Genomic DNA, 72,089 nt, shown 5'->3' with positions numbered 1-72,089 from the left:
TTCTCTGGGACAGGTAGAAAGTCACCAGGTGCGCTAGTGTTGTTCCCGTGTCGTGCTATTACGAAGCACGGTAGGGTATAAAAGGGGGGTGAATAGTGCTAGATGTTGAATAATGGCTGTGGAGGGCACGGTGACGCCTCGTGCTCATGAGATACACTCGACAGAATTAGAAAGGGGTCTCATTGTGGGTGTCCATTCTAACGGTTGGTCTTTTTATCATTCCATATCCAGATCTGTAGGGCATTCGTGTATGACAGTAGCCCAGTGTCAGACTACATGGGAACATTATTACAGGCATACTCGTCGTTGAGGTTCTTGTCAAACACATCTGACCATTACAAGGGAGGCTCACCTTATTGTGCACCATGCACATTGTAATGCTTCACATCTGCTCCTGAGATATGAGAACAAATAATGGACCCCCTGCAATATCTGCGTCACTGTTGGTCAAAGACCAGCAACAGCAAAACTAGGGAATTACCGTCGCATGCATATGTTGCCGTTAACACTGAAACGTCCCCTTAGAAAAGTTATTGAATTACTGTGCTGATAAATCTCTTACATTATTTGATTTTCAAACAGCTGAGCAAAACTGAACGTACCCAGACATTTCGCTCTTTACCTATTCTGATCAACACTAAACTTACACACAATATTTTTAGCGCAACGTAGTCTGACTTTCAATAATCCCTACGAAAGAATGGCCCTGACTAACATTAACATATACCTTTCACAAATCACTTACCTCACAAAAATCTTCGTTACTCCAACTACTGCAATACAGTGAGCGCCACTACTGCCAGCTAAATAAAAGATTCAAACTACTGAAGGCACTAACTACTGATAGGCATAGTTAGCAAATGAAAGATTTTGATAGAGAACAAACAATGTATTTACCTTAATAGTGTTCAAAAGTCATAATATATATAGCAGTTCATGACATCCATTCTTACAAATGTACTGTTTCTGATGGACACACGTGCAGATCATCCGCTCTCAAAAATCCGCCATTTCACTTCCCCACATCCAGCACTGCTGGCGGCTCACCTCCAACTGCGCAACTCTACGTGCTGTTGACATCCAGCTGCCCAACACTACAATGGCAGACAACGATGCAAACTAGCCACAGACTGCACACAGCACAGCCAGTGATTTTCATACAGAGCGCTACGTGGCGTTACCAATAAGAAAACCTATACAGCCTACTTACATAGCCCCCATGCTCCCCACAAAAAATTTTACAAACTGTTTTGGGCAGTGGCCATTACAGATTTGAAACAATTTTTCATACTTACAATAACAAAGAAATCAAATGCACACACTTATTGATACAAGTTGGTCAAAAGCTAAAATTTTCTCACAGTTCATAAAGACTGTCCTGATCATTCATCATAATAGTAATTACAGTTTTTTTCACGAAGTCTCATTAGTAAAAGAAATTGCACACAGAAGTAGTGGATTTCCATGCAGTCTTGAAGAAGTAGTGTTGTCCTTCCAACGAAAAGACAGAGTTGACTCTTGACATGCAGACAGGTAATGGGCCACAACAGAGCAAACCCACAGCAGAGTCATTCGAAGTTTTGAAGAATATTGGCAGGTAGGTCATCACAGAGCAGACCCACTATAGTTTTGGTAGAGAGTATGGTATTGGTGGGCCACCAGAGATACAGACCCAGTGCAGTCCTCCTATAAATAATGGTATTGGTGAGTCATCAAAGGTGTGGACCCACTGTAGTCTTTGTAGAGATGGCTAGCAGCCATCTGCTATGACTGTGCAGGTGCACAATCACCATTGAAGAGTCTTGTGGACAATATAGCAAGTCCAAGAACCACCACTTTTGCACTCACAAAATTTTTTTTGAAATGTCCCTAGAACCAGCAATGCTGTTATCCAGTCCCTTGCTGAGTTATTAACACACGTGCAAACACTAACAGTCCTCTTTTTTTCACATATTGTGCATATACTATAACCAACAGAAATGTGTGCAGTGAAATGAATGCTTACAAGTTACTTAATTTGATAAACTGGTGTCAACTACAATTTTATAACATTAGAATACAACTACAAAGACACAGAAAACATCATTAAAAACATAATAATACAGATAACATTTGTAGTAATACAGGCTTTACCAAAGAATAAAATGAAAATATACATCAGTGTGGGAATTATGATATAAGTAAATACATAAAAGATCAGAATAGCTTTCGAGACATCAACTTCACACATGAGCATTAAAACAGAACAGAATAAATAATGTCTAAATATCTTTACAAAAAAAATAACATATTATTAGAAAAATTCTACAACATAACTCTCATCAGATAAACAAATAAAGACAGAAAGAACACAAATACACAAGGGTATACAAACACATAGCGGAATAATACAAAAGGAAAGACAGGGTTCGTTTTCAGTATAGCATTTGGTACTGCAGTCGAACCCAAAACATCATTCCATAGATCTTTCATCTTATTTCAACATTTGTTTCCACCAAAAAAATCCTATCCAAGCATGCTTTCTGTATGTTCACATATTTCTTACCTCATCATTTATTTCCGGGAAAATCCTACCTATACCTGTACTTTTTTCGTATAACTTCTCAATGCATTTCTTCCAATTCATCGCAACTCATTCTCTTATATAGTCCAACTTAAATCTACTGAGCTCAGATGCATAAACTAAGGGACGAGGCAATGCAGCAACACACAACAAATTAACACAAACAGCAATGACAACAAAAAATACAAATTGGCAAAGCAAGCAGCAGTATATCTAAATTAGCAAAGCAAGTGCAACATTACAACTAATATGAGCCAATGTGCAGCAACAAGAAAAATAAATCAATAGTAAAACTGGCTTAACAGAGTAATACAAAGTGAAATTTAGTAGAGCAATGCCTGGCAAACAGCAGCAGCAAATGCAATAATTAATATCTAAACATGGCAAAGCTCAAGCAGAAAAAATATTACACTAAAGACAACAATGCAGATAAGGGAAATGTCTATTCACATCTTAATGTCTATGTAATTAAAGTGGTGCACCACAACTTATTCTACGAGAAGTATTACCAAGTAGTTGAAAAGAAAATTATGTATGCATGTCCTGTGAAGGGAAATGTCTTTTTGTGCTCCTTCATTTTTTTTAAGTAGATCATAAACTTATTATTTACTGGATCTGTAGGCATAAAATATCTATATTAGTACATCTATAAAATTTTATTTTAACCAATGCTGCAGTGCAGCTAGGAACCAGATATTAAACAAAATGAGCAAACTCTCAACTAGAAAGACAATGGATGTAAAATATTTCTCATCATTTCATTAGGCATTTTAAAAAAATATCATAAATTAAGAGCTCCACAGTATAATCATATGTTTTCAAGTTTGAGCGTGTCATATTTGCGATGCTTTCTACAAAGAAATGTCAATAGCGAGGATAATGGCCTCCTTTTTTCTCCACCTGTGCCTCTGAAACGCACACACTAATGGTTTTTTTCCAGGTGACTGTCGCACAGCTGGGTGCTTACAGTGCATTACGTCAAGGTGACCTACCTTCCTTATCGAAATATTTACGAAATCAGTGTCCGCTACAGTGACAGTTTGATACAAATAAAATTTCACAGGTCGAAATATTTGTGTTACAGATCTGTAGAAACAAAATCCTATAAATATAACAGTGTCCAAAAAATTTTCGCCAGCATTGTGAAACATTCACGCATTTACACACATTTCATAACTCTTAAAGTACGATTCTTGGTTTCCAACATCCTTTTTCACAAGTCAGAGTCCCTAACCACTACTCATTATTCCTTACCTTATTACACATATACATATTCGTCGACACTTCTTCAATATTTCATCATAATAAATATGTAGCATAATCAAATTCCTCATATAGCTTATTGATCATAAACATACCTCAACAGCATAATACACATTGTCATCGTAATAATATCATAACATGTCAGTCAATTCTCAAAATTGTCGTAGCTTCCTCCAATAATTTCAAAGCCTAAAGAAAATTCTCTGCTCATTTCAATATTGTCATCTACCTCAAACGTACTTTAAAATCATGATCCCATACGAAATACATCATACAGAGCTCTCATAGTATCACAATGGTTCCGAAAAAATATGAAGAGTTCACAAAGTACAGACAAAATACAATTTCATAAGTATGAAGTTATCCAACTGTGTAATTGCGAAAACATGTGTCACTGATGAAGTAAAAAAATGTTTGTTTCTCTGTTAAATAATCAGATAGCTGTGTAATTCTGTGTTAGAGAAATATGGTACCGATGTGTAAAGTTGTATAAGCAAATACCATATCAGCTAGGGCTCCTAGCGCTCGCTACACGCTTAGCACACAAAGTAGGCATGTACCCCCCTGAGGATTAATGTAATTATACCGTCAGGTACGCTGTTAACATCCAGCTGCCCAACACTACAATGGCAGACAACAATGCAAACGAGCCACAGACTGCACACAGCACAGCCAGTGATTTTCATACAGAGCGATACGTGGCGTTACCAATAAGAAAACCTATACAGCCTACTTACAACACCACAACACGGACTGCTGTGTTTGATGTGGTGACCAGGAAGCATGGACTGCTCATTAACAGCATTACTTTGTGTTCAGCGACGCATCACAGGTCTGCACTGCCCTGGACGACCATCATTGAAGAGTATGGCGAGCTGGGGAAAGGTCCCATTCTTACAGTATTTTGGAGAGGCACAGCGGGAGATAAAACGAAGGAGAGGGAAGGGATTACTGATGTCAGCTGCATCGAGACATTAAGCGGCATCAGCGGTGACGAGTGAAAATGTATGTGTACCAGACCGGGATTCGAACCCCAGATCTCCTACTTACTAGGCAAGACCTGTCCGAAAGAACAGGCATCACACATTCATACAAGTTTCATTTCATTTCGTTCTCCTCTTCTGGGTCTTCACTTTTTTGTCAGGCAGTGTGTATTCAATGAATTTTACGGCAGCTGTCGAGGGTTAATTTTGCAGACCTTCCCAAATTTTACTCCCGAGAGAGTCTGCACGGAAACACGTTGGCCAAAGTCCGTTGACCTAACAGGTAATTACATCGACAAATAAGTGAACTTTTGACCTAAAGAAACATTCTTTTATTGCTAGAAAGGACAATTATCATCTTGCCCTAGCGCAAGAGCTATGTTCTTCCCATTATCCACCCTTGTTAAAACTGGGTATGCGATTCTTCATTGAAGTTTCACCCGTACATCAGACGTTCAAGACGATGGCTGACTAATGCCACAAGTGCAGCTGTCAGTCTAAATTATTATTTACTTATTTCTTTCGTATCTTAGTCTTCTCATCTTGCTTCGAGACAGTGAAATATGATGCAACTTTCAGTGCATGACATGAAATCACCCTCTTCATCGTTACAACAAAACCACTTATGACATAAAATACGAATCCTTCTGGGTTATATCAAAGTACACTCCTACAAAGTTTGAAGCGGTCAAAAGTCTTCATCTTTTCATTGACTATAAGGCCGTTGGAATTCGCAAATTAAACACGCTACTGAAAAGTGCAAAAAAAATAAATGTAGTACTTTCGCTAATAGAAGTCAACGGAGAGCAGACCGGATGGTCTGACCATCGTTATACCGAGCTTTAGTGTGGTGTCACCGCTAGGTGGTAGCCTTTAAATCGGCCGCGGTCCGTTAGTATACGTCGGACCCGCGTGTCTAGTATACGTCGGACCCGCGTGTCGCCACTATCAGTGATTGCAGACCGAGCGCCGCCACACGGCAGGTCTAAAGAGACTTCCTAGCACTCGCCCCAGTGGTACAACCGACTTTGCTAGCGATGGTTCACTGACAAATTACGCTCTCATTTGCCGAGACGATAGTTAGCATAGCCTTCAGCTACGTCATTTGCTACGACCTAGCAAGGCGCCATTACCAGTTACTATTGATACTGTAAAACTTGTACCGTCAAGAGCGACGTTCACCATTTACGGATTAAAGTTAAGTATTCCAACAGCTACGTCCTTTTTTGCTAAAGTCTAATTTCCTTGACCTGTTCCAGACTTCACGCCAGCCTGCGTGAGCTAAAACGCGTGCCTTTCGGCTTCCTCTCAAACCGGTGTTGGCTCTCCTGCCAACCCACAACATTTAGTACGGAGACATTTCAATAGCTATGAATCGGATTCTGTTTGCATGTTATCACCCCTTCAAGTGCTAATACAAAGCACTCTTGATCTGCCTTGGAGCCATGGTCTCTGCACGAACGAATGCCCCATCGGCGGAATTGAACGAATCCTTGCTTCCTGTATGGCAACGTAACGCTGAGGAATTCTTATTCAAATGAGCTGAGTTCACAGAAGATAAGCTCTTAGCTAATTTTCTAGTGGTAACCGGCGCGTATTTTAGTTAGAGACATTGGCTAAACCGGTGCGTCCTCCCAAGTACTGCTGAGTTTGCAATATCCGTTAAGTACGGCTACATATGAAGACTGCAATAATCTACCAAAAAATCGTACCAACTGATGGTCATATCTCCGGAGAATGAGTCTGATACTAAAGCTAAAGGAGCAGCCAAAGAGCCTGCATCCACTCAGGTCGTTTAAATATTTATAGGTACGACTAAAAAGCGATATGAATTGGGAGGCACACGTGAACAGGGAGGATGGATGGAAGATTTGTTGGAAGTGTTCTCCAAAAGTGCAGTTTATCTGTAACCGAAACCACACACAAGATGCTAGTGAGAACGACTCAGTGTGTTCCACAGTTATCAGTACTTATCAAGTGAGCATAACATAAAAAACCGAATGTATTCAGCGACGCACTGTTCGGATCGTAAAAGGTCGATATAGACTGTACAGGATGTAACAAAAGCGTACGGCCAAATTCACAGGAAAAATTCCTCACACATAGAGGAATATATGGGCAAAGGTCCGAAAACGCTTTACGTTCACATTAGAGCACATTTTCTACTTCTCTTCATACCACAGTGATCATGGGAGACAAACGCAAATGGTTTGAACCATTCTCAACAAACAGGACGCAGAATGGTGTGCCGAATAATTCAAATAATGTGGAAAAAAAATTTTAGTGACAAGGTGGAAATCACGAAGGGATTTCTACAAAGTTCAGTTTTGGATCCATTCCTATTCCTTGTTATCCTCACCCACCTGTGCAACCACGTCGTCAACAAAGATTTTCTGTCAACGTTTGTTCCGCCGTTCTTGGTGACTGCTTGTTAGAGCTTCATGTTCTTTTGCGAAAGCTCAGCGGAAACACTTGCCACGCTTCCCTGAAGAATACTCTGGTTGCTCTTCTAGAACATGCGATACAAAACTTGTACTTCACGCACGATGGAGATCTTCCTCAATTCTATCTTAATGTTCGTACGTTTCTAAGTAACAGATTCCTGACAAATGTATAGGTAGAGGGTGATCAGTTCCTTGACCTTCACGCTCTTCGGACCCAAACCCCCTTGACTTTTATTTTTTGGGGGCCTTTGGAAGCTCTTGAGTACGAAACCTCAGTAAAATATGTACAGAGTCTTCGTGCCGATATTGTAGAAGGCTGTGAAACAATACACACAGTTCCCCAAGGATACATCAGCACGTCAGGAATTCAATGCGACGGTGGATTGCTACAAAAGGACGTTTTAAACATTTAACTTAGGAAAATGTTTCATATGGCACTGATACGTTCTTTTCCTCTGTGTTTCCCGTGATTAATTTGACATGGACATGGAAATAAAGCGTTTCCGGGCCCAAGTTCATACACCATACACTGATGGAAAAAAATCCCAACACTAAAAAATAATTAATGTAGAGTAACGAATTTTTGGGAATACATTTGCCTAGGTAACGTAGATGAGTGATTAACATTGCAAGATCGGAGGCTACTGTAAGAGCGAGATAAGCTACTGCAAATATGAAACACTGGTACATCAATAACTGGTGTAACCGCCAGAATGTTGAATGCAAGCACGCAAACGTTAATGCATTGTGTTGGACAGATTGCGGGTCGCAGATTTGGGACAGATATCCATGACTGTTGCACTTGGTCAGTCATTACAGGGACGGTTAGTACTGGTTGTGGATGACGCTGGAGTTGTCATCCGATGACGTCACATATGTGGTCGATTGGAGACAGACCTGGTGATCGAGCAGGCCAAGGCAACACGTCGACAGTCTGTACAGTAAGTTGAGTTACAACAGCGATATGTAGGCGAGCGTTATTCTGTTGGAAAACACCTCTTGGAATGCCGTTCATGAATGGCAATACATCAGGTCGAATAATCAGATAGACGTACAGATTTGCAGTCAGGGTGCGTGGGATAACCACGACAGTATTCATGCTGTCATACGAAATCGCACGCCACATCACAACTCCAGATGTAGGTCCAGTGTGTCTAGCACTCAGGCAGGTTGGTTGCAATCCCTCTACTGGCGTCCCTCTAACCAACAGACGGCCATCGTTGGCACCGACGCAGAAAGAGCTTTCATCAGAAAGCACAACAAGAATTCTATCCTGCCCTCCAGTGAGCTCTCACTTGACACCACTAAAGTCACGACGGTTTGGGGTCAGTAGGATGCGCGATACAGGATGTCTGTCTCGGAGCTGTCCTTGAAATAACAGACTTGTAACAGTTCGTTGTGTCACTGTGGTGCCAACTGCTGCTCAGTCTGCTGCTGCAGATGCACTACGATGTGTCACAGCCGTACGCCGAACACGATGGTCTTCCCTGTCAGTTGTGCCATGCGACACTCGGGAGCCCGGTCTCCTTGCGACCTTAAATTCTCGTGACTACCGCTGCCAGCAATCATGTACGGTGGCAATGTTCCTGCAAAGTCTTTCGGCAGTATCGCAGAAGGAACATCCGGCTTCTGGTAGCCCTATTACACGATTCCGTTCAAACTCAGTGACGTGTTGATAATGGCGTCTTTGTCGCCTTAAAGGCATTCTTCACTAACATCAGCTACTATGTCCTGTCTCAAAGGTAATTAACGCTCATGACCGACACCGCGTGTGTTTAAGGCAGACCGCCCCTCTTACGAGATTGGCGCAAAATTTGAATAGGAGTCATCTTTCAGGTGTAGAAACACACCTACCATCTTCCGTTTATGTGACACAATTCCTTCTTCGTGTTGCGAATTTTTTTTCTGTCACTGTACTTTCTTCCTTTATGTGTGAGTAATGTGTCCTTAAATTTTGGCTATATCTTTTCGTAACATTCTGTAGTAGAGTGACCGGCCTCTGTGGCTGAGCGGTTCTAGGCGCTTCAGTCGAGAACCGCGCTGCTGCGACGGTAGCAAGTTTGAATCCTGCCTCGGGCATGGGTGTGTGTGATGTCCTTACGTTAGTTAGGTTTAAGTAGTTCTAAGTTCTAGGGGACTGATGACCTCAGATGTTAAGTCCCATAGTGCTTAGAGCCATTTGAACCATTTTTTGTAGTAGAGTGTAACAGTGATTCTCAAGGAACTTCAATGTGGACACTGGGAGAGACATAATGCTGTACTCGCGAAGCGCCAATACTGGTGCCTGAATCGTGTATTGCATTTAGGAACAGTGGAAATAAAATAAGAGAGATCTGGGCACGTATCTAAGCATATTAAGCTCACTGAGAAGATACTAGCCCCTTAAAATGGTTCTCTGGCGGATTTGAAGTGTTGTAGATGACGCAGTACTGGAACGAAGCGACCGCGTGACCCGCCACCGTTGACGTAAGGAAGTTGTGTGTGCGTGCCAGTCAGTTGTATGGAATTAGCGCTGTCAGATGAGTCGAAGTGGAGAAGTAATACAACGACAGAAAGGAGCTATCATGTTTTAGGTGCCCATGACCACATCATAATGAAGTTGCCAGATTTCTGGGTGTCTCAAGGCGTGCTCTCCGGCGCTTCTACAAGGAACGGTGTACCATTCGCTGCCATGTAACACGGAGTAAGAACAGTGTTAGCAAAAAGGTTCTAACCGATAGGAACTGGAGGCGAGTATCACATCTTGCCAAACACTTTTAGTTTCAAACCCGACAGTAAATGCTGCTTTTAGTGAATTCGAGTCCATCTCAACCAGTTGCCGAGCGAACGGCGTACAATGCAGTACTCTAACAGAGGACGGACAAGCATAGAGCAGGCAGTCTCATTAGCAGATACAGGTTGACAATTACTGAACTATATTAATTGTCTTAGCGCTCAGACGGTTTCTTCGCTGAGGATGCACTTGCTGCTGTTGACCGTGAGGGACTCTCCATCCAGTACGGTCGCCGTTTGTGTAAACTTTCTACCGTGCTGCTGACGCAGCCCGTTGCCCGGGAGACACCACCCTCGAGGTTGTTTACACACTATAGGAAAAAAGCCGTTTATTTAAGGTTTACGTACCTTAGTACACATTTTCGGATTCAGGTAATGACGTGTTCGATATGCCTGCCATCATTGGGGATAATGTGGCGCTGACGAATAGCGAAATTCTGCATGACCCGCTGAAGTGTCAAAACATCGATGCTGCGGATGACCTCCTGAATGGCTGTTTTCAGCCCAGCAATGGTTGGGGTTATTTCTGTACACCTTGCCTTTAATATAGCCCCACAAGAAGCAGGCGCATGTGTTCAGATCTGCAGAATATGCCGACCAATCGAGGCCCATGCTAGTGGCCTCTGGGTACCCCAGAGCCAGAATACGGTCCCCAAAGTGCTCCTCCAGGACATCAAACACTCTCCTGCTTCGATGGGGTCGAGCTCCGTCTCGCATGAACCACATCTTGTCAAAATAAGGGTCACTTTGGATAATAGGGATTTCACCGTGCCCTCAAGGAATATCGCACTGATTATTTCGTAAATGGACATTGTACACCACACAGTCATCCGTTGAGGCTGAAGGAGCATCTCGATCGCAAAATGCGGATTCTCAGTCCTCAAAATGCGCCAATTTTTCTTATTGATGAACCCATCCAAATGAAAGTGATCATCGTCGCTAAACCAAACCGTACAGTGCATACTAATTGCAATCATACCCCGCGTCCAACCATGCAATTTGAACGTCGTAACGCAAACCGTTCAGAAGTTATGACGATTTTATTTCATATAGTTCAGTCATTGTCACCCTGCATGTTGCATCTTCTTGAGTCATTGGTTCCCAATCTTCCTGAGACCCTTACCCTTGTGTGTAATCAGATATTAAATATTAACTGGTACCCCCACCGCCATCACCACCACTATCATCAGCATTAGCACTAAGTAGGACCTAAGGCATTGTCGTAGCCATTACACAATCACCATTGTGTTGTGTTCTCAGTTAGTTCATGTATTTGTTGCGAAGTACATAATGAAGCCATTTCTGGACCATTGCGGGAGCTACCTGCGTCTTGGTGGTGTTTTCATAACATATTTAAGCGTATTTGACGTATGTGCCTCAATTGTAATGTCACAGATGCATGGTAAAAAGTAGGCTACATCTGCAGTGGGTGGACTATATGAGTAAGGTGGTGTTCATACATTCGTTTCATAAGCTGTAACTTCCATCACATCATGTTACCTGTTAATGTTAGTATTTGAAAAAAGTAATTATTGGTAACATACGCAGTCGGTATTACAGTCTTATGAAAAATGGATAACAGTAATGATATTTTTAAAATGATTTAATTTGTCACTGGAATACATTCAAACCCTTTTATTTTTAGTCTTCAGAAAATTTCGTTTTACCCTCACGGGATACCCCCAGGTTGGGGACCACTGTTATAAGAGTTTTGCCTACGATGGTATACCTTCATAGTTCTGCCAATAAAACAGTCTCTGGTTTGCCTTCTCACTAAATTTTGTATAACCCCGTTTACATGGGGTTCCCAAAACCGGATTTCATAAACCGATTTCCCAATACCGCTTATGCGTGGTTAATGATGGTTCCAATTTAAGTTGCGCGTAATTGTAACCCATAAGTATTTAGTTGAATCGATAACCTTTAAATCTATACAAACAGAAATCAGTTGCCACATTTATGAAAAATTATCATATGAAAACGGCTTGACCGATTTGGTTGATTTTTTTTAAATGTTCGCTATTGTCAGGATGAGACTTGAATAAAAGAACATTTTTTGGAAAATCCAGTGGAAAAGTCGGAAAATAACATCAGTTACTTCACGTATGAAAAATCATCAGTTAAGAACGGCTCGACAGATTTGGCTGATTTTTGACTTTGTTGTGTTCGGAATTGTCAGTAAAACGTTTACACGAAAGAAAATTTTTGAAACACCCACCGGAATGGTCGGAAATTAAAATCAATTGTGAAATATCATTACTTGAGAACGGATCGACCGATCTGTTTGATTTGTGTGTGTGTGTGTGTGTGTGTGTGTGTGTGTGTGTGTGTGTGTGTGCGTGCGTGTAATTGTGAACAGTAATGGTATTTTTGGTACGGAAAAGAAAATTTAAAAAAATTACGTTCTATTTGACAATTCTGATGTTATATACATAATATATAAAAACGTATGTGAAATATGAACGGGAAACATTGTTACCGAAAATTTTCAAAAGTTCTTGACCTATTTACCACAAATTCTTACTCGACACACTAATGAACATTCGGACGGACATACGCTATATATTTTTGTAATATATTACTTTTATAAATATATACAGGGTGTAAATTTTAAGTGACAAACCAGAATAACTCGAAAAATAAGCTGCACACGAAAAAATGTGTAGAATCCAAAGTTTTATTTTCGAGGGGGACATCTGCTGGTGCTAAAATTAGCCCGCCACTCCAGCCCCCTGGGGGTGGGGCGGGAGGCAACTTTAAAATTTCAAATGGGAACCCCCATTTTTTATTGCAGAATCAGATTCTACATAAAAAAACTACGTACATTTTGTCTTAAACATTTATTTTGATTCTTGGTAGTTGGCGATGTAATTCAATAAAATCCATGTTCTCATTTTTCTTTGGAAAATGGATACGAATAATTAAAATATACTTATTTACTTCGTAAATTTTGATTCGCTAAAACTAAAACTCTCCCTCTCTCCCCATAGGGTGGGGTATGAGAGAGAGGAATTAGAATGGTTCAAATGGCTCTGAGCACTATGCGACTTAACTTCTGAGGTCATCAGTCGCCTAGAACGTAGAACTAGTTAAACCTAACTAACCTAAGGAATCACACAAATCCACGCCCGAGGCAGGATACGAACCTGCGACCGTAGCGGTCGTTCGGTTCCAGACTGTAGCGCCTAGAACCGCACGGCCACTCCGGCCGGCGAGGAATTAGAGTTTTACAAATGTTAACCCCAATTTTTTTTCGCAGATTCGAATAAGTTTTGTTTGTTTCGTAGTCATGAGGCCACACAACTTTTAATTATCAAACAAATCATCCGACTAGCTAACTAACTAATCAAACATCCTACTTACTAACGATACAACTCATGAACTCACAGAGTAAAAAAAGTAAAAAACTAAGTGAGGAAAAGACTAAGACATTCGCTAACTAAAGATGAACGTATTCCCGTTTAAGATTTGGTGGTTCTGAAAAGGAACTATTGGTTTCGTTTTATTGTTGATTATTTGTAAATACTTGCAAGTAAATGAATTTCGGTTTGCTTGTTTCCAATGAGTCCCCTCGTCTTTCACTTTCGACATGCTTGTTGTCCGTATAGCCCTTGCATCTCACCGTTTTATGAAATCAAATGTTCAAAGTGATGACCTCCAACTTCGATGCATTTATTGACTCGTGCTGTAAATCCCTGCACAAATCTTGATAACATGTCTGGTGTAATTGCAGCGTAAGCATCTCTTATTCTTTGCATCATGTTTTCACGAGTGGTAGGTGTTTCCTGATAAACGATATCTTTTAGATAACCCCATAAGAAAAAATGTGGCGAAGTATGATCAGGTGATCTGGCTGGCCAATTCACAGGACCTGCCCTGCCGATCCAGCGACCATGGTAAAGTCGATCTAGTACATCGCGCGGTACTAATGAATAATGCGCTGGACAACCGTCATGTTGAAACCACATGTTCTGTCGAAGTCGATGCTCAGGCCTTCAAGTAGATCTGGCACTTCATTTTCAAAAAGGTTTCGATATTTGTTGCCATTCAAATTATCGCCGATAAAATATGGACCGATCACTTTATCGCCAGTTATACTACACCAAACATTAACTGAACAAGGTCGCTGATGGTTGACTTCTCGAATCCAATGTGGTTCTGTTCATTCGAGTAATGCATGTTATGGTGATTAACTTCGCCATGGTTTGTGAATGTTGCCTCATCGGAGAAAAGTACCCTGGGAAAAAAGTTTTCGTTTGTTTGCATCTGGTGAACTGCCCAGTGACAAAACGTTAGACGATTTTGGAAGTCATCGCCATGTAGTTCCTGATGCATGGATACATGGCATGGATGAAATTTGTGGAGCTTCAGGATTTTCCAAACACTCATGTGTGAAATTCCTGATTGCCTTGATATTTCTCTTGTACTCGCATGTGGATTATGAGCCACAGCAGCTAGAACTGCCACTTGATTGTTTGCTCCACAAACAGTAGCTGCACGGGTTCTTTTTTACTGGTTCACATTACCTTCCGCAGTAAAACGTTTAATAACTCGAACAAAAGAGGACCCTGATCGTACTTGGCCAGAAAAACGCTGCGCATAAAGCGCAGCTGCATCGCCAAAATTTCACCCACTATCTTCATAAATGTACACCATCTCAATTTTTTCTTCCACAGAAAGATAATTCATAATGACATATATCTATCTATCGCTTGAGGCTTGTCCTGCAGTGACGCAGGGTCAGCCATCATTAATCGGATTTGGCATGTTAATGTTTAAGGGGTGGCAGGATGCCATTCCCGCCGCCATCCCGTACCCCCCAGGACAGAATTAGTGTACCCCAACTGCCTGCGTCGAGTGAAATGCATGGAATAGTGTGAATGTGTTCAGATGTCTGTGAGCAGTGTAACTGAGGCGGAACAGGGGGACCAGCCCGGTATTCACCTAGCGGGATGTGGAAAACCGCTTAAAAACCACATCCAGGCTGGCGGGCACATCGGCCCTCGTCGTTAATCCGCCGGGTGGATTCGATTCGGGGCCGGCGCGTCTACCCGAGTCCAGGAATCAGATCGTTACCGCTCTCGGCTACCCTGGCGGGTCATAATTATTAATGACATATGCCACCTATTAATCTCAAGAGAGGAAAGATAAGGGGCGTCGAGAAAGGCAGGGCTAGAATTTCTATGAGTGAGAAGCGGCCCGCTCGGCGTAATTCCGCCTAACAATAAATACTAACTCCGCGTCAAACGCGACTGGTAGCTAGCAAAAGCCGCGAACGCGGTCACACAAGGTAATGAAACATAAGTCACCCAAAAGACAATCGTTATAAACGATATACTGTTGTCTGAATGCTCAGACGAGTAAAAGATACAGTGAGTTTATTACATTAATGCTTTTAATTTCTAAAGCCCAGTCTTATTACGAGAAAAGGCGAATTTCTCGTCCCTGCGCTACTTATCGGCGGCACTCCGAAACATTACGCCGCTCATCAGCAAGCGCTCAATAAGAGCATCGATTATCGATCAGGCCTGAGTGGGATATCGATTATCGTACATAATTATAAAAATGTAAACGACGTAACAGCCGCGATATTCCGAAATAAAATAAAGGTGTGAACAATGTAATTTAAGTCAATAAATTTATGAATGTCGTTTTCTACGTTTTTCCACACGAAACTAAAAGACTCAAATTAAGCAAGCCCCCCAGTTGTGAGACTTCTTGGCAAACAAGAGTGATTACTCCGAATCCAATAAAAAGTTAGGTCCGTGGTTCAGTTAGTTTTTTAGTTAATGAGTTCACTAGTTAGTAAGTAGGATGTTTGGTTAGTTAGTTAGCTAGTCAGATGATTTGTTTGATAATCAAAGGTTCTGTGGCCTCGTGACCACGAAACAAACAAAACTTATCCGAATCTGCGGAAAAAATTAGGATCAACATCAGTAAAACTAATTCCTCTCTCTCAAACCCCACCCTATGGGGAGAGAGGGAGAGTTTTAGTTTTAAGGAATCAAAATTTACGAAGTAAATAAGTATTTTTTATCTATTCGTTACCATTTTCCACGCAAAAATGAGAACATGGATTTTCTTGAATTACAGCGCCAACTACCAAGAATCAAAATAAATGTTTAAGACAACATGCACGTAGTTTTTTATGTAGACTCTGATTCTGCAATAAAAAAATGGGGGTTCCCATTTGAAATTTTAAAGTTGCCTCCCGCCCCACCCCCAGGGGGCTGGGGTGGCGGGCCAATTTTAGCACCGACAGATGTCCCCCTCGAAAATAATCAACTTTGGATTCTACACATTTTTTCGTGTGAAGGTTATTTTTCGAGTTACTCTGGTTTGTCAACTTAAAATTTACACCCTGTATATGATTGTAACGGAGAAACGTTGTTACCAAAAATCTCGGAAAGATCTTGACGGATTTACTTCAAATTTTTACACGATATTCCGCTGAACATTCAGGCGGATACTGACATAGAGAGAGGGAAGAGGATATAGAGAGAGGGAGGGAGGAAGGGAGGAGTTTATGCACAGTGGGATAGGGGGATGAGGATTACACGGAGAGAGAGCGGGATGAAAATATGGGCAGAGACAGGGGAGCTAGGAATTTAGGATGTATATGCAATTCCCATACATATTTAGCAATCGCGAAGCATTGCCGGGCTCGCTAGATTGTGTTATTTTTCATCTAACCGAAATTTAATGGATTCTTTTTCGTTCTCACATGGAAGACCTCGCGCTTTTTATTGTTCAAGGTTAACTGTCTCATTACACGCCACATGTAGGCTATATCTCGCCTAAATCGTTTGCCGGCCGAAGTGGCCGTGCGGTTAAAGGCGCTGCAGTCTGGAACCGCAAGACCGCTACGGTCGCAGGTTCGAATCCTGCCTCGGGCATGGATGTTTGTGATGTCCTTAGGTTAGTTAGGTTTAACTAGTTCTAAGTTCTAGGGGACTAATGACCTCAGCAGTTGAGTCCCATAGTGCTCAGAGCCATTTGAACCATTTTTGAACCTAAATCGTTTTGTAATTCGTATTGATCTTCTAATGACTTTACTCGACGGTAAAAGACAGCATTATCTGCAAATAATCTAAGACTGCTGTGTACATTGTCTCCCAAATCGTTCACGCAAATTATAAACAGCGGAGGACCTACAACACTTCCTTGGGAAATGCCAGATATCACTTCTGTTTCACTCGATGACTTCCCATCAGTTACTACGAACTGCATCCTTTCTGACAGGAGATCATAAATTCAGTCGTACAACTGAAACGATACTCCATAGGCATGCAATCTGATTAGAAATCGCTTTTGAGGAACAGTATCTAAAGCCTTCTGGCTATATGTAAATATGGGATTGACGAGATCTCCTTTCTATAGCATTCGTTATTTCATGTATGTGAATAAAGGGCCAAATGTGTTTCGCAAGAATGGTATTTTCTGAAACCATGTTGACTATGTGTCAACAGATCGTTTTCTTCGAGGTGTTTCATAACGTTTAAACACAGGATGTGTTCCAAAATCTTACGGAAAATTGATTCAATAATACAGATCTTGCACTCTTTTAAATGTGGTACGTTTTTTTCAGTTCTTCTGCTACTATGTTGTGATCTGTTTTGTGTACCAAGGGGGAACTGTACCATCTCTGATTAATTTACTTGGTACGAATTTCTCAGACCACGTCCATAGCAGAATGATTTCGACACAGTAGCTCTGCGTGTTCAGTCAGGATACTGGGGAAAGCTTTCATCGTTGGTATTTGAGGGATGTCATGCGACATCTGTGCAGAACTGTAGACGAAGAAACACACAGAAAGAACCAGAAGGAATAAGGGAAAGGAAAGATTAGCTTCGATGCCTTTGGTGCTGACGATCCGGGTTCGATTCCTAGTAACTCCTCAGAAATGAAATGAAATGAGGGTATGGCATTGTTAGCCGGGAGGCCCCATTCGGGGAAGTTCGGCCTCCGAGTGCAAGTCATATTTCAGCCGACGCCACATTGGGAAACTTGCTTGCCGGTGATGAAGATGAAATGATGATGAAGACAACACAAAACCAAAGTCCACGAGCGGAGAAAATTTCCAACCCGGCCGAGAATCGAACCCAGGTCTACTATATGGAAGGTAAGCACGTTACCACTCAGCTAAGCAAGCGGACACCTCCTCGGATCTTTCTGAGGTAGTGACGTCTGGTACACGGCGTCCACTCAGCCTCATGAGGCCAAAAGAGGATTCAGCTACTGGTATTATTGGTAGAAGGATTAGTGACTTGCTGATCGCACATCCTACGAATGGTTTCCATACAGCAGTTGGTCAATCAGAACATGCATAAGGGTTTTGGAACATATAGTGTATTCGAACATTATGAAGTATCTCGAAGAAAACGATTTTTTGACACACAGTCAGCACGGTTTCAGAAAATATCGTTCTTGTGAAACACAACTAGCTCTTTATACTCATGAAGTAATAAGTGCTATCGACAGGGGATGTCAAATTGATAGCATATTTTTAGATTTCCAGAATGCTTTCGACACCGTTCCTCACAAGCGTCTTCTAACCAAACTGCGTGCCTACGGAGTATCGCCTCAGTTGTGCGACTGGATTCGTGATTTCCTGTCAGAAAGGTCACACTTCGTAGTAATAGCCGGAAAGTCATCGAGTAAAACAGAAGTGATATCCGGCGTTCACCAGGGAAGTGTTATAGGCCCTCTATTGTTCCTGATCTATATTAAAGACATAGGAGACAATCTGAGTAGCCGTCTTAGATTGTTTGCAGATGATGCTGCCATTTACCGTCTTGTAAAGTCATCAGATGATCAAAATAACTTGCAAAATGATTTAGATAAGATACCTGTATGGTGCGAAAAGTGGCAGTTGACCCTGAATAAGGAAAAGTGTTAAGTTATTCACATGAGTACTAAAAGAAATCAGATAAAATTTCGATTACGCAATAAGTCACACAAATCTGAAGGCTGTAAATTCAACTAAATACTTAGGGATTACAATTACAAATAACTTAAATTGGAACGATCATATAGATAATATTGTAGGTAGAGCAAACCAAAGACTGCGATCCATTGGCAGAACACTTAAAAGGTGCAACAGGTCTACTAAAGAGACTGCTTACACCACGCTTGTCCGTCCTATTCTGGAGTATTGCTCTACGGTGTGGAATCCACATCAGGTGGGACTGACGGATGACATCTAAAAAGTACAAAGAAGGGCAGATCGTTTTGTATTATCACGAAATAGGGGAGATAGTGTCACAGACATGATACGTGAATTGGAGTGGCAATCATTAAAACAAAGGCGTTTTTCGTTGCGACGGGATCTTCTCATGAAATTTCAATCACCAGTTTTCTCCTCCGATGCGAAAACATTCTGTTGGCACCCACCTACATAGGGAGAAATGATCATCACGATAAAATAAGAGAAATCGTGGCCACACGTGCTTTGCTCTTACACAGTTTAGAATGAATGGAGACAATCTGCTAGGAAGCTACCAAGCAAATTTTTATTTGATTTTTTAAACCGATATATTTTGAGTTTATTTTTGGTGGTTTTTGATGTGTCACTCAGTGACGTTGAGGTGTGTAGTACCCGTATCCGTCATGAAGCTCTCTATTTAATCAGGTCTGTTTGTTGCCGATAGGTCTGGTACATATATTTACAAGGGACGCTGTTTTATGCCGAACACCGACTTTAAACACGTATTTTCACCAACAAATCTAGGGCAGACTGAAGTTTGTCACCAACTATAAAGTATGAGTCAGGCATCTATTGGAAATGACAGTCAAATTTTCCTTGAACCCTTCAGCAACTACATCATCTAAGTTGAGGGGGGTGAAGGGGGGGAGACTGGTAAAAAGAAACCAATTTCATTACAAGATAAGCAACTAACAGCAACAAAACCGCGACCACCAATTGCATTTAATCTATCCTTTCTGAACACTATTAAGACTTCAATTGAGCATAACCTTCAGTGCCTATAACGACTTCTGCTTCATTGATCTGCTCGTGACTTTTCCAACACGGCTAAGACATTTTACAGCTATATTGCCAATTTTTCCTAGGGCTACCGTCTCCAGTGTTCGGCCTAGACCCTTTGAGACTAAAAACCTGTTTTTACACTTTCACAATCCTCTGACCCAAAAAACAGCCCAGTCCACTCCGTAAGGCACACACTACCCGTGCAGCTAACTTCTGTGTGTAATGGATCACTAATCTACTACGCGGATCCTGAGACGCTTTCACCAAATGACGCAAATCAAGAAATGTGCAACCCAGTCGGTCGCAGAACTGTCTGAACCTCTGATTCAGGCTCTCATCTCGGATCTGTACCAAAGATTCACAGTCGATCTTATCAACGATACTACAGATGGTGAGTTCCACCTTCACCCTGTAAGCAGGACTTGCCTGTCATTGCTAATCTGCTGGAAACCAGAGAGAATCTCTTGTGATCCAAAGTGATACACATCAATAGCAGCAACATAACTCACCATCTGCAGTTGGCTGCACCCCATGCTCTTCATGATATCCAGAAGAACCTATTAGAAATCTGGGATGACTCTCCTAGATATACACATAGAGTGTATAATGAATTTCTTCCCCTCCTTGGCAGCCATATGCCTAAGGGGCAGAGGGACATAGGTGTAGGCTATCAACAGAATGGCAGCCAGCACATATCTGGGAAGGATACACAGACGAATACTAGACTGAGTTGTTGTCAATTAATGGACATCTATACACCGTTCTGGAGGCTACTGGATCATGCCACGTGACACTACATGGTGAAATAGGACGTGTCTGTGAAGACTTACCACGAATTTAATGCATGCTGAACCTGCAGCGCCGCCGGTTGCGGGAGCAAATACATTGACAGAAAAATAATGGCAACATCAAAAAATAATTAACGTAAAGTAATAAAATTTCAGGAATACATTTGTCTAGGTAACATATGTAAGTGATTAACAGTGCAAAATCGTCGGGAAAGCCTGAAGAGTTAAATCATATGTTAATGACAGTCGAGATAAGTCATTGCAAATGTGAAATTCTTGTGCATTAATAAGCGGTGTAACCGCCAGATTGTTGAATGCAGACATGCATGCATTGTATTGTACATGTGCTGAATATCAGTTTGTGGGATGGAGTTCCACGCCTGTTGCACTTGTTCAGTCAATACAGGGACGGTTAGTGCTGGTTGTGATTGATGCTGGAGTTGTCCGATGACGTCCCATACGTGCTCCATTGGAGGCAGATTTGTTGTTCAGGCAGGCCAAGATAACACGTTGAAACTCTGTAGAGTATGTTGGATTACAACAGCGATATTTAGGCGAGCTTTATCCTGTTGGAAAACACCTCTTGGAATGCTGTTCATGAATGACAGCACAACAGGTCGAATCCCCAGATTGACATACAACAGGGTGTGTGGGATAGCCACGAGAGTTCTCCTACTTCATACGAAATCGCACCCCGGACGATAACTCCATCAATGTTTTGGTCCAGTATGCCTAGCACACAGACAGGTTGGTTGCAGGCCTTTAACTGGCCTCCTCCTAAACAAAACACTAGGCCTTCAGTAGCACCGAGGCAGAACCAGCTTTCATCCGAAAACACAAAAGGCCTCCATCCTGCCCCCGCAATGACATCTCGCTTCACACCATTGAAATCTCAATTAGTGGTGATTTGGGGACGGTGGAATGCACGCTTCCGCTACGGTCGCAGGTTCGAATCCTGCCTCGGGCATGGATGTGTGTGATGTCCTTAGGTTAGTTAGGCTTAAGTAATTCTAAGTTCTAGGGGATAGGGGACTGATGACCTCAGATGTTAAGTCCCATAGTGCTCAGAGCCATTTGAACCATTTGAATTTGAATGCACGCTTCAGGGCGTCTGGTTCGGAGCTGTCCTTGAGATAACAGACTTGTAACAGTTCGTTGTGTCACTGTGGTGCCAACTGCCGTTCAAGTTGCTGCTGCAGATGCAGTACGATGCGCTACAGCTATACACCGAACATGATGGCATTCCCTCTCGACAGTACCACGTGACCGTCTGGAGCTTCTGTACATCCTCGTGATCACCGCTACCAGCAATCACGTACAGTGGCTAGGTTCCTGCAAAGTCTTCCTGCGATATCGCAGAAGGAATTTCCACCTTACCGTACTCCTATTACACAACTTGTTCAAACTCAGTGAGGCGTCGATTATCACTTCTTTGTCGCCTTAAAGGCACTGTTGATCATCATCAACTCATCACATCCAATCTCAAAGGTAACGAATGGTCACGACCGTTACATCGCGTATTTAAAGCACAACTGATTAACATCCTCATAGTGGCGTTACTAGCGCCACTCTTATGCTACTGGTGCGAAATTTAAACAGTCATCATCTTTCAGATCTAGAAACATGCATACAAACTTTCGTTTATGTCGTACAACTCCTTCTTGGTGTTGCGAATTTTTTCCGACAATGTACGTAATCCCACTGGCTGTTGAGTTGGCTACAGCATCCATTTCCCCCCCCCCCCCCCACCCCCACCCCCACCCCACCCCACCCCCACCCCTTCCTCCTTTCCCTCTTTGAGGCCATATAGCACTGAAAACGACCCAAGTTGTGCTCACTCCAAGGAGCAGTTGGGAGTGACGCCTCCAGTTCTTAAACAGGCAGTTGAGTGAGAAGAGGAGACGTGGGTGGATCTGCATGACCATCCTGCATCATAATGAGGCGATATCATGGTCTGTCAGGTTAAGCAGTGTATGCAGGGTGCTACCGAGAGATATCGGGACCAGCTCGTTTCAGAGGTGAAGCAGAGAACCAAATCCTTGGTCCCTGCAGAGCACCAGCAATGACTACAGTTGTCACATATGGCTCTGAGCACTATGGGACTCAACTGCTGAGGTCATTAGTCCCCTAGAAGTTAGAACGAGTTAAACCTAACTAACCTAAGGACATCACAAACATCCATGCCCGAGGCAGAATTCGAACCTGCGACCGTAGCGGTCTTGCGGTTCCAGACTGCAGCGCCTTTAACCGCACTGCCACTTCGGCCGGCCAGTTGTCACATAGTTTCTGCTGGTGATGCCGAGTTGGAATTAGGGGCAGTCTCAGCTGCAAGTCGGGCAGGATGACATGGATGAAGGCCTGTGCCGTAGCAAGTTTTGGTGGCGTCACCAATGGAGTTCGTCAGTGTTCACGTTGTAAAGAGGAAAACCATTGGCACTTGTGATGGTAGTGGGGACCCATCCAAGGTGCTGTCGGAATATCTGTGCCCATACCATGTCTCTCTTACAGAAGCTACATCAATATGGCAAGTGCTGCCTGTGTTCTTGTGGCCAGAGAAGATGGAGGATGAATCGAAATAGCCCGCCTTGCAGAAGTTCCACCAGGCTCTTACCTGCAGTGTACGCAAATAAACGGTTAGAGCATCTTTGATAGAAGAAGATTGTATCACCCACCTTCCTTTGTCGCTTAAAATTTCAAACCTGTTCTCGGTTTCCCTGTTCGATTTTTTATTCAGGATGAAAATGAACAGCTGTAACTCATGCTGAGTACAAAACTCTGGAAAGAAGGCAGAGGTGAATTGGCCACCGTGGCGTGTGGGGGACCTTCAGTTACAAACACCTGCATATAAGCTGGAATCTCATTTTCAAGCTCAAGTGCACACAGCAGCATCCAGAATAAATTTTTCCATTGTTTTTGAAAACCGAATAGAGATTACAAAGAGTGGACAGCACAAATACAAGGGCTCACTTTAGACTGCAAATTTCTGTGTGAGATGAGAAATGTAGAAAACCATCAATTTTCTCTCCAAATAACAGTTAAAAGAAAGACCTTAGCTGGACTAACCCAACATCGCAAAAATGTTTGCCTTTAATCTGGGCATACAAACAGTCAGAGGCAGTCCATGAGCATCTGCGACAAGTCACAGGGCACGAACAGGCAACAACATTCGTAAACAGATGACACAGGGACAAACTATGTTCATATGCGTGCTGTAATATTAATCAGAAGCGCAAAGACTGTTTTTTCCAAAATGCACACTGTGTATACTGCAACAAGGGAAATCATAAATCTGAAGTTCGCTAACATGAATCAAATTAGGAAACATAATAAAGCACTAAACCAATGGAAGTGGCTCTTAACAAGAATGCTGACAATAAAAATCATGTTCAAGACGAACATATGTAAATAAGAATTCACTGGTCGAAAATAGAGAATACTATTTTCTCAGTCAATAAGAAGGCTTTATCTGTGACTTATAGCTACAAGAACACAGAGATAATAATAGACACTAGACTTTATTACTTCAAGAATACTGAGACCACAAAACACTTGTCATGGAATGGCTGCACTACTAAACCGAGACACATAGGCTGAATGTCAACATGAGACTGAAGGCGAGGCTAGCTAGGTCCGACACTGTAAGCCATTGGCCGGCTGGTAAAGTGCACCACAGAGAGGCTGAGCGCACATCTGAGAGGGGGGGGGGGGGGTGGCTTTGCGAGTGCTAGTATCTTGCAGCCTCTGTGGCGTGCTGTGCAGCTGTGTGCCCAGATCACAGGTGTGGAATCTAATGTGGGTCGCTACACTCCTTCCCCCTCGGGAGCAGAGTGTCACTGACACCACAGGCAAGGAGTGGATGGCCGCAATGTGAAGATGATGCCCAATGTCCATGGAGGCTTCAGATGGGAGAGCAATTCTCAGTCGGTGGAGAACTTGGAATATGGGCGAAAGTGGGCAGCACAAGGAGCATAACGATGCCAGCATGAGACCACAGGACTGGTGATGAGCAGTCCAAGCCGAACCCTTAGCAACGTCTGACAGCAACAGGGAAGGTGGAGGTGAATCCACTGCAAGCTAAGGCCTTGCAAGAGACATCAAACCGGTAAGGGGGTGTGCCCACTGGCACCCAAGCAGCTACTGGAGGCTGGGATGTCATAGGCTCACCTGGGGCGCTGACAAGGCAGAAATTGAGGCTGGAACACCAATGGATAGTCGGCATCCAGCGACAAGGTCACCTGCAAAGGCAGTACTCCGGCCTGAAGGAATGGGTAGGTGCCCACCTGGACTCTGAGCTACTTTTGATAGCGCTGGACCTCCTGGTCTACAGTCTGGAGAGTGTAGACACGGCAGCCATTCTGATGCACAATGGCAGCCAGCAATCAGTGTGGGTGTTGACCAAAACCACGATCTCAGACTGCTGTCTCTGGCAGAAAGGGTGGTACAGTGGAACCAAACAGCAGGCAAGAACCCAGATGGAGGAGGTGGATCAGCTGGCACCCATGGAGAAGCTCAGCAGAGGCATGGGAAGTAATGAGAGTCGGCTGGCAGGCCATCAGAAAAAATAGTAACGCCTCCTTGGCTGGAAAGTCCTGCAGATAATTTGTTTCATCTGAGTCTTAAAGATGCAAACCATGCACTCAGTCTTCCCATTAGATTGGGGGTTAAAAGAGGGGAGAGAACATGGCGAATGCCTGATCCCATAAAGAAATCACGAAATGCTTGGGACATGAACTGAAGTCCATTGTCTGAACCAAGAGTAGCCAGTAAACCTCCTACACAAAAAATATTTGAAAGAGCCTGAATATTGACTTCGTCAGTGGCTGAGGGGCACCACACTACGTATGGAAAATGCCAAAACATGTTAATGACAATCAGCCAAAACACATTCGGAAACGGACCCGCAAAATCCATATGGATGCGCTCCCAAGGCTAGGTTGCAGGAGGCCAGTTGACTAGTGCACTGGAAAAACAGGGCAACCAAATACTCCACTTCCCAGTCAATGCTGGACCAGTACACATCTCTGCAAGCAGAGACTTTGATGTAGGAAACTCCCTGGTGACCTCCAGGCAACAGCTGTAGGACCATCCACTTCTAACTCCCAGGAATGAACACCCTAAGAACTGTGTCATCTGTGGATAGGAGGAGGACCCCGTGTAACACCAAGAGGCGATGGTGAAAGATAAAGTAGCTATGAAGCATATCAGAAGTGTGCCCAGGGGAACGAGATGAGGAGGATGAACTGATAGAGGACGGGGTCAGACTCTGTGGCATTGTCGACCCAGGTACTAGTGATCAGAAAGCCAACTATCCCTTGGCAGGATGCTACATCCAAATGAAAACATGCAAGCTCCCCTTGATCAAACTCCAGGAACGGACTGTAGGGCAGCCTGGGTAAGGTGTCTGCATTGGCATGGCGCCCAGTATGGCGAAGATAGATGTCATAGTGGTCTTTGCAGAGGAACAAGGCCCATCATTGCAACATGTGGGCTGCCTTATTGGGGACCCAGGCATATGGACTGAATAACGAAACTGACAGCTTGTGTTCCATAATGAGTTGGAATTTAGTGCCATGCAATGAAACATGAAATTTGATGACTGCATACACAATGATCATAGCCTCCATCTCGACCTGAGAGTAGTGGCATGTGCTGGACTCAAAGTTTTGAAGCGAAAGGCCAGTAGCTGCTCCAAGCAGTCTGCTTTTTGGTGGACAAGGTCTGCCCCACACCATACTGCAAGGTGTCCATACCCAAAAGCAGTGGTTTGTTAGGATATGATCACTAGTTCTTCAGATGGGAAATCCCTTTGTTGCACACTGGAGACTAGATCAAGGAAGTACCCTTGTAGAGAAGAAGTTATAGAGGGTGCGCAATGGTGGACAGCTTGGGAATGAACCAGTGGCAACAGGCCATTTTACCCAGGAAAGCCTGCAGTTTGTGCAACAATGAGGGACATGACAGGTCCACAGTGGCCTTGACCAGATTCACCAGGGGTTGGACACCCTGCCGTGATATTGTGTGGACCAGATACTCAAGACAGGGTTAGAAGAATTCAGACTTCTGGAGATTGCAACATGTACCCACAGCCCAACGTTTTTAAAAAAGTGCTCGGAGATTGTGCAGGTGCTTTCTTGAAGTATTTCTGGTAACAGCAGTGTCATCCAGGCAGTTGAATTAGTGGAGAACAGTAGACGTGACCTACTCCAGACAGTGTGAAAAATTGTGGGGCATATACAAAGCCAAACATTAACTGTTGATATTGATACCAGCCGAAGGCATATTAAGAACCATGCTATGCTTGGACTCCTCACCCAAGGGAAACTGGTGATATGCGTCAGAACGACCAAGTTTGGAGAGTAATAGACCCCATGCTAAGTGTGTGAACAGCTCTTTCGAATGTGTCAACCATGGACTGTGAATTCATGGTGACCTTAAAACCACTGCAGTCACAGTTTACCAGAGGGTTTCATCATGACAACAAGGGGTGTGGCCCGCTCACGAGAGGAAATGGGAACCACAACCCTGAGATTAGAGGTGGTCCAGCTGCGCCTTGACCTGGAAGTGGAGAGCTATCAAAATCTGCCAATCACAAAAAAATCTAGGACGAGCTGACTGATTCAATATTACGTGCACTTTAAAGTCTGTGGCGCACTCTAGGCCTTTCGCAAATATATCCTGAAATATTAGAGTACAGAGATTGCAATGATTGATAGGTGTAACGACAGATACCAAATGTATGGTGTCTGTGACTCTAAAGCCAAAGGCCTCATAGGCATCACACGTGAAAAGGTTTGCTGAACTAGCCTCATGAACGCCAATAAAAGTAATGGGCCACGTTACTGATCTACTAATAACGTCAGCTATGAATTGACCAAGCAAAAGGATTTGCTGTTTATCACATCCCCATAGGTGCCCGTTTACCAGCGACAGCAGAGGAGAGCCGAGATCTCAATATGTCTGGGCATTACGCAAGGAGCCGGCCGAAGTGGCCGTGCGGTTAAAGGCGCTGCAGTCTGGAACCGCAAGACCGCTACGGTCGCAGGTTCGAATCCTGCCTCGGGCATGGATGTTTGTGATGTCCTTAGGTTAGTTAGGTTTAACTAGTTCTAAGTTCTAGGGGACTAATGACCTCAGCAGTTGAGTCCCATAGTGCTCAGAGCCATTTGAACCATTTGAACCATTACGCAAGGAAACGGCAACGCCGGTGTTCATAGGCAGGAGTAGCTGCCACAAGAGAACCAAACCCTCGATAAAAAGTTTGTTGGACTACTGATCGAGAATCGGTCTTTCTGTATATCTGTATTATCTGATATAGCGTCCTGTGCCGTTGAGTGACAGAGTTCCACAGTGCGGTTTATTCTGACTCTTACAACAGACAGCCCAATGCTGGGGACACTCTGATCTGTCATGTTGGGAGTAACAACATGTACCTGACAGCAACAGGGAGCAGCAGCTGGAATGCTGTTTAAATGCTGCATGGAAGCTACCGGATCGGCTGACTTGCACCACTTGTATGTCATCCTCCCTGGACGCAGTGGACGCAGCTGGGCCACACCACACCTCCATGATGTCGCCCCATGCATCCAGCTGCCGACCAGCACCATGTGAGACTTCATACCACTGGGAAATGGACAACATCTGTCGAGCGAAGGGTTTTCTAATTGCTGGACTTCCTCATCCAGGGCAGAATGGATTATAACATTGTGAACCATGACATCCGCATACAGCATGATAAGTCTGATGGGGCTTTTACTTGCGTTGGTAGAATTCAGCCCTAGTGGTCATGACGTGTGTGTGACAGCAATAACAGGAAGACAACAACGAGCATATATTGACAAAGGGCAATGAATAACGTTCCTAGAACAGCGCCAACTGCCGCAACACCTGATACGAAGCGGAAGAAATCTGTAACAGAAACAGTGGCAATATACCTCCGCATCTGTAACGAGGAAGGTCTGGGAATATCGCTATAGGCGGTGTTTGTATGCTTCCCAATCTTCTGCCGCCTCGTCAAACAGCAGGAAGGGGGAAACGTAGCCAGAGATGAAGGAGGAAAGAGCAATGCCAGCACAGCCTGCCACATAGCTGTAATAAGTTCCGTCCATTGTTGCACCAACGTTTTAAGCAGAGCTTCCATGTCACAACCAAATGCGAAAAGCAGCCACACAACGAAACACGTGAAAAATGACCCCATTCAATGCCAGTTTGTTCTTACTACAAGATCACACTGATAATAACAAATACAACAATTTATTACTTCAAGAATACTGGTACTGGAAAGCAACTGCCATGGAGGCACATAGGCCAAAAGTCAACATGAGACTGAGGGCTAGGCTGGCCAGGCCCAAATTTATCAGCTTTTGGTCAGTCTGTAGAGTGCACTACTAACTGATCTATATCCAATTTCAATACTGGAAGAACCAATGTTTAAAGTAACTGGCAGTGTATGTTTTGCAAAACTAGATCTGAAGATATATATATACTCCATTTGAACTTTATCAGTACAACGGATTGCCTTTTGGGACTGCCAGGGCTATGTTCCACTGATACTTAGAACAGTTAATTGGGAAAGAATCTAAAACTGTTAATTATCTAAATAATATAATTTCCTCAGGAGAAAATACAAAATTTGAAATGTCTATTTAAGATTTTAAAAGCAGCCAATCTAAAATGAAACAAGGAAAAATGCACACTCCTGTGAGAAATCCATTACCTAAGACACATTCCACCACAACGAAGAATCGGGCCAACAACCTGTAACAGAACAAGCAGGAATCTCCCAAACGCTCCTATTCCACATCTGCTACTAATTATTAATTTTTTCAGTTTAGGTGCATTTTCTAAGTAAAATACATGTGGGAGGTGCTCAAAAATTTCAAAATCTTACCTAAGCTTTTCTCCATTTCAGTCCATTACCCGAAATATTATTTTCAATGTGGTGATTCCAATTATGCATCACCTTGTTAATCAAATGATATGAATTACTGAAGCTTTTAATACAGTATGGCTTTGCAGTGTGAACTAATATGTATTTATGGACATAGTGACACCATTAATTAGGAAGACTGGCATTTGCAACCCCTCATTACATGTCTGGTCTTTTTTTTTTTTTTTTTTTTTTAACTAAAACGTATTCCAGTTGGCCATGAAAATCACGAATTATCATTTTAAAGCAGAAAAATTAAATAAATGAATAATTAGAGCTGATGGACTAGAATATTATATACAAAGTCGTAGGTGTCTTTATTCAAACAGTTCCATAAACCCAACGCACGTATTTTTAACGTCTCTAGCGTCTGTGAGTCTTTGTGTTAGAGATTTTAGTGTCCGAGCTTTTAGCGTTTGAGTCTTGAGTATTCGCGTCTCTTAAGCTTATGTGCCATTGCGTGAAGTAGTTAACTTCATTGGATGCCGGGCTAATTAAATTTCCGTTCGTTTGATTTATTGTCAAAAATACGAAAATTGACAGAACTGAGGTAACACTAACATCCAGCGAACATCTCAATCGATAACAGATTGAAATCATTAATTCCAGTTTCAGAACTTCAGACGTTGCCAAAGTTACAACCCAAACATTGTTTTGCAATTTGGCTTTCGGTTACAGACCCTGGATTGTCTAACATAGACTGTGGTATCACGAGAAGTGAACCCTGTATTGGATTATCTCTGGACAATAGTAATAATAATAATAACAGTTTGTTCCGTATCAATATTAAAAGGAATAATTTTCAACAGACAAAACGTTGTGCTATGTTAAATGAACCATGTGACCTTTGAAGGAATCAATTTGCTGTACATAAGCTACGCAAATCAAAGAAATCAATCCATTCTGAAGCGCCAATCGGCCGACTATACTCCGTTCATCATAAGAACGTCCGCCCCCGATAGCTGAGTGGTTGCCGGCACGGTAGCTCAGCGTGTTCGGTCAGAGGGTTTAGCTACCCTCTGTAATAAAAAAAAAAAAAAAGGTGAACGGATCAATGAACAACCTGAACGAGTGTCATCGGACGTCCGCCACGAACAAATTCAACGAACAATATAGAGCAAAATGAGATAAAAAAAGTGGTCAGGGCGACAGAATGTCAATCCTAAGACCCCGGGTTCGATTCCCGGCTGGGTTGGAGATTTTTTCCGCTCAGGGACTGGGTGTTGTGTTGTCACAATCATCATCATTTTCATCCCCATCCACGTGCAAGTCGCCGAAGTGGCGTCAAATCGAAAGACTTGCACCCGACGAACTGTCTACCCGACGGGAGGCCCAAGTCACACGACCTTTATTTGTCATAAGAATACACCTGATGTAAACAAACACAAACGCGATGATTAGTCAGAAGCCGTAGCATACGTACACTGGTGTTGTTACACTCTTAGAAGTAGTGTATGAGATATATTATTACTGAGTTATGTTAAATGAAACTTCATGATATTCAAATGTATAAACAGTCATCAATGTATTTCTTAATCACGCTTTAGCTATGTAGATTTTATTCCGAAAATCGTGTACAATCACAGTCTCCGCTCTGATTGTCGTGCGGTTAATACGCAGTGTGAAAATGGCTGAGGCTGCTGTAGTGAAACAAGCGTGTGGAACATGGTTAAGAAGTGCCGAGAAGTAGGTTGTTCTTAATATTTTTCATAAATTCACAGAGATGACCGGCATTGAAGTTTTTCGAGGGATTGTATTACATACAATTGAGACACGCAGTTGATTGTATGTTTAGCGGTATCTGTAGCGTAACAATAGTTCATAGTTCGCTGAATCTAGACTTGCCTGACTCAATTTTTTTTCTCGCTCAGTTTGAAATACTTATATCTCGTAAAATTCATCATTTTTATGAATAAGGACGTCTTCTTGATTGTAACTACATGTTGTTGTTGTGATCTTGAGTCCTGAGACTGGTTTGATGCAGCTCTCCATGCTACTCTATCCTGTGCAAGCTTCTTCATCTCCCAGTACCTACTGCAGTCTACATCCTTCTGAATCTGCTTAGTGTATTCATCTCTTGGTCTCCCTCTACGATTTTTACCCTCCACGCTGCCCTCCAATACTAGATTGGTGATCCCTCGATGTCTCAGAACATGTCCTACCAACCGATCCCTTCTTGAGAAGTTGTGCCACAAACTCCTCTTCTCCCCAGTCCTATTCAATACTTCCTCATTAGTTACGTGATCTACCCATCTAATCTTCACCATTCTTGTGTAGCACCGCATTTCGAAAGCTTCTGTTCTCTTCTTGTCCAAACTGTTTATCTTCCGTGTTTCACTTCCATACATGGCTACACTCCATACAAATACTTTCAGAAACGACTTCCTGACAAATCTACACTCGATGTTAACAAATTTCTCTTCTTCAGAAACGCTTTCCTTGCCATTGCCAGTCTACATTTTATATCCTCTCTACTTCGACCATCATCAGTTACTTTGCTCCCCAAATAGCAAAACTCCTTTACTACTTTAAGCGTCTCATTTCCTAATCTAATTCCCTCAGCATCGCCCGACTTAATTCGACTACATTCCATTATCCTCGTTTTGCTTTTGTTGATGTTCATCTTGTACCCCCCTTTCAAGACACTGTCCATTCCGTTCAACTGCTCTTCCAAGTCCTTTGCTGTCTCTGACAGAATTACAATGTCATCGGCGAACCTCAAAGTTTTTATTTCTTCTCTATGGATTTTAATACCTACTTCGAACTTTTCTTTTGTTTCCGTTATTGCTTGCTCCGTATACAGATTGAATAACATCGGGGATAGGCTACAGCCCTGTCTCACTCCCTTCCCAACAACTGCTTCCCTTACATACCCCTCGACTCTTATAACTGCCATCTGCTTTCTGTACAAATTGTAAATAGCCTTTCGCTCCCTGTATTTTACCCCTGCCACATTCAGGATTTGAAAGAGAGTATTCAAATCAACATTGTCAAAAGCTTTCTCTAAGTCTACAAATGCTAGAAACGTAGGTTTGCCTTTCCTTAATTTTCCTTCTAAGATAAGTCGTAGGGTCAGTATTACCTCACGTGTTCCAACGTTTCTACGGAATCCAAACTGATCTTCGCCGAGGTCGGCTTCTACTAGTTTTTCCATTCGCCTGTAAAGAATTCGCGTTAGTATTTTGCAGCTGTGACTTATTAAACTGATAGTTCGGTAATTTTCACATCTGTCAACACCTGCTTTCTTTGGGATTGGAATTATTATATTCTTCTTGAAGTCTGAGGGTATTTCGCCTGTCAACATATTGCACGCGAAATTCCTGTTTTCATTTCAAATATAAATTCTGAGGTATCGATATTTTGTGAGACTGTTAACTTAAGAAAACATAACAGTTTAATTTTTGAAGGGAAAAATGAAAAACCAAATACTCTTTATTTGGACTATGTCTATTATTTTATACAACAGATGTAGATAAGTGGCGTAGAAACATGGAAAACAATAATTTTCATAGCATCGAGCAGACCATACAAATGTTGCATTTTTATATTTGCCACTGTGCCATTACTACAGGAATCTAACAGAACGGATCTGGAGCCAAGTGAAGGGATTTGGCCCGAGAACTAATAACACCGCTAAGCTGGAAGACATACTGGATGGAGCTACCGCAGGCAGCTTCTTCGCATGTCACTGCTGAACACTGGCGTGATATGGAACCGCACCTCTAAAAGAAGAATGCGGCGACTGGGTGGCTTCGTGGATTCTGTTGTTGATCGACTCGTTATCAACGCAGCGGATGACAGTTCCAGAACGGAAACATACTTCTCGGATTCGGATAAGGAAGGGGCGAAGAGATTACCTGACCACTGACTGTAATTAATACCTTCATTGCCGTCAGTAGTCAACAGTACGGTGAAATCCCTGCAGTCAGCCTTTGCATCACACATAGCTCGCTCAGAAAAATTACCCTGTGGTTAAGTTAGAAATTTTCGTCACTTTTGTTTGTAATTACGTGATTAATGTAAGGTGAGAACGAGGCATTTTATCCTTTCCGTCTGGTCACCTAAGAAGCGCACGGTAGTGCCGGAATTTTACCATATATTATTTCATTCTTTTTAAAAATTAAATGACACTCGAAGGTATATTGTTTCTTTGCTAGTCTCCTTTTACATCTGAACTGCAACTGCTCACACCATTGCAGGTTAGTTGGCCAGTGCTGTCGAAGTTCAATGCCCCAGTAAAGCTGTTGTACCGCGTATCGCTCAGTCTATGTGCGTGTAGCGCAGCATAAAACGTATACCTGTGATCCTACTTGACTGTACTGGTCACAGCTTGGCTTTCGCTCCGCCTGACATGGCGTAATGTTTACATCAGGTTTATTCTTATGATTAACACAGTATAGTAACTGTTAATGAGCATCTTCGGTGGCAACCGATAAACAATACAGCAAGCCGATGGCAATAATTTGAATTTAAACTTATTGATCAACGATTACTGACTGGAGTGTACACATAGTGTTGTGTCGCGTCACTTTCACGTATCTCAATGAGGTGAAGAATACAGGCTGGGCATAGAAAGAGGACATTGCACTTTCGCTGATCATGGAAGTGTCAGTAGGCAGTAATAGGAGGCGTCACACATTCTAACTTTTCAGAAGAATTTTTCAACTTCTGTGAAACTATTAACTTACAAGATCAGCCAGGGACCAGTTAATATTCGCGCAACACCTATGTGGGATCTTGAGAAACCATGGCTTACTTGGGTTGATAATCAAGTTCGTAGCCGATCTTTACAATGTTGACTTCTGCACAGATAAGCTGTGGCTCAGTATTGCCATGTTGAAACCCACGTAAGTATTTTGTGTTCACAAATCTGATTTTTTTTTTTTTTTTTTTTTTTTTTCTGTGGAAATCTTTGTACTGTCTACATATGTCCAGCATGTAGGTGTGGATTATGTGATTCACTTTTCTCAAGTAGTGACAGTGTCAGTTTTTTCGAATTGATTGATATTGTTTTCTTCAAACTGGTATTGTGTAACACTTGACATTTAATCACCTCCTCGACTGTCTCAAAAACTCGAATATGTGCCCTGTTTACATAATTTACAGCCACTGTGTTCTGCAAATACTGTTCTAAAAAAGGGACTATAACTTCAATAAGTGATTATGCTGTTAATGCTACATCAGTTTATTTGAAATGGAGGGCCGGAGATAACTCCTGGTATTAAAAAAATTTGATTTGAAACTGAATTTGTGGTGTACATCATTTGCAATATTACTACAAACCAATTTACAGCTATTCTATAAGACTTCGATCTCTGAGACCCAGAGGGTGCAATGGACAATGCAGACAGGCACCGTGACAGCAACACTACCACATTGAAGAAAACAAGAATCTTGTGGCTCCCAAGGATCTGAAATAATTATGTGCTAATCTAGGCCAAACTGGCTACAAAATGTTCACTTCACATCCATAAGTAAACTGCTTCACTAACTCTCATAAAAAGGAACAAAATGGATCGGGAACAATGAATGCCAACACCCATCTGACAAATTAAAACAAAATTTATTGGATGCCCAATGTCTAACCACATACCATCCAACTATAATGTTTACTATTGCAGCAGATGATTCTGAATATGGAATCAGTACAGTCTTTTAACATAGATCGTTAACTGTAACGTGATTTACAAAGGCTGATCACATTCGCATCCAAACTACTGACAATTACTCAAAGGAATTATAGTCGAACTGAAAAAGAAGCTCTTGCTACAGTATTTGTTGTCAAAACGTTCCATGAATACATTTACAGTGAAAGATTCATTCTATGTATAAAGCGTATATACAGGCTTTCTACGCCTACTTACAGATCACAAGCCAACCATAACTATATTTGGACCAAATAATAATGGTTCCTCCGGAGTCGCTCAAAGCTTACAGTAATGGGTAAGGCATTTATCAAATATGGATATGAAACAGTTTACAGTTCCATCTCTCAATACATCAGTGTAGACTTGCTTTCGTAATGCCAATAGAGCAGAATAAAAATTTCAGTTCATTTGCTAATGGATGTCCTGTTTTGGACATCATCAGTCAAGACACCATTGAAAATCTTCCATTAAATGCCAACTCAATAGCAGAACTTGAGCCAATGGATTCTGCATTACCCAAAAAAAATAACAATCAGAGAGGTCTTCAGAGAAAAAGTTAATAAGCCAATTAGGAATTCAATTACGTTGGCACAGGAAAGAAGCTCTCTTTGTCTACAAAGGTGCATTCTGGAATATTCAGAATCAGGAAAGCCACAAATGGTGATTACAGAAGTGCTAAAACTAAAAGTGCTTCTCATCAATGCTACTGGGGCATTGTACATACCAAACACATCACCAGAAATCATTGCTGTTGAATAGACATTGACAATGACGTAGGGGTGACATGCAAAATATTACTTTAGTTGTAAATTGTTGTTGTTGTGCTGGGAAAGTCCCTGAGCTTCAAGCGCTAATAGAAAGCACAGAAGCTGAAATCGTTATAGGTACAGAAAGATGGCTAAAGCCGGAAATAAGTTCTGCAGAAATTTTTACGAAGTCTCAGACGGTGTTCAGGAAAGATGGATTAGGCAGAATTGGTGGTGGAGTGTTTGTGTCTGTCTGTCTGTCAGTCAGTAGTTCCTGATCTATATAAATGACCTGGGTGACAATCTGAGCAGTTCTTTTAGGTTGTTCGCAGATGATGCTGTAATTTACCGTCTAGTAAGGTCATCCGAAGACCAGTATCAGTTGCAAAGCGATTTAGAAAAGATTGCTGTATGGTGTGGCAGGTGGCAGTTGACGTTAAATAACGAAAAGTGTGAGGTGATCCACATGAGTTCCAAAAGAAATCCGTTGGAATTCGATTACTCGATAAATAGTACAATTCTCAAGCCTGTCAATTCAACTAAGTACCTGGGTGTTAAAATTACAAACAACTTCAGTTGGAAAGACCACATAGATAATATTGTGGGGAAGGCGAGCCAAAGGTTGCGTTTCATTGGCAGGACACTTAGAAGATGCAACAAGTCCACTAAAGAGACAGCTTACACTACACTCGTTCGTCCTCTGTTAGAATATTGCTGCGCGGTGTGGGATCCTTACCAGGTGGGATTGACGGAGGACATCGAAAGGGTGCAAAAAAGGGCAGCTCGTTTTGTATTATCACGTAATATGGGAGAGAGTGTGGCAGATATGATACGCGAATTGGGATGGAAGTCATTAAAGCAAAGACGTTTTTCGTCGCGGCGAGATCTATTTACGAAATTTCAGTCACCAACTTTCTCTTCCGAATGCGAAAATATTTTGTTGGGCCCAACCTACATAGGTAGGAATGATCATCAAAATAAAATAAGAGAAATCAGAGCTGGAACAGAAAGGTTTAGGTGTTCGTTTTTCCCGCGCGCTGTTCGGGAGTGGAATGGTGGAGAGATAGTACGATTGTGGTTCGATCACCCCTCTGCCAAGCACTTAAATGTGAATTGCAGAGTAATCATGTAGATGTAGACGTACTTATAGCAGGTACCACTCAGCTTCCCCAAAGCAATAAGCAATAAGCAAGTATCATAATCCTGGTCACATTTACATAAAAACTATGTTTGCCCATTTTTAGGAAGCTACTGTAGTGACTGTTTTCTAAATCTCTGTATGTGTACAAATGTCATCTATAATTTCGGTGAAAGCAACCCAAGCTCTATCAAAAATTTTCTGAGTCAAAGGGTTGCTGAATTCGGTAGTCACAGACAATAACACATTCTGTTGCAGGATTTCAAACTTTTCTATGACTGAAATGGGATATTACATTTCAAAATTACACCATTTCACCATGAAGCAAAAGGTTTCACTGAAAGATTTAAAAGGGCCTTTGGATCTCACGTGACAAAGCTGACATACGGTAAGAATAATACATTGTTAATTCACCTTTCACAGTAAAGAGCCACACCACATAAAACAAAATCTCCATTGGAAAAACTGCATGAAAGACTTACTCTACACTAATTTCAATACTACATTCACTCATATACCCACAGACAGTACAGAGCCAGTACTTGAGAACATGTTTTCAGAGTCAGTGATCAAATTCTCTTTACGATGAAGAAAAATTGAGAGAAATCGTGGGACCTAGCCAATATTATACAACAGGTCAGAAACATAATGTGCAGAGCAAACTAATAATGGTGTTATAACACAATACAGAAACCAAACGAAACTGCACCAAGCGCATACTATCTTGACAGAACTCCTATGCTATTTTCTTTCACAGGTTCACACAACTATGATGCAGCCAGACATACTGGCGATCTATAGTTGCAGCCATCAGTCATTCCTGACTCCACGACCATTAGTGGAGCCTACTTGCAGCAAATTGATAATGCTCAGATGGAGGTGGACATAACGACTCACCCCACAGATGAAGATATTCATGTCGACATGATATATCAGCTTTACAGACCACTCCCTCACCTGGCTTTTGAGTACAGCTTTCCTAGGTTGTCATGGGCAAATGCCAGGGGGAGCGACAAGAGTGCATGTTGGCAAGCCCTGGAAAACATGAAATTAATGAAGTGAGCTTCATCAGTTTTGCCCTCACCCCTTCCTCCAGGGGAGGGATTCTGCGTCCTCTAGAAGATATGGAACACATCCATTCAAAAAAGAGCTGCCTAGTATTATGCAGCAACTAAGTTAAGGTCAGCATCCAGAGAGGGGGCAACAAGCAACGCCTGTTTTATGCTTCTCCCATATGTCATTCAAATAGTTCCCATGTAGGTATCCACTGGACAACTGTGGATAGGAGTGGACACACAGCTCCCCCCAGCACCAGGACCATATCAAAAGCCACCACCAAGAAGACCTCAACTGAATATTCTACATGTGATTGTAGATATCATTTACAGGATTCAGGACCAAAGTTAAAGTGAACACTGAAAAATTTAGATTAGGCAATTCTCCATCCAATCCAGATAACGATTGCTGTATGAAACCAGACGTATCAGTGTAAGATCAAAAGAAATGCCACCCACAAGGGAGAGTATTAAAATCCTAATGGTTAATAGCCGAAGCATTTGCAACAAAGTGCCAGAGTTTGAAGCGCTCTTGAAAAGCAGTGAAGCTCACATAATATTAGGTACAGAAAGCTGGTTGAAACCTGAACTTGACAGAAGTGAGATTTTTGGGGAAAACTTGAGCTCTGTCAAAAGGAAAGAAAAATCGGAAATGGAGGCGGTGTATTCATAGCAGACGAGAAACAGAGATCCACCAAGTCAGAAATTGAAGCTGCATGTGAGATTGTTTGTGCAAGACTCAGCATCAGGGGTAGGCATAAAATTATAACTGGATCCTTATATTTCCCACCAGACTCATCTCCTTGTATAACTGAAAACTTTAGAGAAAACCTCAGTTCACTTCTCCAATGACTACTGTAGCGGAGAACTGCCCCAATTTAATTCTCATACCACTGAAATGATCAATGATTTTAGTATTAGTGTCAGTGGTGTCGAGAAACAGTCGAAATTGTTAAAATTGGCCAAAGCTCCAGGACTTGATGGAATTTGAAGACTGGCTTTAAATGAGGATAGGAATACACTATAACCCCCTACATATCACTCACATAGTGATTGTGAGGATAAGACCCGAATAATTACTGCACACACAGAGGCATTCAAACAGCCATTCTTCCCGTGCTCCATATGTGAATGGAAAGGGAAGAAATCCTAATAACTGATATAGTGGGGTGTACGCTCTAACATACACCTAACGGTGTTTTGCAGAGGATAGATGTAGATTATTACACACCATCTTCTTACTACAGTTAAGTATTTGTGGAGTTTCTATTAGTAAATTATTGCAAATTGTTGCTGACCTGTCCAGACAGCAATACACAGTAGAATGCCCCTTCTGGGATCAGGGAGGTATTCCAGCAGATTAACGATGAGAGCTGGAGTCCAGGGCAGCTCAGATGTGGTTTTTAGGCTGTTTCCCGCTGTCCATCAGGTGAACACCAGGCTGGTATCCACATCCCACCTCACTTACACATTTTTAAACATTTAGCAAAATGTTCACATACTTTCACACAGAATAACGCTAGACACAGACAGTGGGGGACACAAATTCCATACAGAGGGGATGGGGGCAAGGGGTGGCAACAGGAAGAGCATCCTGCCACTCTCTACCAACAACATTGCCAAATCCGATAATTAATATGCCAACCCCATGAAGATACGGGATAAAGACCAAGAAAAAGAAAAAAAAGATTGTAAGCTGTTGCCAATTTGTGTTGGTGTCATTTTTCATAGATGTTGCGTAAGCCTGCTTGGCCCTGTGACGTGGTTGTATAGCGGCAGTGTGCAAGAAAGCTACCTCATAACAGCAACTACTTTCAGTGGTAAGGGGTTCTCTTCCTACCACATTTATATGTTTGACACCAAGAGTATTTGGTGAATAAAACATGGGGCTTCTCATTCCATAGAGAAAGAAATATATAGACAACTCTTTCTGTGTTTTATATGTTCATACAATAATAACAAGACAATGCATAAAAGTGTTGCCATTATTTAAGTAAAAACAGTTCTACTATTTTATCATAAGAAAAGTGTATATTAATTTCAAATTGCAAAGAGTCCAAATTTCTTTGATCTCCAACCATAAAAATTTCTGGTTGATAGCAAGATGTTGCACATAGAATAACATTTTCCAAAGTTGTTTGTTGGAGATAGTTTTGAATAACCTAAGTCAAAGAAGCAAATCCTGAGCATTTTCAAAATACAAACAAATTTGGCTAGCACATGGAATACAGTCTAGCACAATATGTATGGGATTTGGCTGCTGATAAGCTCACTGATTTACGAATAGCTTTAGAGAGTTGAAGAACACACTGAAGTTGGCATCAGAAACAACAAATGCCAAGTGTGGTCCGGCCAAGACAATACTGACATGTGAAAATATTATAAGCCATTGTCTTAAGGCCGGTCACAGATATCGATAAAAATAATCTCAGTGCAGTGATAAAAGAAGGCAACCGTTATCACCTGTGAGATGGTTGCTTTTCATCTTATCTGCTGAAGACATACTTTTAGTTTATGAGGAACATCTTTAATAGGCAGAAGCAGAAGAGTATTTCACAATCCAGTGCCATATGTATAACATGTATGAAATGTAGTCCTCTGCCCTCTTTGTTGTTCACACAACAATGATTCAACAATGTTCTCAGAAAAACATCTCTGGCTGATATTTGTGTGTGCCTGTAACTCTAGGAATTCAGTGTCAGAATTCTTCTGACTTCCAGCTATTTACATCATCATTGTTCACATTTAAAGTGCAACCCATGTTATCAAATTTACTTTACTATTCTTGTATTTGGTTCTCAAATATATTGTCAGAGACGTCTGCTGAGGTTGCAGGCCACATTAATAAACAGAACTGAATGACTGCATCATCACTGTATCTACTGGGTGATCAAAAAGTCAGTATAAATTTGAAAACTGAATAAATCACGGAATAATGTTGATAGAGAGGTACAAATTGACACACATGCTTTGAATGACATAGCGTTTTATTAGAACCAAAAAAAACAACAAAGTTCACAAAATGTCCGAGAGACGGCGCTGGACAGTAAAACGTCAGTGACTGCGCATGACATTCGTGTATAAAAGGAGCTGTAATGAGAGAGAGAAACAGATGCGCCAGCAGTCGCAGCATGTTGACGTTACCTGAAAAGGCGCTTTTAGTGAAGCTGCATTATCAGAATGGGGAATGTACTAGTTCAGCGTTACGATCCTATCGCCATAGAAAGGGGATTCGAACGGGTAAAGATTCGTTGACAAATGCAGCTGTTGCGAGAATGATTTCGAAGTTCGAAGCCACGGGTTGTTTAGACGAAAGACCCCGTAGTGGCCGACCGAGCACAAGGCGTAATGCTGCTGAGACAGTTCAGGAAGAAATGGAGACTACAGAGGGTTCGTCTATGCTCGGGGAAGTCAGCGCTCGTGCTGTTGCACGTCGCACCGGCATTCCATACACCACTGTTTTGTTGTCACTTAGGCGTACCCTCCGATGCTATCCGTACAAAATCCATCGGCATCATGAACTGTTACCTGGCGATTTAGTGAAGTGGAGGGCATTTGTGGTGTAGCCGTTTCAAAAGATGGCGGAAGATGACGATTGGTTGAGTAACGTGTTGTGGACCGATGGAGCTCATTTCACGCTCCGAGGGTCTGTCAACGTTCACAACTGCAGAATTTGGGCTACCGAACATCCTAGAACTGTCGTGGAAACTCCATTGCACGACGAGAAAGTCACGGTATGGGTTGGATTTACCACATCTACCGTTATCCGGCCTTTTTTCTTCGAGGAAATGTGCGATTCTGGTTTTGTAACTGCTACCGTGACGGGTGAGAGGTACGCCGATATGTTACAGAATCGCATCATCCCCAGCCTGGCTGATAAACACCTGCTGGAATGTTCGATGTTTATGCAGGTTGGCGCTCCACCCCATTTTGCTAGACGCGTGAAAGATCTCTTGCGCGCTTCGTTTGGTGATGATCGTGTGCTCAGCCGCCACTTTCGTCATGCTTGGCTTCCCACGTCCCCAGACCTCAATCTGTGCGATTATTGGCTTTGGGGTTACCTGAAGTCGCAAGTGTATCGTGATCGACCGACATCTCTAGGGATGCTGAAAGACAACATCCGACGCCAATGCCTCACCATAACTCCGGACATGCTTTACAGTGCTGTTCACAACATTATTCCTCGACTATAGCTATTGTTGAGGAATGATGGTGGACATATTGAGCATTTCCTATAAAGAACATCATCTTTGCTTTGTCTTACTTTTTTATGCTAATTATTGCTATTCTGATCAAATGAAGCGCCATCTGTCGGACATTTTTTGAGCTTTTGTATTATTTTGGTTCTAATAAAACCCCATTCATTCCAAGCATGTGTGTCAATTTGTACCTCTCTATCTACATTATTCCGTGATTTATTCAGTTTTCAAATTTATACTGACTTTTTGATCACCTGGTATGTATAGAACGAAGTGATGTGACAAATGCCATTGTGAGATTGACACTTTATAATGTTGAGTTATATGAATATAATACAGTGGAATTATTACAAATTCCAGATAGTAACATGCCATATCTGAGAACTTAATTTTCATCTTTAAGTACAGTCTACATCATTTTGCATCTAATAAGACAGATGTTTCCCATATGAAGATATTGATCTAGATTTGACATAATTTTTCTATATCACTTTAGGCAAAATTTGAGATGATTTATGTCATATGGTATGGTCAGTTTATATCACCAGCTATGAGCTACTTGAGCTGGCAACATCTGTAATGATCTTGACACTGATGTAAGTTTAAACTCAAAGGTTCTGTCACTTGACGTCTGAATAATGTGTGAGTGATGCTGAAGATAAAATTTCAATAGAAAAGGTGTATGATATCCAGACATCAATAGCCCATTCTGCTAAAGGTCTCACAAAGGTCTTCACAGATTGGCACTATCTCCCATACCTAATCTGCAAACAGATTTCCCATGCCATATCCTCACACACCCTTAATGCTCCCAATACCCCCAAGAACCAGCTGCAAAGGAGCCTCCCTGTTATCACCCAATATTATCCCAAACTGGATCAGCTGGTCCACATCCTTTGCACGTTATTCAACAATCTGTTATCATGTCCAGCAGACATGAGGGACATTCTACTACAGCAACATGGGCTCAAGCTGGGACCCAACGCCAAAATTCAGTCGCTTGCCTTTCCAGTGGCTCTACAACCACAACCTGGGCACTGGGGCAACATCTCGTGTTTGAAACATTTCAGCAGCACTTGGCAAGCTGCGTAGATGACGTAAGCCGTAACAAGACTTGACTTGCCCTATCATGTATAAAAGATAGCTGTGTGATTATGCTGTGCATGAGGCCTTGATGCAGCATGGGTTCAAGCACTCTCTGCTTTGTTTTGGTTTTTGCTGTGAGGAAGCCACCATTTTTTGTCCTCCCATTGGGACCAGCTGCTGGGTGAGGGAGGACAGCTGGGGAAAGGGGAGGGGCGGGGGGGGGGGGGCGGCAGCCAAGCCTCAACAGGCTTGGGATTAAACTAAGGTCCTCTCAACCCTGAGGGCCTAGTGTCCAACAGCCCCAGTTACCACTCTTCACCTACTGGTCTTGGGTCTGACGCTGGTCAAAATTGCTGACCATCGCTGGTCTGAGTATTAGCTCACTCTGCCACAGTTATGAGAGCAGAGGTGCCATCTCCTGACACTGCATAGTGAGGCAGTTGGAAATTGCTGGTAGTAAAGTCAGTGCCAAGCTGCATGGATGAAATTTGCTGACACTGGCACATCATCACTGGCCTGTTCCAGCCTGAAGTTCGTTGGCCACAGCAGCCTGCCTCGTATGGACGCACAGGGCCCCCGGGAACAGGCGTGCATGGCGTGCGGCGCATGCAGGCGGCACGCCCAGGGGACGGCAAATTCAGCCAAATTGCTTTTATCAGATTCGTTGCAGTATCTCCAAATATGCATGACACAATTATGTAATCCTCTCCTAAGAATGTAATCTATATCAGACTGTTCGAATTAAAATACGAAAAGCCTGTCTGTTGGACCCCATTAACAACGGCGTGTATTCCTACTTGCGAAGGAACATCCCCAATGGGGATATTAATAAGAAGAAGCAATCAGATGCGGCCTCCAGATGGCGGTTCCGCTTAGGGAATCACCGTGGCTCCTTGGCGGGTGCATTTGACTGACGGAACTCCTCTCTTCATTCACTTGTTCCGAGTCGTTAGCGCGAGACACAAAGCAGTACATTGCCCGCTGATTGTTTGCTGCAACTTACGAGTGCTATCAGTGCATATTCTTTTAAGTTTTAGAAACTATAGACGGAGAAAGAAGCGTCCATATGGTGAGTACGGTTTTCCATTTTAATTGTACTACTTTCTAAAACTAAATATTCCCTAATCAAAATATCCACGGGTGTACTGCTGGTCTACAGTGTCCAACGGGCACAATATTTCGGCGATCATACATGTCGCCATCATCAGGTGAACTGACGGACTGAGCTCCTGTGAACGTGCCGGCACGGATATCCGTACGCTATGGATGCTCAGAGGGAACTGGGTTCGGTCGCGGCGGCGGCCGATTTAAATACCCTCCGCCCGCGGCGCGCCCCCTCGGCTGTCCGCGCCCCGCGCCACAGTCGCGCGGTGGAACAGATTGCGACGGCGTCTGAGATGACGTCGGAGTGATGGCTCTGTCCGCCGTTTGCTCGATTTATTCTTGATTAACCCAATCGCTGGTTCCCAAGCCTTGCTAAAATTATAGCCACAGTCACGGTTTATGAGATCGTCATTGGTGCGAATTTCGATGGCCTCTCTAACTAACAACGCTGTCCCAGTATCTCGACGGCTGTACCAGAATCCTTGTGCGTTCGTACTCCATAGCGTGATTTTCCGACAAACAATGTTCAGCGACCGCCGACTTGCTCGGATACATCAGTCGAGTGTGCCTCTGGTGTTCACGGCATCGATCCTCGACGGTATACATCGTCTGACCAATATACGACTTGCCACATTGACACGGAATCTGGTACACGCCAGCCTTCCTCAAACCGAGGTCATCTTTGGCGCTCCCCATCAGTGCACGAGTTTTATTCGGAGGACAAAACACAGTTCCGACCCGGTGTTTCTTCAAAATGCGGGCGATTTTCCCCTAGAGTGCGCCTGTATATGGAATAAACGCAGTGCCTACCTCCTCCCTCGTGATTTCATCCATCTCCACAGGTTGTGCTGTAGTGGTTGGGCGGAGCGTACGTTGAATCTGCCACTCTGAGTACCCATTTTTTCGAAATACAGTTCTCAGATGTTCCAATTCCTGGGGTAGACTCTCTGCATCAGAGATAGTGCGCGCCCTATGTACTAGAGTTTTAAGTACCCCATTCCTCTATGAAGGGTGGTGACAGCTGTCTGCGTGCAAATACAGATCAGTGTGCGTTGTCTTCCGATACACCTCATGACCTAGGGTGCCGTCAGCCCTTCTCTTGATCAAGACGTCAAGGAAAGGTAATTTACCCTCCGTTTCAGTCTCCATAGTGAATTTGATGTTGGGGTGTATGGAGTTTAGATGTGTAAGGAAGTCAAGGAGTTTATCTATACCATGTGGCCAGATGACGAACGTGTCGTCCACATAACGGAAAAAGCAAGTAGGTTTCCATTCGGATGACGACAGGGCTTTTTCCTCGAAGTTGTCCATGTACAAATTCGCTGCCACCGGTGAGAGTGGGCTACCCATGGCGACTCCCTCCGTTTGTTCGTAGTATTCTCCATTAAAAAGAAAATACGTGGAAGTCAAGACATGCCTAAAAAGTTCAGTGGTCTTCTCGTCAAACTTCTGACTAATCAATTCTAGTGACTCTCGCAGGGGTACGCTCGTAAACAAGGAAACGGCGTCAAAACTCTCCATGATATCTGACTCATCCAACCTGAAGCTATAAAGGCGTTTAACAAAATCCACGGAATCACGGATGTGATGGGGGCATTTACCCATATAAGGACTTAATATTCCCGTCAGGTATTTGGCCAACAAATATGTAGGTGCCCTGATGTTGCTGACAATGGGGCGTAATGGTACCCCCTCTTTGTGAACCTTCGGGAGTCCATATAGTCTAGGCGGTACCGGACCTTGGGGTAACAATTTCTTAGCGTCACCCTCCGATAAATCTGTGTCCTTGAGAAGCGACCTCGTCTTGTTCTCCACCTTCTTTGTAGGGTCAACGCTGATCTTCCGGTAGGAATCGTCATTTAGCAGGCTCTGCATCTTTTTAGTGTAGTCCTTATGGGAGACAACAACTGTAGCATTGCCTTTGTCAGCCTGTAAGACAACAATTTCAGAGCGCTCCCTCAGATCACGAATGGCCGCCCTCTCTTTACTGGTGATATGTGACTTCATCGGCTTGGATTTCGTCAACGCACGTCAAGTTTCACAACGTATTTCCTCAGCTGATTCAGGCGGAAGTCGAGCTGCAACCTGTTCAACAGCACTAACAATTTCTGCGACTGGAGTGAACTTGGGGGTGGGAGCGAAGTTGAGACCTTTCTGCAAAACCGAGACCGCATCATCACTCAACACCATGCCCCTCAAATTGATGACAGTCTTGCACGGAACCTGCAGATATGGTTTGTCAAGGAGACGTGAGACGTCCCGTTGCCTTCTTATGGGCGGAATCAGCTGCAATCCAGGTGACACCATCAATCCAATCCCAGGAAAAAGAAGTGAAATTACTAGCCAGTTGCAAATGTAGTTTGAGTAATTCCTGTGAGATAAACTCCAGGCTCCGGCGGGTGAATTGCACTCTCTCACGTACCAATGCGAGGCTGGCTCGTTTCTTGATTCTCTTAGCTGCTGCAGAATCGATGTGATGCATAACCTTAGCAAAATTTGGAACAACATTCTCGGAACGACATCGCTTTAGAAAGGCAAGAGTACTTAGCAAACGACATCTACGGTGGCGCAATTTTTCAAATTTCTTCATGCTGCGGTACATCTCCTCCCCGTAAAGGTCTATGCTGTGATTCTTGAGTTTCTCCCGGCGTATTTGATAATCAAAATATCCACGGGTGTACTGCCGGTCTACAGTGTCTAACTCGACTGATGATCCGAGCAAGTCGGCGGTCTCTGAACATTGTTTGTCGGAAAATCACGCTATGGAGTATGAACGCACGAGAATTCTGGTACAGACGTCGAGATACTGGGACAGCGTTGTTAGAGAGGCCATCGAAATTCGCACCAATGACGATCTCATAAACCGTGACTGTGGCTATAATCTTAGCAAGGCTTGGGAACCAGCGATCGGGTTAATCAAGAGTAAATCGAGCAAACGCATAGTTGTGACGACCACGGCGGACAGAGCCATCACACCGACGTCATCTCAGACGCCGTCGCAATCTGTTCCAGCGCGCGACCGTGGCGCGGGGCGCGGACAGCCGAGAGGGCGCGCCGCGGGCGGAGGGTATTTAAATCGGCCGCCGCCGCGACCGAACCCAGTTCCCTCTGAGCAGCCATAGCGTACGGATCTCCGTGCCGGCACGTTCACAAGACCTCAGTCCGTCAGTTCAGCTGATGATGGCGACATGTATGATCGTCGAAATATTGTGCTCGTTGGACACTAGACCAGCAGTACTCCCCTGGATATTTTGATTATCAAATACTCCGGGAGAAACTCAAGAATTAAATATTCCCTGTTTTAAAGTCGCTGTTTTAGCACATTAATTGTTGACGGCAGTGTCTGTACAGAACTTTAAATCCTCAGTCGGACGTAACGTTCTCCAAAAGTGTCCGCAATTCACATTTGACATTAAAAATTAAATTTTGGGTGAGGTTTATAAAATTTGTGCAGTGATCATTTAGGCTAGTGCTACTCTAATTTCCTATTACCTTTTCGGAGTGATGATATTTTATTAGTAACGCCACTTGGAAAACGTCATTTACACCCAGTAAGTAACTTTTAAACAATAATAGCACAGTTAATTCTCAAAATAATGTAGGCATCTTTATCTGCTTTTGAGGATCTTTATCTGCTTTTGAGGAAGGAGGGCGCAATTTTTATGCCAATACGCATTTGATTCTTTTGGTAAACTGACTTTATGAAATTTTGTAAGTAATGTAATCATGATTTCTAACTTTCTGATTTCTAATCTATCATAAATAGTTTCGCATATAAGCCCAGTTGTCTTGCCGTCTTGTAGGACAAATTGAATGCCCCCGCCCCCTACATCTACATTTATTATGTAAATCTCATTCGTTGTGCCAATGATACATAACTTGCTACTTTCACATATTACACTGTCTGACACATACGATTTTTTTATGTCATTAGGCTGCGTTGTTAATATCAGAATTAATATCTAAAATGAGTTCGTTTTAGTTATGTACCAACACGCGTTGGAAAAGAATTGACCTAATTTTAGTGCGATTTCCGGCTCACAGTCGAGGAGAAATGTAATTTTACTGCGATTTATGGCTTGCATTCGAAGATAAACTTTCGTACGATACCTGCAGTGTGCTGTTGTACAGTCAGTGGCGAATATCTAATACGTTTTTTTGTGTGTGTGGGGGGGGGGGGGCGGGTTGGGGGCAAGATTAATGTAAAAATAACGAATTTTAAGTAGATAGTTTTGCTGCTCATACGCAGAGGATAATTTGCGCTTAAGCCCCTTTCACTTTACCGAGATCAAGCTTTTTAATTGTTCACATGAAATCATGAAAAATATAGCTATTTAAAAAAACCAAATGATGACAAGATCTGGGTTATTATTGCTTCGCTATTATGGTTGTCCAGCGACTCGCTTTGTTTACTTTCCGCTTTTATAATTACAAGATACCGATTAGCGCGTCAACGTCGAATTCAAAAATGTACCATACATTGACATGGTAGTCGGCACCTTGTGATTATAACAGCGTCGAGGAAACTAAGCGAGTCGCTGGAGAACCAACATAGCGAGACAATAATACCACCGGTATATTTCAAACATTAGTCAAGATTTTAAGAATGTCTCATCAACAAACACTTACACAAATGAAAAGAGTGAAAATGCGATTTAAGTTGCTGGTGTGGAGATATTTCAACTAACAGAACTTAATCACGAAACATTTTGTCTCATAGATTCAGCTCAGACGAGGCTAAGATATACGGCATTTGAACAATATCTCTTAAAACCTCTTTCAGGAATTCCTTGTAGAGAAATCAGCTTACATTTTTACAATTACCTAAAGACAAATAACATGTTACGATCGATGAACATTGATAAAAAACCAAGTTTGTTTTTGGATTTAACGAGTATTTTCGTATATTCTCTTGCGCTTACGGTATGAAATTGTTTTTTTAAATCCATTATACATATACATGTCATACAAAAACAGCTGGACGATGAGAAACAGGAATCTGTCACGTCAACTTACGGAAGGTTCACGGAAGCTAGCTTGAATGCTACACCATTTTCTGAGACGGTACGGACAACAGCTGTGAATATGTCAATACAAATGACACCAACAACTGCGACTAAGTTATGCGTCCTAAACCGTGTGAAAACACGTTCCATACAGTAGTAAACAGTCATCTCGGTGCACGTGAAACAGAAATAAGTGCACGGAAGACAAACATATACTGAAAGCAGTACAAACATACATGCGCAAGTGACCACAATGTTAAGTACGCAGAATGTGAAGAAGACAATAACACCTAAAGGTATTGTGTTGTGTACATAAACAGGTTCAAATAACTTCGCAAGCTCCCAGATATAATGTGACTATACACTCTGATAGCCATGGACGTGGCCTTGCTGAAATCTTACGCGATGATTATTGTGTAAACGCTTTTTCCGTTGTAAAACCAAGGGCACCCATGGCGGAAATCACACGGAACATAAATGATGAAAAATTCTCCAGTTAGAGTCAATACGCAGTCATAATTTGGGGCGCTAATGATGTGTACATGAACGAGTATCCAAAGCCACCAAAAATTTGAAAAAAAACTTTGAGCACTGCAAGAAGAATACCAGCAATTATTGTTGGAATTCCACATAGGCACGACCTTATGAGCGCTTCTATCGTGAATAAAGAGATCACTAAGGCCAATCGACAGTTTGAGAAGATCTGCAAAGCATTCCAGAATTCACATTTCCTGTCTATAGATTCGCTGGAGAGAGAACATTTCACACAGCACGGTCTACATCTTAACAGCAAGAGAAAAACACTACTAGAACGGAAAACAGAAAACTTACTTCACTCATTAAACAGATGCATGAACAGTGAACCTTTTGCTGTTCTGCCTCTGATAGACCAGTCCACAGTACCTTCTGCAACACAAAAATTGTCATCAGAAACGGAACAGGCTATACCAGCGGTATCAGCAACGACAGTATCTACTACACCTCCAGAAGCTTTAGAAACCACCTGCCCCTTGATCACAAGAAGAGTGTCTCCACCAGGTCATCTGAAGGATTTTTTATTCAGGACAGGCAGCAACCAAACAACGAGGTGAGTAATGTGAGGGATTCGAAAGACAACATATAATTAGCTACATTATATCAATATGTCCAGGGTCTAATTAGTAAGATTGCTGTACTAGATGTGCTTTTGATGGATCAATTAAAGGATATTTCAGTTTTATGTATAAGTGAGCACTGGCTAAAAGAAAACCAAGCTTGTACAGAAAGAATAACAGGATTCGAAATGATCAGTAGCTCTTGTAGAGAGAATTTTAAAGGGGGGAGGGGGGGGGGGGGGGAACATGTATATATGTGAAGCAAGGAACTAAATGTGAAGCAATTAAACTCAATAAGATAAAACACATTGAAAAAGAGTTCGAATACAGTATGTGCAAACTTATAGAACCCAAAATAATTATTGTGTGCATATATTGTTCCCCATCAGGGAACTTTATGACGTTTTTAGACAGTGTTGAAAGACTTTTTATGAATTAAGACATTTTACAGAGAGTGTTATTGTACTTGGTGATTTCAATGTCAACTTTAAAATGAACTGTCAAAAAGTATCAAAACTAAACAATTTGTTACATTCACAAAATTTTGCACCACCTGTCCATGAATGCACTAGATATGGAAAACACTCTGAAACGATAATAGATCACATATTTTTTGACTTGCAAAAGCTAGATCATGTTATTGAAGTAACTGACGCAGAGTTCTCAGACTACAAAGCAATAAAACTCTGTATAAATAATGTACTGGGCAAAAATTCTAGAATACATGAGAAATGTATCTACAGAAGATGTATCAATGAGGACATTATTAGGGTTTTTAATTATTTATTAAAAAACTCAGACTGATCTCCATAGATCATAATGAAGTAAACTGTGGGCTGTTTTTAGATTTATCAAAGGCATTTGATGTTATTGATCATGAATTACTGCTTGAGAAACTATATTGCTATGGTGTACGTGGTACTGTTCACAGCTGGTTTAAATTATACCTGTCAGACAGATACCAGAAAGTAGAAATAGTTCACAAAGGAACCTCTTACTTTTCAGAATATAAGAAAGGTAGTAATGGAGTGCCACAAGGTTCTGTGCTGAGACCCCTCTTGTTCTTGATTTTCATAAATGACCTACCAAACTGCTTAACACTAGCTAATGCTGTATTGCATGTGGACGATACAAGTCTTATTATTAAAGCTCAAAATGAGACTGACTTGCAACACAAAGTAGAAATAACAAAAGAAGAAGCAGGAAAATGGTTTAGAGATAACTATTTATTTGTAAATGAGAAAAAAACAGTATGGATGAATTTTAGCCGTGTATCGAATAAAGTAAAGCCCAATATAGTTCTGAAACTTTGTGAACAGAAGATTTTACAAACTTCAAACACAAAATTTTTAGGTATCCGGTTAGACGAGCATCTAAAGTGGGATAAACATAATGAAATGCCCAATAAAAAGCTAAGTAAATGTTGCTATATACTCAGAATGCTGAAAAACTGCAGCAGTGAAAAAACAGTAATATGTGCTTATTATGCTCTTATGCATAGTCTATTGCGGTATGGTGTCTTATTTTGGGGTAATTCAAGCCTGGCAAACCGGTCATTCATTATCCAAAAACGAGCATTAAGAATAACGAAAGGGGCTGCACCAAGAGAGCCCTACAAGGAAATTTTCAAAGAACTTCAAGTAATGTCGCTTCCATCTCTGTATATCTACGAAAGTATCTGCTTTTTCAAATCTCACTACCAATTTTCTTCTTTAAATAGTGAATGCCATGACTACCCAACAAGACATAGGAATTACTTCCACAGAGAAACACACAAAACGGCCCAATATCACAAAAGTGTAATATATCACTCCAGAATACTTTTTAGTGCTCTTCCCTTAAGGATCAAAAAGATAGAAAAGTTTTACATTTTTAAAAATGAGCTTAAAATGTTATTAAGGAATGTTTTTACAGTGTTACAGAGTACATGGATTTTCAGAACATAGTGACATAGTGGTCAATGATAATGATGATTCATATTTGAACAAATGTATGAAAATAGTCTGCCTGTATGCACTATAATTAATTAATTATTGTTTGTTCTGTTATTAATACTGGTCAATGATAATGATAATTCATGTTTGAACAAATGTATGAAAATAGTCTGCCTGTACATGCTATAGTTAATTAATTATTGTTTGTTCTGTTATTCTCTACTATAGTGGTCTATGACAATGATAATTCATATCTGAAAAACAAATGTATGAAAATAGTATGGACTATAAATAATTAATTATTGTTTGTTTTGTTATTATCTACTATACGCTGCAAGAGATATATATTTATATACGTTTTACCACTGTAGGCCTATGTTATTAATTTACTGTATAATTACAAACTCATATAATGTAACGTGACAACTGCTATATCATTGTATATGATAAAATGAATGCTCAATAAATAACTAATAACGGATAACTGAAAGGAACGCAAACAAACGGGAGCGGAGAGGGATAGTGTGAATTGGCCTACATTCCGAACATGGTAGAATAGTGCGCATACGCGCATGTGGCCTGGGCGGTGCATGACTCGTACCGAATCAACCCGAACTGGCACGAACTTCACACCACTAACACCCCACTCCCTTCACTAATACATTGAAGTATGACAGTCTATCACGGCAATACCTTCATGAATCATTCATTAACATAATTCATATACCGTACTTTTCTCGTTATATTCATTATTTCGGGATGGGAGGGAACAGCTCCCCCCCCCCTTTATATGCGCCCTTGTGCACAGTAACACATGATCACCAGCCACCACTGGCTATATCATGATGTAGCAGCGCATTCAAGGAGAGGTGGCTTCTGTAACAGACGATTAACAATAGAGAAACATTTTGTCACGTTTTTTACTGGTTGCTTATCATCTCCAGTAAATTACCAGTAGTCACACTGTTAAACCCAACCGCACATGGATGCAACATCAGCCACAAGCGAATCCACATTTTCCAACAAATTGGCTACACTATTTACTGCTGTTAAAACAATACAGTAAATACATTCCATATTACATTAACATACATGAAATTGGTTTCCTATTTAGATAGATTAATTGGCTCCGCCTTACTGGCTCTGTTGCCAATTGTAACCTAAATTAATAAACTCTTCGTAAAAATTAGGAGACATTGCGTAGCGTTATCAACCATGTTCTGAATATAGTCACTTATACGCCAGGAAAATTTATTTGTAAATTTGTGCAACCAATTATCAACAATTTCATTAGTTTCACCCAAAATTTGTTTCAGGAATCACAGAAAAGAAAAAAAATCCTCAGGGGCTCAGTTTCGCAACCAGAAACAAGAGAAGGAAAGGCAAAAAGAAAAACTGGCAGGTTCTGTTGCGAAATTTTTGACCAAATCTGTAAATGACGGTCAAGAAGCTCTTGCCTCTGCCATGAGCTCGACGTCTGGATCTGAGACAATGGAAGCAAGTGAAAACGAGACATTTTGCGCTCCTAGTTCCTCTGGCGGCCTCAACGAAAGGATTGACACATGACTGACGTTGCTGCTGAAGAATCTTCAAGCAGTACAGCGGGCAGACTGTGAGAGTTTGACAATTATCGAAGACCCAGGGCTGTCGCCTCTTAATATTAATAGTAATCTAGTTAATATTCTAGTTAAACGTGGTCCTGTTCAAGTACATTATCATACTTATCCCATTAATGATGAGGGAAGAAGGTTCGCTGACACTTACTATTACAGAAATCTTTCTAACGGCGGAAAAGTTAAAAGAGACTGGTTTCTTTATTCTTTATCAAAGGATTCAGTGTATTGCTTCTGTTGTAAAATGTTTGGCAAAAGCGTATGTAGTCTGTCTGACATGAATGGATTTGCAGATTGGCAGCATTTGTCTGAAAAAGACACGAAACAAGCGCTTCCCACTATGAAAATGTGAAGTCATGGGTACAATTGAATAATATGTTACAAACAAAGAACTCTGTGAACCAGATGCAATTGAGACTAATAGAGAAGGGAAAAAAGCATTGGTGTGATGTACTACAAAGGATTATTGGTGTTATTAAGTTTTTGTCGCGGCAATGTCTGGCTTTTCGCGGTTCTTCCAAAAAAATATATATTAACACGAAAATGGAAATTTTTTAAAAGCAGTAGAGATGCTGGCATCTTTTGATTCAGTTATGCGGGAACATATTTGCAAAACTGAATAAAAATCTGACTCAATTCGGATGGGTATGGCCCACTATTTAGACGACATTCAAAATGAAATTATTGATTTATTAGGCACAATGATACAAAAACATATTTTGAAGAACGTAAAAGAATCTAAGCATTTTTCCATCATATTAGACTGCGCACCAGATGCAAGCCATACAGAACAAATAACAGTAATATTAAGGGATGCTTATCTAAATCACATAGACAAGAAATTAGATATATGTGAACATTTCCTTGGTTTCTGCCCAATTATCAGTTTAAATGGTGAGGGTTTGTTACATTTCGTTTTGAATTTATTTTCTGAATTGAACCTGGACATTCAAAATTTGCGCGGACAAGCTTATGATAATGGCTCTAACATGCTTGGAAAACACAGCGGACTGTAAAAAAGAATTTTGGATATCAATAAGCGTGCATTTTACGTCCCATGCTCAGCTCATATCTTAAATTTAGTGATAATCGATGCTGCCAATATTTCTCACGAGACTATCGATTTCTTTGACATAGTTCAAGAAATTTGCGTCTTCTTTTCATCATCAACAATTACGTGGTCAATCATTTTCAAACATTCACCAGATCTATAGCTAAAAGCTTGTGCTATGAGATGGTCTAGCAGAATTGAAGCAATCAATCCCTTATGGTTCTACACAGAAAATGTATTTGATGCTCTGTTGGAAATATCGGAAGCTGCTTCTAGTTGGGACTGTACCACCAATCTCAGAGCGAAGTCACTTGCTTTAAAAATTCAACATTATAAATTCATTTGTTCTGTTGTAATCTGAGACGATGTTTTGAGCGAAATTAATTCTTTAAGTACAATGTTGCAAAACCCGTCAATTAATACACAGATATGCATCAATTTGTTAAAGAGCTTGATTTGAGAAATTCACACAATATTGCACAGATGAAAACTTTGAAACAGTTTTAAAGGACGCTACCAATGTGGCAAACAAACAAAATGCTGAAGTACGCTTCCCTCCAGTAAATATACCTGGTGATCAAAAAGTCAGTATAAATTTGAAAACTGAATAAATCACGGAATAATGTAGATAGAGAGGTACAAATTGACACACATGCTTGGAATGACATGGGGTTTTATTAGAACCAAAAAAATACAAAAGTTCACAAAATGTCCGACAGATGGAGCTTCATCTGATCAGAATAGCAATAATTAGCATAACAAAGTAAGACAAAGCAAAGATGATGTTCTTTACAGGAAATGCTCAATATGTCCACCCATCATTCCTCAACAATAGCTGTAGTCGAGGAATAATGTTGTGAACAGCACTGTAAAGCATGTCTGGAGTTATGGTGAGGCATTAGCGTCGGATGTTGTCTTTCAGCATCCCTAGAGATGTCGGTCGACACGATACACTTGTGACTTCAGGTAACCCCAAAGGCAATAATCGCACGGACTGAGGTCTGGGGACCTGGGAGGCCAAGCGGTGGTGGTGGTGGTGGTGGGTTTAAGGATGAAAGGGGCCAAACTGCAGAGGTCATCGGTCCCTTTGTCCAAAATACTAAAAATACCCACAGAGAATAAAATATGTGCAACAGAATAGGAGACAGACGACACAGAACAAAAGAAACGTAGACAAGGACCAGACAAAATAAAATAAAATCACGCGGAGTGCGACGGTGGTTGGCCGACCATAGGAACAAAAGAGGAAAAGCCAACCACCGAAAACACATTAAAAACTGAGTTTAAAACCGTAGGCCAAAGGCCAGAATCAACACAAAACAATCAAATAAAACAGAAACACTCAGATTAAATGATAAAAACCCCCTGCCCGAATAAAACGTAAAACTAAGTCACCAATAGCAGAGTCATCTGTTAAAAGGGCAGGGAGCGAGTCAGGCAGTGGGAGCGACTGCCTGAGCACAACTAAAAGTGGACAGTCTAATAAAATATGGACCACTGTCAAAACGGAGCAGCAGCAACATAAAGGTGGGTCCTCACGTCGCAATAGGTGGCCGTGCGTCATCCATGCGTGCCCAATGCGCAGCCGGCACAGGACAACAGACTCCTTGCGAGAGACCCGCAAGGAGGACCGCCACACATCGGTCGTCTCTTTAACAGCCCGCAGCTTATTCGGGGATGCCAGGCCACGCCACTCAGCAGCCCACACCCCAAGCACCTGACGGCGCAACACCAACTGCTGATCTCGAGCCGGGAGGCCGATCGCCAAAGCTGGGGCATCGATCGCCCCATTGGCCAGCCTGTCAACACGTTCGTTCCCTGGGATGCCAACGTGACCTGGCGTCCAAATAAAGACCACCGAACGACCAGAGCGGGTAATGGCGGAAACAGACTCCTGAATAGAGGACACCAGAGGAGAAGAGGTATAGCAGCGGTCGATGGCCTGGAGGCCGCTCAGGGAGTCACTGCAGATGACGATGGATGTACCTGAGCAGGAACGCATATGCTCAAGAGCGTGCAATATGGCCACCAGCTCTGCAGTAAAAATACTGCAACCAGCCGGCAAGGAGTGCTGTTCAACATGGGCAGCGTGAGCAAAAGTGTGGGCAGTGCGGCCATCAACCAGGGAACCATCAGTGAAGACAGTCTCACAGCCCGAAAATGAGGCAAGGAGCGCAAGAAAACGGCGACGGAGGGCCACAGGCGGAACCGAGTCCGTGGGTCCCTGTGCCAAGTCCAGACGGACGGACGGCTGGGGCAAACACCAGGGAGGTGTAGGTGCACAGACCCGGAAGGGAGGCAGAAGGGGGAATGACCCCAGTTCCGACAGCAGGGACTGGACGCGGACAGCTATGGAAAGCCCAGACCTAGGTCGCCGTTGGGCAGATGGAGGACCACGGCAGGGAAAAGCAGGCGACGATTGGGATGGCCCGGCGAGCAATGTATGTGGACAGCATAGTCGGCGAGCAGTCGATGGCAGCGAATCCGCAGTGGGGGAACCCCGGCCTCCACCAGTAGACTATCCACGGGGCTCGTACGAAAAGCGCCAGTTGCAAGCCGAACCCCACAGTGGTGTATGGGGTCTAACAACTTCAACACTGAGGTTGATGCAGACCCATAGGCCAGGCTCCCATAATCAAGCCTGGACTGCACAAGGGCTCTGTATAATCGCAACAGCGTGCAGCGATCCGCACCCCAAGATGTGTGGCTCAGGCAGCGGAGTGCGTTGAGGTGCCGCCAGCACTTTTGCTTCAGCTGAGTAATATGAGGAACCCATGTGAGCCGGGCATCAATGACGAGTCCTAAGAAGCGGCAAGTGTCCACCACGTCAAGCAGGTGGCCGTCGAGGTAAAGTTCAGGATGAGGGTGGACCGTCCGACGCCTGCAGAAGTGCATAACTCGAGTCTTGGCTGCAGAGAACTGAAAACCATGAGTCAGAGCCCATGATGCTGCCTTGCCAACGGCTACTTGCAGCCTGCGTTCGGCGACGCCCGTAGTCGTGGAGCTAAAGAAGATGCAGAAGTCGTCGGCATACAAAGAAGGAGACACTGACGACCCCACAGCTGCAGCCAGACCATTAATGGCCACTAGAAATAAGGAGACGCTCAATACCGAGCCCTGTGGGACCCCATTTTCCTGTATATAAGATGAACTAGAGGCGGCACCCACTTGCACCCGGAAAGAGCGGCGCAATAGAAAGGTTTGAAGAATAGCCGGGAGCTGACCACGAAGACCCCACTCATGCAACATAGCAAGGATGTGATGCCTCCATGTGGTGTCATACGCCTTCCGCAGATCAAAAAAGACAGCAACGAGATGCTGACGTCGGGCAAAGGCCGTACGGATTGCAGATTCCAGCCGCACCAAATTGTCCGCTGCAGACCGGCCCCGATGGAAGCCACCCTGGGACGGAGCGAGGAGACCGCGCGACTCAAGGACCCAACACAAACGCCGCCCCACCATACGTTCAAGCAATTAGCACAAAACGTTGGTGAGGGTAATGGGACGATAGCTGTCCACCGCCAGTGGGTCCGCACCGGGCTTCAAGATGGGGACAATAAGACCCTCTCGCCATTGCGACGGGAACACGCCCTCGCTCCAAATGCGGTTAAACATGGTGAGGATGTGTCGCTTGCAGTCCCTGGAGAGATGCTTCAGCATCTGTGCGTGGATGCAGTCTGGTCCTGGTGCTGTATCAGGGCAATCGGCGAGGGCAGTGAGGAATTCCCTCTCGTTGAAAGGGGCATTGTATTTTTCAGAACGGCGCGTGTGAAAGGATAACGGTGTCTGCTCGGCTCGCTCCTTTAGAGAGCGAAAGGCGGGGGGATAAGTTGCAGTCGCAGAGGTCTTAGCAAAGTGCGCAGCAAGGTGTTCAGCAATGGCGGCAGCGTCCGTGCAGACAGCGCCGTCCAAGGAGATCCCAGGGACACCCATAGGGGGTCTGGTATCCGTAAATCCGCCGGATCCGGGACCACACGAGCGAGGGGGAGACACGGGAACCCAAGGAGGAGACATACCTCTCCCAGCACTCCTGCTTACGCCGGGCGATAAGACGACGGGCCAAGGCACGGTGCCTCTTAAAGGTGATGAGGGTCTTGAGATACGGGTGCCGCCTATGACGCTGGAGAGCCTGCCTACGGTCGCGAATAGCCTCAGCAATCTCCGGCGACCACCAGGGTACAGCCTTCCTCCGAGGGAGTCCAGAAGAGCGGGGGATGGCAGCCTCGGCCGCCGAAATGATGGACGTGGTGAAGACACAGACCACCTCGTCAATGTCACCCTGTGGGGGAGACTCAACGGTTGCAGCGGAAGTAAAAGCCAGCCAGTCAGCCCTGTGGAGAGCCCAGCGGGGCAGGCGCCCAGAAGAATGACACTGGGGCAGTGACAAATAGATGGGAAAATGGTCACTACCACACAGGTCGGGATGCACTCTCCAGTGGAGGGACGGGACAAGACCGGGGCTGCAAAGAGAGAGATCGATGGCCGAGAACGAGCCATGGGCCACACTGAAATGCGTGGGAGCACCGGTGTTCGAGAGGCTAAGGTCGAGCTGAGCCAACAAATGCTCCACGGCATGACCGCGGTCATCGGAGACAGTCCCACCCCATAGAGAGTTGTGGGCATTGAAATCGCCCAGTAACAAGAAAGGTGGCGGCAATTGGGCCAGCAGCGCAGCCAGCTCATGCTGCGTGACATCACCATCCGGTGGAAGGTAAAGACTGCAGACGGTAATAGCCTGTGGCGTCCACACCCTAACAGCGACAGCCTCTAAAGCCGTTTGTAGAGGCACAAACTCGCTGTGAAGAGAGTTAAGGACATATATGCAGACGCCACCAGACACCCTTTCATAAGCTGCCCGGTTCTTATATTAACCATGATAGCCACGGAGGGCGGGGGGTCGCATTGCTGGAAACCAAGTTTCCTGAAGAGCAATGCAGAAGAAAGGGTGAAGGCTGATAAGTTGTCGGAGCTCAGCTAGATGGTGGAAAAACCCGCTGCAGGTCCACTGGAGGATGGTATTGTCCATGTCTGAGAAAGGCGTGACGAGACTTGGAAGGCAAATTACGCCGCTGGGTCACCTGCTGCCTCCAATTGAGCACCGGTGCTAGCGCTATCCAAGGCGTCTGAGGGACCGGCGAGATCAAGGTCCTCAGACGCAGAGCTTGTAGGAAGCGGTGGGATGAGTGCCACCACAACGTCGTTAGCCTTGGGGACTTTCTTCTTCTTCTTCTTCTTCTTCTGTTTATCCCGCTGTCCCTTCAGGCTGGGAGGGCTTCACTGGGTCAGTCTCAGGGACAGACGATGACCGTGAGGCCCTACGACCAGGGTTGTTTGAGCCACTTGCAGCTGTCTGCGTTTGTACTGGTCGGAACTTGCAAAGGGAGATCCCCAAGGGATCCCTTCCTGGCGAGAAGAGCCGAAGAAGACTTACGCTTCTCTGGCTGGTAAGGGGGAACTGATGTCCCTGATGGTTGGGGGGGGGGGGGGGGGTGTTGCTCCTGAAGTAGATGGAGCAGGAGCAACAGGGAGTTTAGTGCACCCCACCATCAAGGGGGCAGGTGTGGGCCTTCGACTCTGAGAGCTGACTGGAGCGGACGGAACTGTAGCAGGAGTGACAGTTGCGGCATAAGAAGATGTCATGCGCACTGGATGAAGCTGATCATATTTCCGCTTCGCCTCAGTGTACGTCAGGCGGTCGAGAGTCTTGATTTCCATGACCTTCCGCTCCTTCTGCAGAATCGGACAGTCTGGCGAGTAAGGCGGATGGTGCGCGCCACAGTTCACACAGATTGGAGGCGGGGCACAGGGATGATCAGGATGGGATGATCGACCGCAATCGTGACAGACGAGGTTGGAAGCACAGCATGAAGACATATGGCCGAACTTCCAACACTTGAAGCACCGCATCGGGGGAGGGATATAAGGCTTCACATCACAACGGTACACCATCACCTTGACCTTCTCAGGTAACGTGTCACCCTCGAAGGCCAAGATGAAGGCACCGGTGGTAACTGGACGATCCCTCGGACCCCGGTGGACGCGCCAGACGAAATGGACACCTCGTCGCTCCAAGTTGGCGCGCAGCTCGTCATTGGACTGTAAAAGGAGATCCCTGTGGAAGATAATGCCCTGGACCATATTCAGACATTTATGGGGCGTGATAGTGACGAAGGCCCGCGACTGGGCGGTGGATGCCGTTTTTATCAACACCAATCCGGACCGCATCTTGGACAAGCCCTCCACCTCCCCAAACTTGTCCTCTAAATGCTCTACAAAGAACTGAGGCTTCATGGATATAAAAGATTCCCCATCAGCTCTGGTACAGACAAGATATCTGGGCGAATACGTCTCACTTTCATTCAATGCCTTTCGTTCCTCCCATGGTGTGGCGAGGGAGGGGAACGATTTGGGGTCATAAACATTACCTCTAAAATGGGCCCTCGAACGCTTAGAGACTGCTGGTGGCTGGCCACCAGCAAGAGAAGATGTGCCACGCTTCATTGCGTTTCATCCACCCTGATGCCACCTACTCCGACCAAGGGCCCTCCCCACGGGCGCCACCCAGCCACAGCAAAGGCCACCTGGCAGGATGGCCATTGCCGGGAGTCCCGATGCCCCAGGGAGATGGACATCTACTCCTTGGCATACGCGGGGAGTTAACGGCGCAGGCATCAGTAGAGCGATCCCTGTGTTGTCAGGGGGCTACAACCAACAGGGTACATGGCGGCTCCACCACAACGGACTGGCTACCGTGCTGGATATTAGGTGACATGTATCCATGGTCGCCGTCAGTGCAGAAAGTGGCCCTGTACATTGCTTGGCAGAAAGTGCACGCAGGAGCGTAGCCATGCCCAAGAGATGTAGAGCGGGCAGGACTGCAACACGACGACAAATAACCTGGCGAAAGTTCTCAACGCAAGATGGACACAATGCACCAAGTAAGGCGCCCTTCCCCAATCGGCTCGCTCTTCGGAAAAATTTGGAGATATGGAGGTCAAACCCGACAGGGGACCATCACATAAGGCCGAAACGTTTGAGACTCCTTTTAGTCGCCTCTTACGACAGGCAGGAATACCGCGGGCCTATTCTTACCCCCGAACCCGCAGGGGGAGGAGGCCAAGCATGACGAAAGTGGCGGATGAGCACACGATCATCACCAAATGACGCGTGCAAGAGATCTTTCACGCGTCTAGCAATCTTTTTGGTTCTAATAAAACCCCATGTCATACCAAGCGTGTGTGTCAATTTTTACGTCTCTATCTACATTATTCCATGGTTTATTAAGTTTTTCAAATGTATACTGACTTTTTGATCACCCGGTACTTCGCCCAAGAAGAAAACCAACTAAGTTTCAGTATGAACATCTTGACGAAGTTGTGTTAGACCCCAAAATGAATTTCAAAGATGAGTTTTATTCCGAATTCTAGATAAGACATTAATTTCCTTAACAAAAAGATTTGAAGAGTTAAAAAGTTGAGACGACGTTTTTGGTTTTTTTTAGCAGTGCATTATTTAGTTGTCCTAAAGAAGAACTAATGACATTGTAAAGATTTGCATATGAAACTTAAAGACCATTCAAGGAATGAAACCGACATTGACAGTACTGATTTGTACAATGGAACCAACACTTTGCATTTCCTAGAAAATCAGTCTTGTGAACCATATACGATTCTTCAATATTTTTTCGAAAATGATTTAATATCAACTTTTTCCAACACAGCAGTAGCCCTAAGAATATTTCTTACTCTGCCAGCCACAGTTGCATCCGGTGAAAGATCATTTTCGAAATTAAAAATTATCTAAGATCAACAATGCATCAACAGAGGCTTACAAATTTGGCTATTATTTCAATAGAGCATGAGATCTTAGACAATTTAGATAGTAGACAAATAACAGAAGATTTCGCAGTTATGGAAGCGAGAAAAGCTCAGTTTGTGTGAGTATATGTATGTGTCAAAGAAACTTTCCCTCTAGTCAGCAAACAAGCTAGAATTAAAGTATTATTAAATTTGCTCACCATGATTCTCATTTCTATGTAATAGCTAGTGAATTAGTGTGTAAATTGATTTTCTATTTGTAAAAATTATTATTAAAAAATTCTATATCACGAAAATGCCTCTGACAAGCCTTTAATACGAGTGTGGAAAAAAAAGTTTTGCATTTGATTTTTTTGGGTGACGGAGGGGGGGGGGGGGGGGGGGCGACGAGGGCGGCAAAATCTGGTTTGCACATGGGCGCCATGGAGGCAAGCTGCGGGCCTGTGGGCACACAGTTTCTTTTTCTGTCTGATGACTAGGAAGTCAATAAATTATTTTTCACAAGTGGGCACATATCGTCTTCTACACCACTGTAGGTGGTGTCAGAAGAGCTATTGGAGGTTGCAATGATACACAACGGCTCCAATCCACGACTGCCATGCTTATGACCCACATGGCTTAAACAACTAAACAACGGCTTAGGAATTGTTAAGGATTACATAGACAATGTGGCCTCGATGCTAATCATTGTGAGGGTTCTTCAATCTCCCATCCAATACATGTGTTGGGACCATGGAACTGTGGGAAGCACTTATATACACTACCTGTGGTCACCTGATCCCAATACCCTTGCACCTGGGGCAGTTCCTTGAAGGCTTACAGAAGGTGGAGGAAGAGCTACCCATACATGTAGAATTGTCAGCAGCAGTAGCGGATGAATCCTTAACACTGTATTACCAGATGGCTAACATCGCTATCACCTAGAGGAGAGCCAGGCTGCAAGTTCTACATACCACTGACCCGTGAGGATTGTCAATACAAATGTTTCATAATGCATTCATATCTGATGGCTTGAAGAGCCATGAGGGAATTTGTCCATCTGAGGGTACATGAATATTCTGGTAGCACCACACAGAAGTCCCACAAACTACTCTCCACTACAGAGTTGCTGCAATGCTGGACTGAGTGAATTATCAACAGCCCCACAAAACTATCACTATAGTACCAAAGCCATGCAAGCTCAACCTGTTCCACAATGACAGTCTGATACGTTAAAACCTGCCCTAAAATTTTTCCTATAGGGGAAAAAAAAATTCTCGAAATTTTAGCTGCTAAGGTTTGCTGTAAGTATTTAAAAAATGTTAAAGTTACTCATTTTTGCCAACCAAAGAACCACTTATAACAGTAGTTTGTAAAGCCATTTCTGCCTAGCACATCACTCACCAAATAAGCCAACCCAGTTGTGACAAGAGAACTCGGCACTGCATAGCGAAAAGTACAAAGTGCACACACGCTAATTTAAAGCTCTTAAACCGTAACAAAATGTCTCAGATAATTAACTTTTTGAATAGCTTGCAGTTCATGTCAACAGCTAAACTGCTGCATGTGAAAATAAAATTGCATTCAGGCTCTTCACAGAAATTATTAATTTTATTTAGTCATAACTGGAATGCAATAAGAAATGTTCTTGGCTGTTGTTCTACATATTGTTACCTGTTGTTTGATGTGCTGACAACAAAGATTACGTGCCTGCTGTGCTGCATATGCACAGTCTGCTGTATCTCTGGCAGGTTGCACACATCTCCGACCACCTGGTAGGCTATGAATTCGGCAATTTTCTACTTTTTTTGGTAGTACTTGCAGTGTGTCTTAGCAGCTAAAATTTTGACATTGTGTTTCTTGAGGTGCGTGCCATATTTCTTAAGGAAAGATAACGTAGTGTGAATTTTCTCTCTGATTTTGAAAGAGAGAGATTTTTTTCATACCCCTTTTTGGGACCTTTATCTCATTTCTCCTTTAGCCATATCCACAATCTCCTACTTTCTTTTACTACAGCTTTTCACTAATCTTTTTGAGTGCATTTTATGGTTTTGAATAATATACAATGTTTAACTTTCAGTTACTGTCTCCTCAGCTTGAAATGAACATGTGAATAGCTAGCCTCCCTCTTAAAGTACATGTGGGACTGAAGACGCCCAGACAACAATGGAAAATAATTTTGTGTATGACAAATTCTCTTTCTCTCACTTTACTACAATAATTAGCCTCCAATAATGCAAATGACAATGACTATATTTCATTCTGTTCTTTTAACTTCAGCACAATCAGTAGCCTGCTTAAAATGTAACCAGCTTTAGTGGCTACACTTCAGTTACTTAACACGCTGACTTTCAATGAAATGTCAAGTTGTGTAACTCAGCTTCAATATAGTTCCTCCACATAAAATATCATCTAGGTTCAATTTTATGCATTGACAGGCAGTTTGCAATGTTTTCACCAATAAATAATTTAACCAAACAGAAAATACTTTTAAGATACGTTTATTGCATCACAACACAGGTTAAACTGACATTAATTTAATGCTCACAAAACTGGCTGAAGATTGCCCACCACAAATACAGCCACTGGTCCTTGATAACAGATAATAATTGCATGATCACTTTAGATATTGTTTAAACTGAACATAACTGAACTTACAACTGAATTGTATGCTTTCATAAAACTGGTGTGTCCCTTCCAGCGCAGCAACTTTTGCTATTGGAGAAAATACATAATTTGCAGACAGAGCTATTTTGTGTTCATAGTTACATGTTCTTGACTGCAGCTATTAAATGATTAGAAAAACAAGGTATTGAAAAGAAGAAACGTGGAATATTTTTACTTTTGTGAGTTAGGTGACTTTGTGAAAGACAAACTTCAGAAGAATTCAGATACTAAGGAATTTGCCACATCTGTAGAGTTACCATTCCAAGTGATTACAGAGTTTGCCCCACAGGTTTCTGTGGGTGTCAAAAGAAACTGTACAGATGCTTAATGTCTTGAAGCACAACAGCTCCCACAATGATACTTCACAGCAGATCCAAGAAAAATAAAGACAAATTATCTCCCTAAAATCTTCACATAACAGCAAAACTGAATTCCCATATTGTTCCCAATACTTGGTAACTGGGAATTACACTGGCTTTTGATGGGAAGTGCAACATATAATTCATTCTGTCCTATATCAATAAGTGTCACTAAAATAATACTTAATTCTGCTGTCTGAAATATGACACAGTGAATGATGACCACATAACGCATGTTAACATTACCGAATTGTTGTATGAAACATTAAAAAGTCCCTGCAAAATGAAGGAAGGATGAAATAAAATAAGAAAGTTCTATTAATTTAAAATCATATGTATGTAGTGAGATAAATGCCAAGTTTTACAAAAGCTCACTAACACTTCCAACTGCCAAATATTCTTTGCATTTGGACAGAATGGTCTGATGGAGCAGCTAAAAGCTGTTTACTGAATAAGTTCAATCAATTTTGGCAGTATCATTGTAAATATTCACCCCTGAGATAAATAAATGTACAGTTATCTTTATCATAGAAATCTAATTGTTATTTACTGAAACTTCTTGAAGAATTAAAACAGGGCACTGAGCCGGACAGGTAGCTAAATCTATATCTTTCGCATAGCTCCAATTTTCCATATTTCATCATTATACAGCTTAACACTAAAGATGCCATGGTGCGAGAATTACCTAAAGAGTCTCACAGCTGAAGGACTTCCACATACTATTATCATAATGAGCAACAGACCACACATTACACCAAACTATTTCAAAGAATTTTGCACAAGAAAGGCATCAAGCATGTAACATCGGTACCACTTCACCAATAGAGTAACACAGAAGCAGAGAGAATGGATCAAACATTCAAGCAACAAATGAACAAATCAGTTGAGAAAACTATGCCCTTGTTCCCAACCCAATTATTCCACTCAATCTGTATAAGAATAAATAAATGTCTTATAAAGATGACATCAAATAAATGATTGAACATCTTATGATGAAGTTAGTGTTAAGCTATTACTTGAAAATGGTACACATGTCACAAATGCAACTGTGAATTACGCTAAATCCATCTAACAACCTAGAGAGAGTATGTAATGTTTCTAAGCACAGAGAAGGTGATTGGCAGGTCAAAGACATAACAAAGAAACATTGAAAAACACCAGCAAAGATGAGATGGAAATTAGCAACATGGAAAAAGTTAAGAAGAATGAATATTGTGAAAAAAAATCAGTCAAAATTAGAAGAGGATGCATCTACATTTACACCTACATACATACTCTGCACGCCAATTTGCGGTGTGTGGTGGTGGGCACCCTGTACCATTTCTAGTCATTTCCTTACCTTTTCCACTCACAGATAGTGCAAGGGAAAAATGACTATCTATATGCCTCCACATGAGCCCTAATTTCTTGTGCCTTATCTTTGTGCTCCTTACATAAAATGTATGATGGCGGCAGTAGGATCATACTGCAGCCACCTTCAAATGCTGGTTCTCTAAATTTTCGCAATACTGTTCCTCAAAAAGAATGTGACCTTCCCTCCAGGGATTCCCATTTGAGATCCTAAAGCATTGCTGTAATACTTGCATGTTGTTTGAACCTGCCAGTAACAAATCTAGCAGCCCACCTCTAAATTGCTTCAATGTCTTCTTTAATTTGACCTTGTGCAGGTCCCAAACACTCAAGAAGTGCTCAAGAATAGGTCGCACTAGTGTCCCACATCCAGTCTCCTTTACAGATGAACCCCTTTCCTAACACACTCCCAATACACCAAAGTTGACCATTTACTTTCCCTTCCATAACCCTCATGTGTTTGTTCCATTTCATGTCAATTTGTAACGTTGTGCTCAGATATGTAAACAACATGGCTGTGTCACGAAAGACACTACTATTCCTGTATCTGAATACTACAGGTTTGTTTTGCCCACTCATCCACATTAACTTACATTCTTCTACATTTAACGCCAGCTGCTATTCATCACACCAACTGGAAATTTTGTCTAAGCAATCTTGTATCATTTTCAGTCACTCATCTTCAACACCTTCTCACACACCACAGCATCATCAACATACAACCACAGATAGCTGCTCACCCTGTCCGCTAGTTCATTTATGTATATAGAAAATATTAGCGGTCCTGTCACACTTCCCTTGGACTCTCCTAACAATACCTTTGTCTCTGATGAACGCTCATCACCATGGACAACATTCTTGCTTTTATTACTTAAGAAGGCTTTGAGTCACTCATATGTCTGGGAACCTACTCCATATGCTCGTACCTTCATTAACAGTCAATTTGGACTCTAGGTATCCATTATGAACATCAGTACAAACACCCAGCATTGTGGTGCATGAAAGAGGGCCAGAGAACACCTGGAACAGAAGCTGGATCAATGGTGTTGGGTTCTCTTCACCAGTGAGTGCAGGATTTGTCTGATGTCAGAAGATCATCAAAGAGGAGCGTAGAGGCGTCCAAGTACCATTGTATGTATCAGGCATGCAGTCCCACAGGTCCATCAGGGTAGAGGGTTAGTCTTGTTTTGAATCAGTATCACATTTGGCTCATCATTATTGAGAGTAATTTAAGCTCAGAGTAGTACTGGGGTAGAATTCTCCACCTATTGTAAGCCAACAGTCAACATTTTGACAATGGATTCATCTTTCATGTCGCACATGGGCACATTATGAATATCTTTCTCCAGGAGTATCTCCTGCAAGAATCCAATTGCCCATGCTTGGGTTGAAACTAATAGTGTGTCCTTGCAGGAACCCTCCTTGGCCATTGGATGACCTCAAAAGGTACAAGCTTGAGCAGCAACATCTCAACTACCTAATGTATCACTTGCCAAAGAACATCCAAGCATGGTAGAATATGCAGGTTGGAGCAACAGGATACTGAAAATGTTATTAATTTGAGAGATGAGCACCTTCGAATAGATTACTTTTATTTTAGTTTTGATGTGTTTTATTTCACAAAATAAATCTAAGTTTCATGGAATTTATTCTTTCATTCCCTGCTCCTCTTGAATCAAAGTCCTCAAACATGCACAACCTTGAGAAATTTATTTTACCATGTTTCTACATAAACAAAATGCAAGGAAAACAACACCTACTAGTCACCAGTAGGATAAAACAGTGAATAATTTTCATAATTAATACAATCTATCCTGAGTCCAATGCAAGTTGACTGAAAGCTCAAATTCATACTGCTGTGAGCTGTGCAGTGATTGGCATCGCTGGCTAGAGTCCTGTAGTTGTGTTGCAAGTTGCTAGTTCAACCACTAGCCAGCTTTGTTATTTATTATTTGTCATTTCTAGAACGTTCACAAAATTGGTTATGTTTTTAATATTTGTATATTCCTTTCAAATGATTTTGGCTAATAACTAGCTATTATCAGAGCAGTATTTCAGAGTTTTAATACAAGCCCTAGTACGTCAACCTCTGTTGTTCGGGCTCTACATCTACATATATACTCTGCTAGCTACCAAGCCGTGTGTGGCAGAGGGCACAATTCGCACCAAAGTCATACTTCCCCTCTCTGTTCCACTCGTGGATCACACGGGGGAAAAACAACTGTCTGAATGCCTCAGTACGCGCTCTAATTTCCCTTATCTTTGAATGGTGATCACTGTGCAGTTTGAAAGTTGGTGGTAATAATATATGCTCTACATCCTGTCAGAGTTCATTCAAGACTTGGATGAACTGTGACAGGAGCCCAAACAACAGGGGTTGACATATTAGGGCATGTATTAAAACTCTGAAATATTGCACTGATAATGGCTAGTTACTAGCTGAAATCTGGATTTGCTTTGATAAAGCTAGACAGTAAATGACGACTGACGGCTGTTTGCCATCATTTGAAAGTTACATCATAGATGCTGAGTGCACTCCTCATTCATAATGTAATATAATTTGATGAGTTTTGTATATTATGGAATATTCAATATATTTGAATAAATAGCAGCACTCTCCTTCCAGAAGGCAGCTCCATTCTTTCTGTACATTAATGTTTGTAATAAACATGCTTTCAGCACTGATGACCCTGCTTTTGGATTTGGACTCGATTGTGATTATGACATGACATTGTTCGGTGGATATGCCTGGTATTGCAAAGCATCTATGTCATTGTGGTTCTGACTGAACGCTGTAGGAGGCATTGCCTACACAGAGAGGACTCAGCATACAAGCCATACATTGTTCCCAATGTCTGTATGATTGATGTATTCAGAAGACCGTTGTATTCCAAAACAACAGCAAGTCAGCCGCACACCAGGCATTCGTCATAAATTTCCAGATATGCTGGTCAGGGCCCAAAGAAGTGGCTTGAAGGACTTGGCCAAGTCACCAAACACACAGGTGAGATGTCGTGATTTGTTTGGCAAATGCAATCTTCTATCTGAATGGCACAACCCAGCAATAGTTCAAGAACAGTGAAGATAAGATCAATAGGGGGGGCCAAATTCCATGTCAAACTGAAGAAAATATTTTATGACAATCAGCAGCAAGTGCACTTAGTAGAGCAACAACTGAATAACAGCCCCAGCATCATGGGAAACAACACAATGGTTTGGCCCTAAAAAGTCAATAAAATCATGTTTGAGGCAAGGAGTAGCAGAAGACATGTACCACACTCTTCTGGTAAAGGGAGTTACAACTGACGAATTCATCAAGTGGTGACACTGCCTTGAAGAGTTGCAAGAGAAAAGAGTTGGAAGAAGCAGATGTGTCCAAATCCTGAGTGTGGTCCACATAAGAGTTGTGGAAGACCACCACGACCTCACCTCTCTCACACGTCAGATAATAAGAGAAGAGATTCAGCAGTTTCTGGTAGCCAGAAATGTTGGACCGATAGATATGGAGATAACAGCCATGAATGTCAACCCCATATGTCAGGAAGTAACAGAAAATGTTGAAAAAGAGGTGTACTGATCTTTAGTACCAATCTTCACCACCACTTAAATGTGCCATGAAGAATGGTATTCACCATCTTTGACATCTGCCACAGACATTAAATGCAACCCAGCATCTGATCAACACAGATACAATCAACTCTTCCATTACGTTGTGACGACACTCGCCTGCTTTAACTCTTCATTTGCTGTCCTTGGTGTCATACTGGCTGAAAAATGGGTTGTGGAAGTACAAATACTGTCTACTGTAAATGATGTAGCCGACAGATGCACAGTTGCATTTCACAGCCTTTTACTTTCACTGTTCACATCGCCCCCCCCCCCCCCCCCCCCATATTACACAGTTATATGGCCAGTGCACTATTGTTTAACTTTCGATAAGCCTCATTAATACATTGCAGGCAAACATCCACATACTGCTACAATAGTTTACTGTTGAACATCTACGAGCAGTAAAAGCCTGACCACAGTTCACAGTCTTTCAAACAAACTGTACACTCACTGTCATTGCTTTAGCACATGGCCTATTGGTGTAAAACTTATTTCACTGTTAAGTTGATGTATTGTTGTCGTTCTAACCAACACAGCTTCCTCGTCTGAAACTCGGTTGTGGACTGACTGTCTCATGACCAAAAATTGGGCTCTTATATATCATCACAATAATAGGTGCTGAAACTACACATTGTTCAAAGTTAGATTTACAGAAATTACAATTAAAACTTAACTCATTAAATTAACTGACTACATAAAAAAATGGTTCTTTTTAACAGTTTCTTCTACTACACGATGTAGGCTAAATTATTTGTTTAAATCATGAAATTAACAAATATACTTATGTGAACAATACATTTGAAAAAAGTGTTAATTACTTTGGAATTAATTAAGGGCTGGCTTTGCTAACATGTTTTTGAATAGAGTCAAATAAATACTTAAAACAATGCTAGTGTTTTATCTTCCA

Source organism: Schistocerca americana, chromosome 3 (assembly GCF_021461395.2).
Source record: "Schistocerca americana isolate TAMUIC-IGC-003095 chromosome 3, iqSchAmer2.1, whole genome shotgun sequence".
Classification (NCBI taxonomy): Eukaryota; Metazoa; Arthropoda; class Insecta; order Orthoptera; family Acrididae; genus Schistocerca; species Schistocerca americana.
Note: the sequence above shows the minus strand (reverse complement) of the source record.